General features: G+C 39.0%; 1 pseudogene; it reads right to left on the bottom strand.

The window, feature by feature from the left end:
- Positions 1–46192: 46192 nt before the first annotated feature.
- LOC101540106 (60S ribosomal protein L29-like) lies at positions 46193–58853 on the bottom strand (annotated as a pseudogene).
- Between the last annotated feature and the right edge of the window lie 3343 nt (positions 58854–62196).

Consider the following 62196-nt stretch of genomic DNA (forward strand, 5'->3'; position numbering starts at 1 on the left):
AGACTCATTGCCATTTGAAAAAAACCTAGTGATAACATGGCATTGTCAGATTTGGAAGGTGAAATTTATTTTATTATGGTTTCTTCTTAAGCTGGAATAACTATAACTGCCAAAGCAAAGTTAGTGAAAAATGTTTTTGCAAAGAAGCATCTTATTGAGGATGGGTTGACATGTGGGAAGCTGCACATGTTTACTATATACAACTTGATGAGGTGGGGATAAGGTAATATACTTCTTAAACTATCTTAAACTTCTTAAACTATCAGTACTATCAAAGCCATTTAGATTTCTCTTATATCTCAAAATTTCCTTCATCTCCTTATTTTTATGCCTTAGGATACTTAACCTAAGATCTTCTCTGTTAACCAATTTCAAGTGTACAAAATAGCATTTTAGTTGTCTGCACTTATATTGATCAGTAGATTTCCAGAACTTACATTTTAATATCTGATCACTTCCCCCCATCCCCAAAGAAAATTAATTGCTTTAAAGAAACTTTTTGTTTGCTTTGGGGCCATACCCAACGATAATCAGGGCTTAGTTCTGGCTCTGTGCTCAGGGATCACTCATGGTGGGATTTGGTGGACCATGTGGGGTGTCAGGAATTGAACTCTGGATCAGCCATGTGCAAGGCCAGTATTTTACATGCTGTATTATATCTCCAGACTCTTGAAAGAAACTTTGTAAAGAAGAATCTTATGTGTTCATCAAACTCCTTTTCTTATGGACCCACAGATGGATTTTTCACCCATCTTCCCCAAAGACAGTTATAGGCACTTCACTGAATTTTGGCAAACGGAATGGGGTCTCAAGTGACAGATCTCATGTTTAGGAACTGGCTTCAAAATCTATATGATCTATATGACTTTTTTCCCACTTTCCCATGTTGGAACAGAATGACACAGATTTCTCAAGTCCTCAGGGGACAGTGAAGTCATTCCATAGAGGCTTCAACTCATTATTATGAATAGTTTATTATAACAGTTCATTATACATATTATTTTGGATTATTTTTATTACAAGAATATGTTCTGCTCAGATGATTTTGTAATCAATTTATGGATAATGCACAGTATTTATTGTTGCTTAACATTTATTGATTTGCACTTATTTTAGATTTGCAGTCCTGAACTAAATTCCTGTTATTTATAATGTATGATTCCATCTCACATGTTAAGTTTTATTTTGTGGCATTTTGTTCAAAATGTATTCAATGTTTATCAAATCTATTGATCTGTAGTATTGTATGTTTGCAGTAGCTTTGTATTAAAAATAAAATGATCTGGGCTTTATATACTAAGAAAAAAAAAAGAATATGTTCTGACTACTTCAAAGGGATGCACTGAAATACCAGTCAGACTGTGAAGCTATATGCAAAATTTTCAGTATATTTCATATACTCTAGAGGGGTCAGGAAGATTTTATTTTATTTTTTGATGTGGATAACATCATTCTTAAAAGGACTGAATTGCCTTTTTTTCCTAAAGATTTTATTGTGGTGTGCTGCTAAGAGATTATTTAAAATAATCTTTACTAATACAATCATCAGTGCAGTTTTTCCAAGTCAGAGCTTATATTTCTTAAGGAGATGTTCAACTTGTTCTGTTCATTCTGGCAAACATCCCAGTCATGGAAAAGTTTGAGATTTTATTGGGAACAGCTAAAGGTAAATTCAAGCCAGTGTTAAATTCACTTATGATCTAGGCCATTGTAAGTAATAAAATGAAAAATAACAGATTAGAGAAAGTTAATTGGAAACAGATATCAATTTCAGCTCCTGATCAAACTCAAGTTCATTTTTGCAAGGAAGTATTGCTTCTGACAATCACAGCTGTATGAGAATATATTTTAGCTTCCCCCTGTTTTATAGAACATCAAAATCATTCTTTAGGCTGAAAGTATAACAGCATTTTATTTTTCTTTAGAAGAAATAATGAACTAGAAATATTTGGTCTGTTAACTCCTCTTCTGAAAAAAAATGTACATGCGTGCATGCGTGCGTGTGTACCTGCATGCATGTGTGTGTGTTTGTGTGTGTGAGAACACAAGTGAGCTTGCATGAATGTGCACACATTTTCTTCTAAACAGAAGGAAAAGCCCTGACTTGAATAGTTTTGAGCTAACGGCTGCTGGACTTGAACTCGCTCTCAAGAATAGATGATTATATAAATGATAAATATTGGAAGTGTTCTTTTAGCCTGCAAAATAATAACTTATTTCAACTGCCACAGGGCCTTTCCTTATCTCTTCATTAAGAATTCTCTTGTGTGCAGTACAGGCTGCAGATGATTTTCTGCTCAAATAAGGAGAAAATGCTGAGGCGTCGCCTTGGACTTGGCAGCGTGATCAATCACAGCCTCACCTTGCCAAGGGTCTTCCCCAGCTGGTGACAGCACCCATATCTTTGCATGCATATTGCTTTGCAAACCTTTACCAGCTGACCTCTGCAATAGTATAAATGCGCTAATGGCATTCCTTAACATTTCCCATTGCTTTCTTTCACTTCCTCTTCCCCAAAGGAAATGGAAAGGTCACAAGTAACAACAGCCTTAATACTCAATTTTGCAGGGGCTTGAGGGAGAGACAGGACTGATTCTGTACTCAAGTGATAACCAGAAGTTTCTTTATATCTCCCACAGGAACTTTCCATTTCAACCCTTACCTTCCTAGCCTTACCTTCTCTTCTGGTGATCCATAGTCTTGGATTACTGGAACAAAAGAAATATATTTGATTTATAGTCTCTACTCTATGCTCTGCCTAGCATCCACTCTCCACCCCTCCTTCAAATGCCTGTTATCCTCTAGATGGTAAAAAAAATCACTCTTCCTTCAAGGCAATGTTCACATGTAACTCTCCATCATGTCTGTCATTTGTACACTGTTTACTTGACTTTCCTGTTCTCTTTGTGAAGTAGTTTGCCCAGCAACTAAGCACAGGTGGTTATACTGTGGATAGTTTTACAGCATGTGGTAAAAACACTTATCTGTCATGACTTTCACACTTAGTATTAGTTCATATATTAGTTTTATTAATTAATGTATGTCTTCTCCATCAGTCCTTGAGCTTCTCAAAGGCAAAGGACATGTCCTAATCATTTCTGTACCACCTAGCGTAGTGCCTGACATTTATGTAACAGTAATCAATAAACATGTGTCAAGTGATTTGGAAGTATAGCATTTCTGCACTGTATCCATGGAACAAAATGCTTTAGAGTATGAACATAGCGACTGATTGTCCTGGATTCAAGTTATAGCCTTTCCACATATCAGCCTTTGCTAAATACTGGGCGCACTTGGACATTAGGCAAGTTAGTTTCCAGATCTACATTCTCACCTGAAACATAGAGACACCAATAGTATCTTCCTAGTGGAATTTTCTAGAGCAGTGATTCCCAAAGTGAGGAGAGCCAACAATACTGCCCTACCTCCTAGGAAGGCACTGGAATGATATGGAGGGTAGTGGAGTGCGGGTACGGGAGTAGTCTTGGGTGCAGCTGGGAGGCACTTTCTGGCTTTTGATTTGTTTGGGGGTGACACCTACTGGTGCTCAGGGACTCCTCCTGGCTTTGGACTCAGGGTTCACTCTTGGCTATATTGGACGTACCACGTGGTACTGACTGACCTCAACCATCTGGATATGAAACAAGTCCGCCCACTGAGCTTTCTCTCTAGCTTGCCAGGAACTTTCTGGTTGTTTTCTTAAAGAATATAGACTTTGTGGGGCTGGGAGGGGGAGGAGACTGAGTAGATTGTTTTTTGTTTTTTTTTTGTTTTTTTTTTCTGAAAGGGAACTGGAGGCCATTTAAGATGGAGAGTCTCTGACACAGGGGATACAATGGAAAAATGGATGTAGGGTGTGTCATTAAGTGCCTAAAACACATCTCACTGTTCAACAAATGCCTCACTTTTTTCTTGCATAGCGTCTACTCCATTTTTCTATGAAAAATCAAATCTCAGTGGTGGGAAGTATCTGACCAGGGAGATCATGTAAAGCCCATAAAATTTTGTGATCTGCCCTGGTACATGACGGGACAAACAGGTTTTGTGGAGGCTGCCCACAGTCAATCTACCTGCATTACATGTCCCATACATGATGTTATAAATGGCCAAATGAGTTGGCACAAACAAAGTTCCCCACTCCTCTGCCAGGGAAATAATATAGATTAAGAGGCACTGGAAAGAGACTTTTCCCCGAAACCAGGCCTAAGTCCCAATTTAAAATATGAGACCAATGTACACTGAGTGAATATTCACCAACACATTCCCTAGTTTTTGGTAGATGAAAGTACATAGTATTTCACTAATATTTGAGTACAAATAATATGGGAGTTTATAAATGTTCCCCTTTGTGTTAGTACACATTTCAGGGATGCACAAGTTATTTTAAAACTTGCATCAGAACTTTAACCCAGTTTCTTCATCATTTTCAAGTAAGTTGCTATATGTGGATATTTTTAATTTTCAAGAATTTGTTTACACTACTTTTCTAAATATTCTTATACTCAATTGCAGGTTATTATAACAGCTTGTACTGAATAGCATGAAAAGTCAAAATAGAGGCAGGCTGGACGTGGTGAGGCAGAACCCCTGAAATAATGTGGAGGGAAGCAGACTCTATGGTGGCAGGTCTAGTGCTGGAATACTGTATGCATGAAAGAGTACAACTGACAGTATTGTAAAACTGTAAATTATGCTTTCTAAAATATATTTTTTTTAAATCTGAGTTGAATCCTGTTGCTGCTTTCAAAAACTATGTGAGGAATCTCTTTCCTTGCTGATAAAGCTATAGTTTCACCTTAGCCTTTTCATGACATTACTCAACAAATTGTATTTTTCTTTGTAAAAATTCTTTGTCCTTGAAAAAGAGCAAAGCAAACTCCAGCTTTCCAAGGCAGATAAGCATTCTAAGATACCTTTCAGATCTTCACAGGCTGCCTTTGTTCTGTTCTTGTCCACACTTTTCAAAGAGTTAGAAATAGCTGCAATGTTTTTGATAGCACTACAGCTGCCTTTAAAAAATATCACCTTGCTGGTTGCTGTAAAACAGTATTACAGAAACGTTGGGTGAGATTATTTGCAAAATGTAGCATATACACTTAAGATACCTCAGGAGGTTTCTCAAATACAGTGATGTGTACGCACACGTACCAACTAAATCTGCCCATACACTATAGCTGGGGATGAAGTACAGGCCAAGGAAGCTTGAATAAGCTTCTCAAAGGAAAGGTTGTGGCTTTATTTTTATTCATGTATTGGCAGCTGCTGTTTTACTAAAACCTCCTTGTGAAGAAACTCTCAACTACTCAACACTCTCTCCCAAGCAAATCAAACCAAGCAAGTCATTTGGTTTCTCTAGGAAATATTTAACCTCAACAAAAAGGCAGGAAGAAGGGAATGCAATAAATTATAAGCTCTATAGGAGTTATAGGTTAGGTCCTATAGAGAGAACATTGTTTTTTTTCTTTTTTGTCATTGTTGCATCTTTTAAAACCTGGGACAGGGCCTGAGCACAGTAAGTGTTCAATAAATATGTGTTGAATGAACAAGTAACTAATCATAAAAGCCACAGAAGAACATTGTGTAAAATTTGAAAAATGTATTGAGATTGTATTAGAAAAAATACACATTCATAATTAAAACAGACCATTCATAATTAAAACAATCAGGAGGGATAACATTTCTTATACAAGATATTTCTTAAGTTTCATTAGTTTGTCTTCAAAGACACATGGAGCTGTCATGTGTTTTGTGGTCTTTTATCTCTCTTCTCTTCCTTTTTCTTGCTCCTTTCTAGAAAGTGGAGTGTTTTGGTTAGTCCACTCATCATCCAAATGAATTGCTAAATTTCCCCTTCCAACTAAGGAAAACCTCTTTTACTTCAATTTAAGTCACTTTCATCATTTGACTTCCTCTCTGTCTCAAGAATCAGAAGAAAACTTTGTTAATTGACCTGCCAAGAGATTACTTCCTCTTTAACAGCTTACACTTTTGTCTGAGTCTAATCACAAGATTGTGGGTGTCTTGTGGGATATCGGGGTTCCTAGATTTATGTCTAACACATGGGTTTTAAGGTTGTGTTTAAAGGAGGCCTGTAGCTGGTGATCAATCAATCAAAGATTTTTCTTTATTTTCTGATCCAGAATTTATTCCGTTTTTGTGCAATCTTTATTGATTAATCTGAATCAGCCCCTCAATCTTTCTTTTCTGTTTGTTTTTGAATCACCCTGAGATATAGTTATAAAGTTGCTCATGACTGAGTTTCAGTCATACAATGTTCCAACACCCATCCTTTCACCAGTGTACATTTCCCAACACCAGTGTCCCGTTTCCTCCCCCCATCAGCCTGCCTCTATGGCAGGTACTGTTCCTCTCTCCTCACCTGCACTGTGGTTTACTATCCTGTTACTGCACAGTTATCATGAATATCACTTTACTTCCTTTCGGTCCCCAGTTCTTATCCAGAGTGATCATTTCCAACTATTGTAATCATAGTGGTCCCTTCTTTGCCCTTACTCTTCTCCCCCTGTCCCACCCCCAACCCCTTATGGCAAGCTTCTTACCATGGGTCAGCCCTCCTATCTTTCTATTGTCTTTGGGTATTATTCTCTTTTTACATATATGAATATACATACATATATATATATTTATATCTTGCACATGAGTGCGATCATTGAATGTAAAATTTTTCATATCAGGGTACCATGCCTATAACCATTTCTGGGGAAGATTTTATTTCTTCATTAGATTCACATGATACTCTTCAGCAGAGTGTATTCTTAGCATGTAGTTTTGATCTTTTAGCACTGCATGTGATTCCATTCTCTCCTAGCCCCATCTGTAACATTTCTGCTGCGAAATATGTTGATAATCTTATTAAGATAGCTTTATATGATTTTTGCTTCCCTCAATTTCCCATAAGTCTATAATATTTTTTATTGTTTAGTTTTTATAGTTTTTTAGTGCTGTACCTTGGTGTAGGTTAGACATTTGCTGTTCTGGGCCAGAGCCGTGGTACAGAGGGTTAGCCTTGAAATGCCTTGCACGTAGTTGACCCAGATCCATCCATCCCTGACATCCCATATGGTCTCCTGAGGATGCCAGGAGTGATCCCTGAGTACAGAGTCAGGAGTAAGACTTGAACACTGTTGGGTGTGGCCCCCAAACAAAATAAAACTGTGGATGTTGGACCAGTTTCTAGGACATTGGTAGTTCTTCACATAGATTTGGGAAGTTCTCAGTTATGATTTCTTGGACTATCTTCATGTGACCATCTCAATATTTTCACATACTGAGCTATCCATTGAGCTTCCTCTTCAAATAAAGTTTGGTATTTCTTGTAGAGTTTACATTTATCTAATATTTACATTTCTTTCCCAATCCACTATGTCAATTATACATTTTAGTCTTTGATTTCACTGATAATTCTAGAAGACTAAGCCAACTTAGTATGTTTTACATGGTTTGCTTTAGTTATTTCATTATATCTCTCAGATTTCCATTTGTTCGGGAATTTTTTTTTCATAGCTTCAACATCTCTTCTGAACTCCTTTTGTTCCAGACAATTTGGTATATATTTTTGTTCCAAGTATAAGTGATAACATACATAAATTTTCTTTTTCTCTCTAATTTCACAAAAAATAATGCCCATGAATGTTATTTCCGGGGTTGTTTTGAAGCCTCACCTGCTTGTGTTCAGGAATTACTGCAGAGTGGTGCTCAGGGATTGTTCTCCATGATACTTAGGGTCCATGGAGTGCTGAGAATCAAACCTGGGACTGCTACATGCATAGCATGAGCTCTAGCCCATTGTGTTCTCTCTCTTCCCTCTCTCTCAAGTCATCTTGATACAGGAGGGTTTTATGCAATTTTTCTCTATGTTTATTTTGGTTTTGGTTTTTGGGACACACCCAAAACTCAAGGGTTTCCCTGTTTCTGCACTCAGAAATCACTCCTGGAGCCAGAGCAATAGTACAGTGGTTAAGGCATGCCTTGCATGCAGCCAACCGGGGTTTGATCTCTGACATCCCATATGGTCCCCTGAGCACTGCCAGGAGTAATTCCTGAGTGTAGAGTCAGGAAGCACCCCTGAGCATTGCTGGGTGTGATTCCAAAAGCAAAATAAATAAAGAAATAAAACAAATAATTCCTAATGGCCTCAGGAGTCCATATGGGATGCTGTTAATCCAACCCAGGTCAGGTGCACGCAAGGCAAGCAATCTACCCTCTGTATTATTTCTCCAGCTCCTGTTTGATGCATTTCCATGTAATAAAAATGTTATTATTTTTTCTGGACTGCTCTTCTGCATAAGGTAATGGATCAGAATCAGATGATTTAAGGATGTGTTTGTGTGGCATTGATGACTAACACGTCATCAGTGAATTTTGTGCTCTCCCTTAAGACTCCATAAACCATAGTTCTTTTCAAGACATGCCATGTCGCATCCACTGGATTATTATATATTTGGGGGGGGGGCTTTTTAAGTCACACCTGGCAATGCACAGGGGTTACTCCTGGCTCATGCATTCAGGAATTACCCCTGGCGGTGCTCAAGGGACCATATGGGATGCTGGGAATCGAACCCGGGTAGGTCACGTGCAAGGCAAATGCCCTACCCGCTGTGCTATCACTCCAGCCCCCTATATTACTATACTATATTTTTAAAGGAAGAATTAATGGGTTAGGAATATATTTCTATAGTGAAATTTCTTTGTTTTCAATTTTATATGCAAGGCTCATATTCAGTACATGGATACAGAATTAATGTAATTGTAATACAATAGTTTCAATTTTTGTCAGTAGTAAATATTCTATTTTATGACAAATTTCATTCTATTGCTTCATAAATTTGAAAAGTTGCACTTAATAATCTCTAGGAGTTTTATTCTTATATTTAATCTTAGATAAACAATCTAGGATTCTTTATTCTGGTATTCTGGTGTTCGGTGATTCTATTAAATTCATGATTTTTAATATTGATGCAGGGGTAGCGATGGTGAGTCTCTGCCTTGGTCAATGGTTCCTGGTTATTCAACATTTTCAAGAATGAAAATATTAAGTAATAAAGATGTTAAGACTCAGAGTTTGGAAGTAGAAAATTTAATGTGAAAACAGAGAGGAAATAGAACTCCCCATGTTGGGAGGAACTTAGTATAAGACTGAATTAACTATGGCTCATTTTGTGTGGTTTCTATAGGAAAACTGGGTTCTTGTGTTACTGAGAATGCAAAAAGTTAAAGGACTTGTACAGACCCTTTTAAATGAAAATTGGGCTTTGCATTTCTTTTCTATTCACAAGAATGTTAAGGAGAATGCAAGAATCAAACAGAAACTTGTCTGGCATTTTCCTTAGGCATCTTAGCCTCCCTCTGAGCCTAAACTCTGGGGCAGAATTTTGTGTTCGACAATTTTTAAATTACTGTTTATCAAAAAGAGCTCAGGAATTTATAGAAAGTCAGGAATGTAGGATGGGGCTAGTGAAAAATGGGACTCTTCACAGCAGCAGTGAGGGGAAACTGAGACATCCTCTTTCCGTATAATCATTAGAAACGCTATAGTTATCAACCCTTTCCTTTATATTTGCACACCAAGTAAAATCAAGGTGTTGCTACTCATGTAACACCCCCAATTCACCGTGTAAATTTGGAAAATAGTATTTGTATTTCAAATTGCTAAAATGTCTATATATTCAATCTCCATTTGATGTAGTTGGACTCCACAGGTGGCTCATGTGAGTTGGGAGGAGAGAAAGTCTCACCTTCTTCTCCGTCTCTGCCACCCCGGTGCCTCTGGGAAGACTGGGACTGGTGAAGTCTGAGATGGGCCCCTGCTCAGCACGGGACTGAGCCCCACCAACCCCACTTGGTGACCATCAGGCCATACCCCAAGTCTGCTTTCAGGCATGGGAGTTGATCCCCACCACCCAATTGAGAAGCCATGGACTCAGGCTGTAACAAGAATTTGCTCTTTGCAGGAAAAGGAGAAACCTGTCCCAGGCCTGACCCAGGGTTTTCTTGTCTTGTGTCGCAGAAAAGAATTTCAGGAGTAGACGAGCTGTGAAGTAAAACAAAATTCATTTGGAGGGTTTTTGAAGGGGGAGAAGAGAGAGAGAGTAATGTGTTTGAATGGACTTTTGGACTGGCTTTTATATGGCTCTTCTCAGGTTGTCTTGGTCTGGAATGTTCTGGAGTCTTCTCTGGGCTGAACTGCCAGGCCTTCGTGGGGAGAGGTCAATTTCCTCAGGGTCTGCTGAAGGTCTTACCAGGTCTTGATTTCTGTATCCATAAGGTGAGTCAACCTTAGAACTGGTGGCTTTATTACTTTCAGATATTTCATTGCCATCATGGGGGGCTCTCTAAACTACCTGCCTGCATCGCATTAATGTAGTGAAAAATATAGGTAATAGAAACTAAAATTATATTTACTAGTACAAGAACTTAGGATCAAGAGTTATTTGTAAAGGATATTTTTATTGTTTCACTCAAGCTTTTTAAAATAAATGTTTAATAGTCTAGACAGCAGTAGACCTAAATTCTCTCATATTCTGTGGTAGATGATTTTATTTTCCCCATAAAAAGATTTCGTTGAAGCAAAGACCATTAATCACTTAGTCCTTAAAAAGTTATCCATGTTTACCTATCAGTTGAGATAAACGCTCTTGTATCTTGCAGAGCCTTGTATTGTTTTTTTTTTTCAAGTTGGTTCTGAAAGTTTACAGTCTGCATTGATTTCCACTATCCAACTTTCTTAAACCCAAAGTTAGTGATCCATTATACAGACAAAACTAACTTAGGTAATATTACTTAAGCAATTTTAAGTAATATTACCTAAGATAGATTTAATTACTTAGTAATATTACTAATACTTTTATAGGTAATATTATTTATGAGTTTATTTGCATGTAATTTTCCTTAGTTCAGAATTATAAATGTTTTAATTATTAAAATATGTTTATTCATGAATGGCTGATTATAAGGAGCTCAATACTCCATTCACAGTGTTCTCAAATGGATGCTGGTTGAACATCACTTGGTACTGATGTCGATGGGCGCTGGAGGGCATATGTTAGATGGATAGGAGAGAGGCAATCACTTCTCCCAATTCACCATTGCCACCGCTGGACCAACTGGACCAGCTGGTTGATTCAATGTTGATCATTGAATTTCTCAAGAGGTCTCAGTAACGTCTCCATTCATCCTAGCCCTGAGATTTTAGAAGTCTCTCTTTACTCGTCCTTTCCAATGGTGCCGCATTGGAGGCTCTTTCAGGGTCAGGGAAAGGAGACCCATCATTGTTACTGTTTTTGGCATATGAATACACCACGAGGACTTTCGAGGCTCTCCCATGTGGGCAGGAAACTCTTGATACCTTGCCAGATTCTCTCAGAGGGAGAACTTCTCTATAAAATATCGTGCGACCTGGAGCTTGGTTTTATAGTCTCTGGATGTTGGCAGTTGGTGGGATTACACAGCGCCAGGAGCAGTTTCTGGATGTGACCACCTAGCTACTGGAAAACGGGGGATCTGGGTGGAAAAGGCCCAGTCCCGATCCAAGCAGGCTTGGAAATCAGCCCTGGGTCCCACACACCTGGGTTCCTCTGACAGTTCCTTCATGTGTGAGGCTCGTCCGAACGTGTGGAAAGGGACCTTGAGCATGGCTGTGGCTGGGCTCCAAAGGTCTTTGGCTGCCGGGGTTCTGCTTAGAGCAGGGAGGGAAACTGAAGCCTATCTCCTCTGAGGGGCCCCAGTGAGGACAGCCAGGTGCTGGGGCAAGAGACTCTGTGTCACTCTCTTCCAGGAGCTTGGGAGCTGGGAAGTCTGCTACTGATAAATTCTGTGATAAACCCCTGCATGGTACAACACCCCACTAGGTAGCCATCAAGCCACGCCTGATATCTACTTGTTTTTTGTGGTGCAGGAGTTAATCCCCACCACGGATTTCTTGGGAGCCATGGGCTCAGGCTAGGGTGAGGAATTGCATTTGCAGGAAAGGAATTCCAGTCTTAGACCTTGTCCAGGTCTTTTGGGCCCTTTGACTTTTTTCACAGAAAAGAATTTTAAAAGGAGAAGAGCAGTGAAATAAAAGCAGATTTTATTTGGAGGTGTTGAGAAAGAGGGAGGAGAGAAAGAGAGAGAGGAATGTGCTCAAGAGAGAATGTGGGTTTCTCCAAAGGCCCCAGTCCACAGCTCAAGAGAGGAGATTTTGGGGGACACGTGTTCAGGCACCACATGTGCTTGGTCATGTGGGCACAAGCAACACATGGGCTTAGGCAGCATATGCACAAGCTTCATTTGTTCAAGTTGGATTTGATAAGGTTTCTCCAAGCTGTCCTACATGGGATTTCTAGCTAGGTTCCTGTTGCTAGGGTAGTTGCCAAGCGGTAGAGTTGAAATTGGTTGATGGTCTTCTTTGAAATTCCTTTCTTTGGCCTTTGATACTGCTGGAAAAAAATTTGTGTGTCAATATCTGCTTAATAATCAGCAAATGCTATTTTTATTCATAGTGTTACATAGTGTATTTTTTAGAGAAATACTCAGGAGCTTGATCATGTCAGCAGTATTTCAGCACTTCTTTGGAGGTAAACAATATTTCAACTTAAAAAATATTAGCAACAATAAACTGAATAGCCATTCAACCAGAAAGCTTGGCTTATGCTATCTGAACTAAAGTCAATTCACCATACTTCATAGGAAAGACTGATATAAAATTGAAACCAGAAAGAATTTATAACTATTACCCAAATTTCTTTGCTTAAAAAATTAAAAGCCTGTACCTTTGTTGGATCGCTAAACTTCTGTTTATTAAATGTGATTGGAATATTTAGTAGATTTAGAAAGAAAGTGCCTCACATTTTCTTGGGTTGATTTTAGACAGTTTTGTTGAAAGTGAAATATATAAAAATTCTGAAATGTACTTCATTGTGTTAGCTAACACAACAATGATTGCAAGAAAGGTTTTTCATATTTTAAAAGCATAGATAATATCACATTTTGCCATGAAATTATGTCATAGAATAAATTCTCAGTGATATTGAGGTAGGCAGGTAGATAGGAAAGTGCCCTTTTGGCAATGAAATTCCTGGGACATAATAAAAGGGAAGTCCCTGCCATAGCAATGGGGTTCCTAGGAAGTAATAAAATCAATAGCCCCATGTTTGTGAAAGCCCACCTCTGAGCACAGGAATTAAAGCCTGCTAAGTCCTTCACCTGGCCCAGCAGACACTGAGGAAGTTGGATCCCCTACATAAAGGACAAACTTCAGTTGAGACAAAGACTGAGATAAGGACCTGAAGGAGATTTACCCAAAACTTCAAATTTCTTACTCTATGACAGTATCTGGGCTGGAGCGATACCACAGAGCATAGGAAGGTAGGGCATTTGCTTTGCATACAGCCGACCTGGGTTTGATTCCTCCATCCCTCTCGGAGAGCCGGGCAAGCTACCGAGAGTATCCTGCCCTCACAGCAGAGCCTGGCAAGCTCCCCGTGGCATATTCAATATGCCAAAAACAGTAACAGCAAGTCTCACAATGGAGACATTACTGGTGGCTGCTCGAGCAAATCGATGAACAGCAGGACGACAGTGCTACAGTGCTATGGCAGTACCTGCTCAGCTTTCACCTGCACAGAACTCTCCAGACCAAGGCACCTGAAGAAATCCTATAAAAGCCAACTTGAACAAAGGAAGTGAGTGCATGTGCTGCACGAGCCCATGTGCTGCCCGTGCCCATGTGTTGTGGCCAAGCAAACATGGTGCCCAATCACTTGTGTCAGTCACATCTCCCCTCTTGAGGTGTGTATGTTCAGGCTTTCATATTTAATGCACAGTTGGGTACTGGAGCTCTCTCTGCCTTTGGAGAAGCCCATGTTCTCTCTTCAGCATGTTATTCTCTCTCTCTCTGTTTCCCTCCCTTCCCTTCCTCAAAACTCTCCAAGGCTCTTTTTATTTCACTGTTCATCTCCATCGGAAATTCTTTTCTGTGAGAAAGGCGAAGGACCCCAAAGACCCAGGCAAGGCCTAGGACTGGCTTTCCTTTCCTACAAAGATCAATTACTCGCTCCAGCTTCAGTCCATGGCTCCTTGAAAAATCAGGTGATGGGAATTCAGTTCTGTGCAGTGCAGGCGCAGAATTAAGTGGACGGACGTCAGGTGTAGTTTGATGGCTACCTAATGGGGCTGGCAGGTCTCAAGGTCTGTGCCATGCAGGTGCTTATCGCAGACTATGAGTCCTAGCCTTTCCAACTGGTCCTGGGGTAGCAGAGGTAGATCAGGAAAAAGTGGCAAATCTCTTCAAGGTCGTAGTCTCTGTCCTCCTCATTTCTCATGAGTCATCCAGGGGCCCACTGGCATCAATACACTTAAGGATATTGAGGCGGACTTCGGACCATCACTGTAGGTATATGAACCATTATAATGGCACTTTACAGTGAGGTAGAAAGATTGGACTTAACTCCAAATACAGCATGGACAAGTAGGATATTGCAGCCAAAAAACAGATTGGAACATCAGTAAATAGAGAAGACTTTAAAGTGAAAGATGAAAATAATGTGCACTTACATTTTTAAAAAATAATAAAAGGGAAATTACTAAGAGGAAAGCAGGTGTTAGATAGATTTGGGTAAACCAGGAGACTTTGCTGAGTAAATGTCATGGTGATGAGACATCAGATGTCAAGGATGATCAGATATCTTGGGCAGGGATTCTAGTTAAATTAACTTAGCAGGGTTCTACGTAAAATGGGATTTTATTTTTTTTTATTTTTTATTTTTATTTTATCACCATGTGGAAAGTTACAAAGTTTTCAGGTTTATGTTTCAGTTATACAATATTCAAACACCATTCCTTCACCGGTGCCCATATTCCACCACAAAAATCCCCAGTATACCCCCCCTCCTACCTCCCTCCCCCAACTGTATAACTGATGAATTTCACTTCATTTTCTCTTTACCTTGATTACGTTCCATATTGCAAAACAAAACTCACTATTGTTGTTGGAGTTTCCGCCCAAGAAATACAGCCCTACTAAGGAAGCATTTGATAATTGGTTTTCCATTAAAAGATTGTATGTTTTCAGTTTTTAGAAAAGATCGGTTGGGTTCCAGTCCCGCAACCCGGAGCCGTGTTGGTTGTTGCTCAGTGTTGCCAGGGCTCCATCTGGAGAAGGTGTGCAGGCTGTATCTCCTCCATCGGGATCCCTGGTGTTGTTGGCCCGGTTTCGGGTCCAGAGCATTTCTCTGGCCGCGTTGCTCACCAGAATGACTGGCCTCTTCTTTGTTGAATGTGGCAAGATGGTGCTGAGGGTGGGACGAGGGTGTGACTTCCGGCGGCCGGGACCACTTGGAGGTTGGGCTGGCGCCGCCCCATCCAGTGCCCCCCCCTGAGGCTCGGATGTGTCCCAGTCCCACAAGCCGGAGCTGTGTTAGTTGCTGCTCAGTGTCGCCAGGGCTCCATCTGGAGAAGGTGTGCTGGCTGTACCTCCTCCGTCTGGATCCCCGGTGTTGTTGGCCCGGTTTCGGGTCCGGAGCAGTAAAATGGGATTTTATAAGGAAATGCCCAGATGGACCTAGGAAAAGGCCCAACTAAGATTAGGTTATGGTTTTGTTTGGTGTGGTATTGTACTAATGAATCAGTTCACTTGGTTATCATTTTCCATTGTCATGCTGTTTAATTATAAATATTCTGGGGCTCTTTCAAGAGTGTTCAGGGAGAAAGGAGCTAATCCAGATGTTACTTGGCCAACTAGGCCAAACTGTTCAATGCTAAAGCCTTGTGATGTGATGCTGCTTGGAACCAGTGATGCTGGGATCCACTGGGACCACCTTCGTGGAGATGGTGATGGAGGCATGACATATAAGATCAAACTCAGTCATTGTGATCGCAAGGTGCATGCCTCTGACCCCTGAACTAGCTCCTGAATATGTTTATATATTTTTGATAACTTGTTTCAAATCTGTATGGTATGTTTGAAATAAATGTATAAATATTTCCTTGCTTATTTAATGAAATTTTTATATTGAGAGAAAAATCCTTAAAACAATTTTGAAATTAACCTTTACTTTTGCTGAGAGTTTATGCTGAACAAAAATGTTTAACCTTAAAAAACTATATATTATAAAATAACTCTCTGACTAAGGTATAAATTTGCTAAGCTCTACTTTTCTTTCAATCCTTTTCAGATTTATCTGCATCCTAAAATTCAGTAGCTCTCTGTCATTGACTCTTTTTGAAAACAATTAAATCTTCAAAAATTCAACTTAATTCCTTCTCACCCTCAATGCAGCTTTCACTATTATCTTCCAAATGCTTGAACAATGGAAACAATGCTTTCTTTTTCCTTTTCATTTTATCTATTTAATGGGTCTCAGATTTCAGTACAGAATTTGTTAAATAATTCTTGATTCCTGATGCACTATTATTTGTTCAAGAATGGGTCTATTGTCTTCCTCATTTCACTGTTTATTTGCATATTTATAGATTCTTTTCTTGAGTGCTCCTATGTGTCAGTCTGCTAAGGTCATTATTATCAAGAACAAATATTCCAGTACCTTACTTTAACTAATTCACGAAGATGAAGAGAGTCATTCTGAAAAGTTTGTGGGCACCTCCAACTGGAAGCAAATTGTTTGGAGAGGGCAAGTATGCTAGGTGACAGAAGAAGAAACAGAACAGGAAGTTTTGTGTGCATATGAGTGGTTTGTTTTGATGCGAATGTACAGCAGGCTGAGAGAAGTAGAAAAGAAACCATATTGCTAACTGCCTTGATTTCTAGTCTTAAGCGTTTGTATTTTATTAAATGCAGATCTGTTGCATAGTTAAGTGGCATCATTTCTTTTCAACTTTAAGACAATCCATCTGTCAGGCCACAGTATGGTAGCTGAATATGGGTATGGTTTCAAGGAATAGGGAAAAAGAGGCTGGAAATAGCGAGAGCTTAGCTACTCAGAATTTTTAACACACCTACTTATATTAGATCCTAGTAAAGTTTATCACATGGTCTATGGATTTATTTATTACAGCTACTTCCGACATTTTCTCTTCTGATTTCTTTAACTTCACAGGTACTTAGCGAGGTGAGAATGAACTAGAATCTCAGTGTTTGCTAATTATAACCAGGTGTCATCAAGGGCCAGGCAAATTGCATTTATGAATATCTGATGCAATATTAGCAAACCATTGGCATTCAAAACGCTTGGTTTGCTACAACACTTTAAGTTTAAAAACACTTGTCTGTTGTTGCATTTAAATGGTTTAATTGTCCCAAAATGCTTAATTGTCTAAATACTGAAGTGCTTGGAGAGAGTTAGCAAAAAATGGTAAATAAAACATATGCCCTTGCCGTGATTTATAGTAATAAGGTCAGTCTGTTTGATTTATGTATAATCAGATAAAAAAGGGATGTTATCCAACAAAGACTTTACCAAATCATATTGAAGACTGTTGTTTGGTGAATCCATCAGGGATAGTCATCAAGTTTTTCTTTAAATAAAAATTATTCTGTAGGGGCTGGAGCAATAGCACAGCAGGTAGGGCGTTTGCCTTGCACGCGGCCGACCCGGGTTCGATTCCCAGCATCCCCTGAGCACCGCCAGGAGTAATTCCTGAGTGCAGAGCCAGGAGTAACCCCTGTGCATCGCCAGGTGTGACCCAAAAAGCAAAAAAAAAAAACATTCTGTAAAACAGAAATGACTCTTCCAACTTGACAATCAGTGCTGAGAGAAGGTACAGGTGGGGCTTACAGGTCTCCATATTACTCAACTTTGGGCCAGGATAACTGTTTTACTGGGAATGCTCCCCACTAATTGTGCACTGTAGGATAGTTAGCAACACTTAGGAACTCGCTCAATGGATACTAATAGTAAACTTCACATACCCAGTTGTAAAAAGTATAAATCCACGCATCCAGAAGGGGTGATGTGTGTGTGTTTTTAGGCTCTCGGGGCATCTCTCTCTCTCTCTCTCTCTCTCTCTCTCTCTCTCTCTCTCTCTCTCTCTCTCTCTCTCTCCCTCCCTCCCTCCCTCTCGCCATTTGAGTTCAGTACTCTCAAGCCGCTGTGTATGGACCGGATTGGGATGGCTCCTCCTTGTGCTCTGTTTCTGTGTGTGCCGCTGTGCTCTCTTGTGTTTGTTTCTCTGTCTCTGATTCTGTCTCTGTAGTCTTTTCTCTGGTCTCTTCTGACCTCTCTCTATCTCTGTCATCTCTCCACTGGTCTCTTCCAATATCTCTTCTTCTGATCTCTCTCTCCATAGTCCTTCTTCTTCAGTCTCTGGAACCCCACTCGCTCTCACTTCTGACTCTGACTCTGACTCTGATTCTCACTCGCTTTGTGCTCTTTCTTTCCTCTGCTTATGGCTCTGATGACTCCCTGATTTTCTTTTGCTTTGTGCTCTGCTTCTGTGTCTTCTCTCTCTACTTCTCTTACAGTCTTAATTTATATAGCAATCACATAGGGTGGTGACACAAAGGTGGGTTGAACATTAACAAATCAACAAAGAGGGGTAAGACCACTTCTCCAGAAGATTGACAAAATCTCATCTAAGGAGATTACTACAGATTACTAGGATATCAATCAATCAACTCCCAAGTTACAAAGCATAATATTAAATGTCTTCTTGTGTCCATACAGAAAGGACATTGCTTTGGGGCTGGAGTGATAGCACAGCAGGTAGGGCATTTACCTTGCATGCGGCCAACCCAGGTTTGATTCCCAGCATCCCATATGGTCCCTGAGCACTGCCAGGAGTAATTTCTGAGTGCATGAGCCATGAGTAACCCCTGTGCATTGCTGGGTGTGACCCAAAAAGAAAAAAAAAGAGAGGACGTTGCTTTAAGGTAAGCTAAATTCCCTAAGGCAAGGCTGAAAGGACAAACCCAATGTTAACCTACACCCAGTTATTTTTTTAGATTTTTAATGAAACACTATGAGATACAATTACAGACTTACACACTTTTGTGATTACATTTCAGTCATACAATGGTCGAGTACCTATCCCTCCACCAGTGTCCATTCTCCACTACTAATGTTCCTAATATCCCTCCTGTCAGCCCCACCCCATGCCCCCTACCTCTGTGGTAGGCACATTCCCTTTTACTGTCTCTCTCCTTTTGGGTGTTATGGTTTGCAATACAAGTAGCAATCGGTTTTTATGTTCCATCTATAGTCTACTTTCAGCATGCATCTCCCATCCCGAGATAGCCCTCCAAGCATCCTTCGCTTCACACCCAGTTTTTGAGACATAAATTCATCCGTCTGAGTGAGAACTACTAGTAGAGAGAGTATGAAAGAAAGCACTGTTCTTGTTCTCAAGAAGCTTAACACCAACTTTATGATCTACATTTTGAACTTTTGGGAATCCATGTCTCCAGCTGAAACTTCTCTCTGCCATTTCTTAGTCCTATGGCCCTGGTCAAGTTACTTAACCTCTCTGAGATATACATCTTAGAACTTTGAAGGGGACAATATTTATCAGGTGAATTACCGTGAAGAAGATAATAAAGTAGAGAATGTGAAGCATGATATTCATTAATATGGTTTCTAACCTAAACTTTGCACCGACAACTGTCTTCTTTGTCTCTTGCAGTTCCTGCTTTCTTCATGGCTTCAGTGGGATCCCTTCTCCAACTGAAAGCTCACCTGTGTGCTTGTGCTAGCCTTTCTGCTTTCTGCTTTTCTCAGTCAACTGATTTATTTTGTGGTTTATCTCTCATAGTCCCTTCTCCCTTACAAATGCATGCAGTCAGGATTTGCCTCTGAGTGCAGATGCAGGCCTTGGGCACTCCCAGGTGCTGTCCATATGACCCAGTGACTTCGTTTTTGGTTATCTATCTCCAGGACTTAAGATACTCATACAAAAGAACGTATGTGTACCATTACTCATTGCAGTACTCAATACAAAGAGCTAGGATTTGGAATTAACCTAGATGTCCAACAACAGATAAGTTGATCATGAACATGTGGTATATATTCACAATGGTATACTGCACAGTTATAAGGAATGATGTAGCCATGCAATTCATTGCAACGTGCATGAGACTGGACGATGCCATATTAATTTAAGTAATCCAGAAAGAGTATAAGCACAGGGTTATACATTTATATGTGGTATCACTTGTCATCAAGTTGCTCATCGATTTGCTGCGCAGGAGGAAGAGAACGGTGTGGAACACCACCAAGAGCGTCAAAGAAGTTGTTAAGAGGATGAAGAACCTCTGGATCTGGGCATATATTTTCGACTCCACCATTATTCCTGCACTAACATAAGCCTCAGAGACCTGGGCCCTACAAAAACAGGATAAAAATGCTATTCGGGTCTCCGAAAGAGGAATGAAAAGACCCATGCTTGGAATATCACACTTGTATGTGGTATTTCGAATAATTGGATGAGGGAATGCAATGGTAAAGGGGGATGCCCAGATCAACCTTAATTACAGAGTATAGCGAGGAGCACTGTAGCACTGTAGCATTGTCGTACCCTTGTTCATCGATTTGCTCGAGTGGGCACCAGTAACATCTCCATTATGAGACTTGTTGGTACTATATTTGGCATATTGAATACACCATGGGGAGCTTGCCAGGCTCTGCTGTGCTGGAGAGATATTCTCGTTAGCTTTCCATGCTCTCCGAGAGGGATGGAATAATCAAACCCAGATTGGATATGCCAGAAACAGTAACAATAAGTCTCTCAATGAGAGATGTTACTGGTGCCCACTCGAACAAATCGATGAGCAACAGGTTGGCTGCATGCAAAGCAAATGCCCTACCCACTGTGCTATCCCTTCTAGCCATAAGGAAGAGAAGAAAAGAAATAAGTAGAGGTGGGAGGAGGAGAAGAGATAGATGAGAAGCAATGGAGGGCAGGGTTCAGGGGAGTCCAGGTACATCAGTGGTTTTAAGGAATGATAGAGCTAAATTTCCAAACTGCAGAGTCGGCAACACTGAAATCATGAGAGCCAAACTTTAACAAGCAAATTTTAAAAGGTGCCTGTCAAGATGGCAGGCATGGGGAACATTGGTGGAGGGAAGTTGACACTGGTAGTGCGATAGGCACTGGAGAATTGAATGTCTAAAACTCAACTATGCGTAACTTTGTACATCATGGTGCTTAAATTAAGTAATAAAAATTAAATATATTATTTAAATGAACAAAAAATAAACATGTTGTCTAAATCAATATGGCTATGTTTTTTTTTCAGTGATAGATAGTCGTTTGAAGATCTCTATGACAAAGATTCTCATTTCTCCTGTTGTTTATCCATCTTGGCTTTGCTGGGTATTTAACTCTACTTCATCCTAACTCTGTAATCTAGGTTGATTCCAGAGCTCTTCACTCTGGAACATTACCTCTCATTCTGGTCAGTAGGAAGGGAATGCGGTAACTTGTGCAAGACATCTATAAGCAGGGTTTATCACCAATGTTTTTTGGGCAAATGCAGCCCGCCATCTGTTTCACTGGACCACTGTTACCCTCATTCATCTATGTAGTGTCTGTGGCGGCCTTTGCACTACGAGGGCAGGGTTGAATAGCTGTAACAGATTGCATGAACCCAGAAAGTCCAAAATCCCAATGATCTCAATTACCTAGTCCTTGAAAGAAAAACAGTTTATCAACCTTGTTTTGAAGAACTTTGCCCAGATGTAAACACACTGTATTTATTCACATTCCAGGGACTAAAAGAAGGCAGGAAGTCATACTTATTGACATTTTGTAAAAAAAGATAACCCTAACCAGCATCACTTACGAAACACACCTGAACTTTAGTTTAGCCCAAGGACATAGTTACCTCTCTCTTGCTCTCTTAAAAATTTAGACAGAGATAAGCCTACCAGACATACCTCTAGGATTAGTTATATTCACAAGAAAGTCTCTTCTATCCTTCAGTGGGTGCCACTGATAAAAGAAATCAGGCCTGTGGGAAACTATGTGTGTTTAAGCCATTTCAAGTTGGGTATTATTTTATTTGTAGTTCCCAACATAAATCCTAAGCTGTGCATTTGTATATACAAGTATTTGACCATTTTCTTCTGTCTCAGAGCCTTTATAGGTAAAACTGAAGTATTTACATATAGACTTTGTGGAATTCATTCCAGAGATGTTGCATGTCTCTACAAAGGCCACGTTAGGCAAACATTAATCAGTTTGGATTACATAGTGGTGCAACACCTTGGTGACCCTCCGTATAACACAAGATAGAAGTCTTGTATATACAGTCACAAGTCCAGTTCTCCTCCCTCTCCCTGGCTGTTGACACCTCACCCTATGTCATGGAAGGCTATCATAAGGCAGTTTCCCCCCCTCCCCTCTTTCCATTCCAACATAGCACACGATTTCTTACTTTGCCTTCTCTTTAGGGTCCAGCTTTAAGCATTGTATCAATCTGTAGAACTGTTTGCCTTCTCTACAGCAGACTAATCCACCACCTGTGGTTTTGGCCAACTTCCCCCTCTGATTCAGTGTTCAGATCAAGGTTAGGTGAAATGTTATCAGGCTGGCTTTGCCTGTGCTATCTGGATGAATAATAATATGAGTACTTGGTCTTGTGGTCTCCTACAGAAATCTAGGGAAGCTTAGCGATTCAACCTAGCAGCTGCTACTAGGCTGCTGTTTCTGGATTCTTGCCCAGGTCAGAGTAAGGATTTATTTAATGAAAGTTCATGAGCTACAATAGAAACACTCATAGTAGAATTATAATTCTGTTTCTGAAACTCAGTCTTATACGAAAAATGTTTATTACATGGGTGAGAACATTTTACAACACTTGAGTGCTAATCATCTATGATAGTAAGGTCTGTTTTAAGCCTATGTCCAAAGATAAAATTTAAAACAATTTTCATTGTAAATGGCTAATGGGGACAAAGCATCATGAAGCATCTTTTAGATGTAATTTCAACATACTGTGAAGAACAGCTTTAGGTTTAAAGAGAATACTTTCCAATAGAAACGATTCCAAAGTATTTAGATTTTTTCTCATTTGATAAGAAATCAATAATTCTAATTCAAAATCTGGTTCAAAAATCCATTTTATAGCAAATAGAATTGGATAGGCTCTACTTAAAGGTTTTGCACATGATTAATGCAATCTCATAAATGGCTCAAAAGCAAACTTTTGAGCAAAAATGGATTGAGCAGTAGGTTAACCTAGAATAATGGTTAACTGTTTCTTTGTATACTATTCTATTTTCTAGAACTATGAGTTATTTTCTAAGAGTGTGTTTTCTTTTATATATATATTTTTATTAAAGCACCATGATTTACTAAGTTGGTTTTTTTGGGCATCTTTAAATATGCAATACTTTATTTTATTTTGTAATGAATCACTGTGAGATACAGTTACAAACTTAGAAAGTTTCGTGATTACGTTTCAGTCATACAATTATTGAGTACCCATCCCTCCACCAGTGCCTATTCTCCATCACCAATGTTCGCAGTATTCCTCCTGCCACCCCCGTAGTTGGGTTTCAGACGCACTATGTTCCAGTACCAATCCCACCACCAGTGATTTCTTCCCTCTATCAGGGTTCCCAGGTTCCCTCCCACCTCCCACACCTGCCACCTCAACAGGCGTATATTTTAGAGTATATTTTCTTTATCAAGTATATATTTCTTATGTATGTGTTTATATTTTTAAAATGTTTCTTTTTTCTATACAGCCCCTTTCACATTAAGATTTTTTAAAATATCTTTTATATCACTAGGAATTTTTTTATTCTCCAAATTATATTATCTTGTCAGCCAAAGAATGTGGTTGTATCTGATTATCTTTTGTAAATCACAAGCCAAACATACTTCAAGGTGAGGCCAAGGTCAGAAGTTTTTGTAAATTTTTCATCTATTAATTTGTCAACCATTTTTATACCATTAAATCATTACTCTCAGTGACTAACTCAAATTTAATATTGATGATGAAACCAGAGTATAGATGCAGATAGTAAAGTACCTGCTGAGAAGAATCCTAAATTTTCTAAGTTGGTTTAACATTTGTTTATTCTCTGCCATTTTTTCTCCAAAGAAAACTGAAGAAATTCATTTAAAAATATTTTAGGTTTATTTGGGTTTTCTTATAGTGTTGTCAGTGTGGTAAGATATTTTTCAAGGAATCTGCTAATTTGCATCTGTTTTCACAGTTATTCAACTTGGTGTTATCATCTGACCATAAGTTTTTTTCTAATATGCATGTTTGTGTTATTCAAGCTTTCAATATTTCATGATTATTCATGAAAATGAATTATTGTGTTAGTCTTTCCAAAGAAGTTTCCGTTGACTTTTTGATTTATAAATTATCATATTTTTCTATTTAATTATTTCCATCTTTGGGGTGATTTTTTTCCTTTGGGTTGATTTGATTGATATTTTATAACAAGATAATTGGCTCAGAGTTTTCAATGTTCTTCTCTTGCTTAATTCTTTCAGGCCATGTTTTCTCTTTGTGCGTTGACTTTTGTTTCCTTTGCCTTCAACAAGTTTTGCAATGTAACATTTTCATTTGATGTGAAGGATTTTTTTTTATTTAGATCTAAATGCTTTCATACCTCGGATATGATTCATTCCTGACCCCTGAGGTATTCAGAGGTACATTTAGAAGTTCTCTAATTTAGTGACCTATTTTTAGAAGTCTTTTAAACTGATCCTTAGCACAGTTGCATTGTGATCAAAGAAAAAGATCTGCTTAATAATGTTTTTGAAATTTGTTTGCGTATACTTATGGTCATTGCTCAGTCATCTATTATAAAATTATCGATATTTCTTCTCTTCCTTTCAAAATAACTATTAGGCTTGTCAGAAGTAAAGGATAGAACCAAGTGAATATGATCAGCCGAGAAAGCACAGGAATAACTGCATAGAAACCAGTGTCTTTGTTAGTTAGGAACTTTCGTAAGCTGGGACGCATGCCTAATGAAACAGCACAGGCAATAGAGCAGAGAAATGTGTTTGTGGGAAACGGAGGGGGGGAGGGTCTGGTTTCATGCCTGATAGAGTTAAGGCAACATAACAGCATGTACATATTTAGTAGGTTTTTCATGACACTAATGAGTAGCTATGAAAGAAAACTGATGGGCATGTCTAGGTGGAGATCATATAATAGGAACACATCCCGTGTATAGAAAATGGTACAGAAACATTAGGTGTATGACTTATTTTGTATGGTAGTGAGGAGAGAGGTTACTAGTGGTCATAGAGACATCCACTGCGCAATCCGTCCAGCCAGGCATGTGAAGGCCTTATCAATATAAGGGTATTTGTAAGGCTTTGTCTTGACCCAATAAAAGCTAAAAGAATGTGACTAGGTGGCTTCTTCCACAGCTGGATTGTCAAATCTTCCACACGTCAAGCTGAAGGACAGTCTATTTTTAATTGCCTTAGTTCTAGAGAGTCCTTCAAGTTTTGGCGAGAAAGCCAAGTAGCACAAAGTTGCAAATAGTTTTGAGTGCTTAGTTACAATATCCATGGGAAGAATATTTCTAGCAGAGATCATACCTAAAATGACTGAAACAGGATGAGGGTATAGGGAGCGAAGAAATCAGCCGAGCTGGAGCAGAGCAAGCAAGTGGGGACTGATGGGGTTCGAGAAATGAGGTGGACAGGACAATTCAAAGGTAAGTGGAACTGCTGGTCATGGTAGAAAATGAAACTTTTAACTGTGAATAAAATTAGATTAAAGTAGAGGATTGATAGGATCTTGCTAGGTAAAGTCTACAGGGAACTATAGGCAGAGTGGAAAATCAGTTGGAATTGTTTATGCCAGTGAGGTTCTATCATTTTAATATCAAAGATGTTCTAGCAACTTTTTCTGCTGATGCAAATGGACAGCATTATTTTCAGTTTCTTGTCTATCTCTATCCATTTCCTGTTTTAGTTAACCTGAAGTAATGAAGATTTGAACTTTAAGTTTCAGTGGTAAACTAAAAGAACTTTTAGTTCTTTCTCTTCCGTGTTGGATTTTTCTATATTTCTCTAAGCAATTTAAACATTAATTTGACTTTGTTTTCTGATACCTGCTAGTGGTGACTTTAGTCTACCTGGAGTTTTTCAGTGTGACTTGTGAGTTTATGTTTAACAGTGTGTGTAGAAATCCCAAGAGCACTGGCTTGAGGTGGTTTCTTTCCCACCAAATTTGTATCTGCTTCTACAAGTGACCCTGGAGGGTGGGAAAAACATGGGGAGGTTTGTTTCCTTTGTGTTAAATTGTTAATTTGGGGTTTCCCAAACCTGGATATCCCAGTATATTAACTTCAGAGTCTGAATTTGGAAGTATCCTTTATTTCAATCTCTTGGGAAAGTTTGCATATAGTTGGTGTTTTTCCATGTTTAACTATTCAGTAGATTTCTCCAATGAATCACCCTAAACTTGCAATTTTCTGTTTATGCACATTGCTGACAATTTTATACATGAAATTTCTTAAATACATCGTCCACTCTCGTGTGATTAGGGTTGGTCCACCATTTTAAGTGCAATAATTCCTCATTTTATACCTTTATGCAGGAAGCTTAGGTATATATACTTATGTTTGAACAGTAACTCAACGATGCCTTGGATTTTATAGTCTTATAATTTAATACATCTGGAACCTTTACTATATGTAGCTAAACTCAGATCGGTGTTCTTTTTTCTGGCTAGTTAAGGGATTTTGTTAAGTGCAATTTCATTATGTTTTTTTATTTCAGTGATGACATATATTTCTCTAATCTATCCAATTTTATGTTAAAATTTTGAGAAGAATTATGGCATTTACTTAATAATTATATAAGTTCCAAATTTTGTTAAATTACCTGGACAAGTAGATGGAGCAAGAAATTGAAATGTTCTTGCAATATTCCTCAGCAAGCTTTTGTGAATTCGTGATTATTTTCTTGTGATGGTATGCCACTTAAAAATACTGTATTAAAAATAAGTAATAATAATCACACCACTGTTTTCCCATAGGGAAGAAATGTTTTTATTTATCATGCCAGTCAATATGTAAAGAATATCACCATGCTTTGTCTTTTAAGAATCTGAATTTATATAGGGGCAAAACTTTGGAACTTGGAAATAATAAAAATGGCATAAATAACTACAAATGGAATATTAATTTCTTGCATTGATGAACAAATATGCTGGTATTATTATGAATGAAACAAGCTCAAATGTACATTCTTCCTTCTCTCTCCAAAAACCTTTCAACTATCTTAATAGTAACTTCCTCAGAATACAAATTTCCACTGAAACTGAGAGTAAACAAAGGAATCTATTTTTCCAATCCAATAAGTGCATATTTATTGTTTTATTTAAAATAAACAGGAGCTGTGTGTTACATATGTAAGTATCTATACATGATATACTCAATATTCTATGAAAGATTATTGGACTTTTTGTTCTGCAGGTTATTTTTGTTATTTTGTTACAATGAAAAGGTATATAAAATGATATAACTTTTAATTTTTTAAGTTGAATCAATTTGAAATAGAGCATTACAATATTTGGTGGAAAAATACTATAATTTTTAAAAAGAAAATTTCTTTCAGGAACTTGGCAACTTAGACTATAGTCTTATCTTACTGGTATATGCTGGAGGTAAGCAATTTTTTTCTCTTTATTATGTATATCATTAACAACATAAATTGGAAATGCAATATAATTAATAATGTATGATAAAACCTATTACCACCCACCACCAAAAATAGTGGCCATTATCAGTTAGATTTATTGTATATCAATGTGTTATAAAAGCAAATCTGCTCATTTAACCCTGTATTCTCAAGATTAGAATAAGTGTAGGATATATGCGATTTTACTTTGAAAGTATTTTAATTTATTTATTTATTTGCTTTTTGGGTCACACCTGGCAATGCACAGGGGTTACTCCTGGCTGAGCACTCAGGAACCACCCCTGGCGGTGCTCAGGGGACCATATGGGATGCTGGGATTCAAACCTGGGTCGGCCGCATGCAAGGCAAGCATTCTACCCGCTATGCTATCACTCCAGCCCCTGAAAGTATTTTTATTTTTAATGAAAACTTGTATAGACAATGTTATCATATGTCTATGTTTCAATATCTTTAGTATAAAGACAATTTAGTGTTAAAATGGATTTTCAATATATGAATAAACACATTACTATTATTATTTTATTATTATTATTTGGTTTGGGGGTCACACCCAGCGATGCTCAGGCATTAATCCTGGTTCTGTACTCAGGAATAAATCCTGGTAGTGCTCTGGGGACCATATAGGATACCAGGGATAGAACAGTGGTTGGCTGCATGCAAGGCAAATAAATAGCCTACCCCTCTATTCACTGTCCTGGGCTGGAGCAATAGCACAGCAGATAGGGTGTTTGCCTTGCACGCGGCCGACCCAGGTTCAATTCTTCCGTCCCTCTCGGAGAGCCCGGAAAGCTACCAAGAGTATCCCGCCCGCATGGCAGAGCCTGGCAAGCTACCCGTGGCGTATTCGATATGCCAAATACAGTAACAACAAGTCTCACAATGGAGATGTTACTGGTGCCGGCTCGAGCAAATCGATGAACATGGGATGACAGTGCAGTGCAGTGTTACCCACTGTCCCATCACTCTGGCCACACATTTTAGTATTTTCAATGAATTATAAAACTGGAGAGATACATTACAAAAATTGTTATAAAATAACTTCTTTGATTAGAAGGTCAATGAAGTTTTTTTTTTTTTCTAAAGAAGAAACATAGCTTCCCTAAGGAAGTTCAAAGGACATGTAAAAAAAGACAAGAACAACGGCTAAGAGAATAGAGGACTGGAGCATTTGCCTTGCATGCTTGGGGCCCTAACCTTTGTCAGTGGCACTGCATGGTGCCTTGAGCACTGCCTTCTGTGGCCTTGCTAGCCCCTCACATTGACAGACCTGACCACTGAACTATCAGTTCTCAGTACTAGCACTCAGTACCTCCGGCTGGGAGTGGCCCTGGGCCCCCTGATTGGGAAATCCTCCGTCCAACACTAAGATATGAATGCAAACATTCTAGGAGAATTCAAATTTTAAAATTCAAAGTGAGTCTGAGTTGACATCTAGACTTGATGTCTCACCTAAGCAATAAAAATAATTGAAGCAGGGGGCTTGGAGGGTGTGTGCACCCGGCTGTGCTCAGGGCTTACTCCTGGCTCTGTGCTCAGGCATCGCTCTGGGCAGGCTTGCGGGGAGGGCAGGGGCATGTGGGATGCTGGGTAAGGAACAAAGTCCAGCTGCCTGCAAGTTAAGCAGCTTTACCTGCTGTCAGGTTTGTTCGCGACCAAATTGCTGGCTGATGAGATAAAGACATGTTCCTGGAACTAAAATCACACCCCACTCCCCCCACCGCCGCGTCCCTGCTATCCTCTGCTATCCGACACGTGGGGGACAGAGCAACATTCCACCAGGTTTGCATTCTATCTGCACCCTGTGGTTAACTGGTTAACGGAATGCCAGACCAACCACAACATCCTCTAACTCCCTCCAGCTGAAAGGAGCACGTCTTTCTTTCCGCCCCTTCCTGCCCCAGAAACCACGCTGCCCTTTGTCCCCTGAGCCTCTCCGGGGCGCTGCTCTGACCCCTACCTCATTAGAGGTCATCAGATGCACATCTCAATAAACTCCTATTTCTTCACTTTATTCGCCTCTGTGCCTCTGTCCGTACAAGGATGGTCCCAGATTTTATACCTGCTATATTATCTTTCTAGGCCCCAGAAATAATTATTTTAGAAGATTATCACTGTATTTGTTTTTAATTTTTTTATTAGTGAATCACCATGAGGTACAGTTACAGATTTTCACTTTTGAATGCAACTTTAACTACAGTTTGCCATTCTTTAGTTTTCTCTTTCTGATTGTTCGGAACGCTATGTGACATCACATGACATTAGAAATTGCAAGGAGTATGTATCCAGGCAACAGAAAGGAAAATCAATGAAGGACAGTATCTATTTAACTGTCTTTTTGCTGCTTGCAATCCATAATTTACTTTAACATGGCTATTCATCATGAAGATTTCTGGGCAATGGACGGAACAGGCAAGGATAACTGATAATGACCTGGTGGAAGCATTTGTTGCTTATACATTCAGCTGGGAAGTGTACTAGTTCAGCATGCTGATTCGGTGTGCATGTGTATGCACACTTCTGTACAAATTAGTATGTGTATACTTCTAATAGCAATGATGTTGTATTAATAGCATAGTGAGTGTTTTTAATCATATTTTTATTCAATGCTTCCAATGAAACTAGTTAGGGATTCGAATACTATGCAGGTGGATGTGATGTGCATGAAATTAGCATTTCATGTTCCAGGTATGTAACCACCTATTTAGACTCTGTTAAGTAATCTGTTCAGTGAGCTCTTATTTTGCTGATGAGAGAAAAAAAGTGTTTCAGAGAGGTTAAGATTCTTTGGTATCTCCTAGGTTTTTATTGTATCTCTTAGTTGATAAAGCTGAATTAAAATGCAGGTGCTCTTGCTTCCAAAGTCTCTACCTGCCATGAAAACTTCTGAGAAAACTTCTGTGACTGCATATCTTAGAACATCCGGGGATTTTGACCACACATGTTGATAGCAAATTCTATTTGTGAGTGTGATGCCTACGGCAAGATGCAATTGTGGGTCTCTTACCGTTTTGCAATAAAATACTAGATTTTAAACTGTCTAGTATAAATTATTTTGAAGGTAACTGCTGACATGTTACATCTGTATTTCAAAGAAACTCAATATTATTGTATGCACTCCCAAGTTTCCATCAATGTATTTGGTGTTAATCAAATGTTGCAGGCTTTTGGTTTGGAATGGTTTAAGTGGAAGTCAAATAATCTTTCTCTTGTAGGAAGTGAATATGACACATCCTAACTCCTTATAGTAGAGAGTCTCTGCTCATTAAATAATCTTTTAGTTCTATTAATCTATTAATTTACGATATGATATTGGATATAAGCCACCAATTTGAATAAATATAAATTTATTAATGAAACCACGTTCTATAGCTGTTCTTGGATGGATTGCAGGAGACATTTATCACTGAAGTAGACTACATATTCCCTTATAGGCACTGATTTATGCTGACAGGATTTTATTTTTCTCTAAATACTAATCTTATCATGGGCATGGGGGTAAAACCACACTTGGCTGTGCTCAGGGATTACTCCTGCCTCCGTGCTCAGTAGTAACTCCTGGTGGTTCTCAGGGAACCATATATGGTACCAGGGATAGAACTGTGGGCTGTAGCTTGCAAGTCAAAGCACTGTACCCCTGTATTGTTCCTCAGGCCCCTAAACACAAGTCTAGATTCTCATTGCATTTTTCAACACAAAATCTTCTATTTGATGCAGAAAAAAATCATTCTTAATGTAGTTGTTAATTTTCAGGGAAGAACTTTAATATGCTCTGATATTTTGAAGCATGAGGAGGCCACTTAAGTAATATTTGGCAAATGCAAACAATGAAAATTCAGCAACCATTGTGAAGAATTCTATTATAAAAATAATATAAATTTATTCCATAAATTACATCAAGGTCTTTAATGCAGAAACATGAATTATCCATTTGTTGATTATTCTTTCTCTGTCTTCGCCCACTGGTAACCTTCCCTCTTGTTATACTCTTTTGTCTGGAATATTACTCTGCATTTCTTGCTTCTCAAGATCATTATCCCAGACAGACTGGAATTTTCTGTGAGAACTTCAGTTAGATTACATATTAGAAAATTTTAATTATTTCATGGCATTTACTGCTTACCCATGCTCATTGTTCATCTCCTCAAATATCCCGTGCATCTTAATTTCTTCTCTCATCTCAACTCCTATTTCTTGCTTTTGAAAGCATATTGAAACGTTCGTAGAGAAGTGACTGAGGCTGAGAGGAAGAAAACCAAGGCAGGTTGATTGGTTGGGGGCCCTCCTGGGTGAGATGCACGGACCTCTCAATCTGCCAGTGAAATCGCATGCAGTATGGGGCTGCATGGGCATCTTAGATGCAGTTTGCTGGAGGAGGATGGGTGCAGAATGGGATGAGGAAGTAGGAGCTTCTGTGTCAAGTGGTGCCTCCAAGGCCCCTGGACGGACCCAACACATAGACTCTATTCTATTTAACTCAGAACCAAGGGCATCATTCTATTTATTATTTTCCTTTAGCAATCCATCTTTTCATGGTTGATGCTGTTCATATTTTAACTCAAAATAATAAGCTGAATAAATATATACTTGATTTTTCTCTCCTTGATCCTGATCAAACTAAGAATATAAAATTGAGGGGGAGGGGAGAAATCAGTTGTATAAATTCAAGGAGGAGATAATCCACAAGGGCATAACATTGATGATTTCTTCAGAATTGAGTGCAAATCATGAAAGACTAAGAGAAGTGCAAAGCAGCCACATGTCTCTGAATGTTGATTATGCTTACAGAAGCGGTGCTTACAGTACGAGGCAGAACCCTGAATCAGCCTCAAGCTCAGAACAGGGGGCTCAGAGGGGAGGACAAACTAGTGGGTTAATTTGTGGGATCCAAATTCAATTCGTCAGCCCACAAGCTAGGGCCCAGGAAGTGAGTGTCCAACAGTACTTGACCTGGCAAGCATTTGAGCAGCCCTTTCGGGTTGCCAGCATGAGTAGTCATTTTAGTAAAAGAATGGGAGTACTGTTACATCAGACTAGAACTTTCTGAAGAAATAGAGAAAATGCATGTCCAATTCCCTTTGCTGCATAGAAAGACCCTTTCTTGGAGTAAACTTCTCTGGTGCCTTGACTGCCTGCCAAGGCACAGGGAGGCGTGTAGAGGCAAACCCCAGGGACCTTCAGAGGCACGGAAAGGAAACTATATGATTCGACCATCACTCCAGCATCATCGGTCAATGTGTTTCTGGTCACCCATTGCGTTGATCTTTTCTGACACATTCCAACTCCTTGCTTGAGAATACCGAACTACCAAGTCAGAGGCTTTCCAATGTTTTTCATTTGACTACAATGGTCTCTATTTTCATTTTATTTTTTAATTAAAAATTGTATTTTTTATTTTATAAAGTAGTTCACAATATTTCATTACATTTAATATTCAAACACCAATCCCACCACCATATTTCCGGCGTTTCCATCCTGAACCCCAATCCCTTCCCCAAAGAGGAACCAAAATAATATACTTTGTATTGTTCATTACTAAAAACCACTGAAAATGCTACAGGAAAGTATCCTTAGAGGAAACTAAGCAATCAAGTAAAAACAGAGATAAACAAATGGGACTATATTAAACTAAGAAGTTTCTGCACCGCAAAAGACATAGGGACCAGAATAGAAAGGCAATCTACAGAGTGGGAAAGGATATTCACCCAGTACCCATCCGATAAAGGATTGATATCAAGGGTATACAAAGCACTAGTTGAACTCTACAAGAAGAAAACATCCAACCCCACCAGAAAATGGGCCTAAGAAATGAACAGAAACTTTTCCAAGAAAGAGATATGAATGGCTAAAAGGTACATGAAAAATGCTCTGCATCACTAATAATCAGGGAGATGCAGATCAAAACAACTATGAGATACCACCTCACACCACAGAGAATGGCTCACATCCAAAAGAACAAAAACAACCGCTGTTGGAGAGGATATGGCGAGAAAGGGACCTTTCTACACTGCTGGTGGGAATGCCGACTGGTCCAGCCCCTTTGGAAAACAATATGGACACTTCTCAAAAAATTAGAAATTGAGCTTCCATTTGATCCAGCAATACCACTTCTGGGAATATATCCTGTAGAGGCAAAAAAGTACAGTCAAAATGACATCTGACTTATATGTTCATCGCGGCACTGTTTACAATAGCCAGAATCTGGAAAAAACCGGAGTGCCCAATAACAGATGACTGGTTAAAGAAACTTTGGTACATATATACAATGTAATACTATGCAACTGTTAGAAAAAATGAAGTCATGAACTTTGCATATAAGTGAATCAACATGGAAAGTATCATGCTAAGTGAAATGAGCCAGAAAGAGAGGGACAGACATAGAAAGATTGAACTCATCTGTGGAATATAAAATGGCAGAGTAGGAGACTAATACCCAAGAATAGTAGTTTATAATACCAGGATGTTGTATCCATGGCTTGGAAGCTGGCCTCACACGCTGGGGAAAAGTCATCCCAAATAGAGAAGGGAACACCAAGCAAAATGTGATTGGAAATCCCGAGCGGGGAGGGAGATGCTCGCTGAAAGTAGACTAGAGACTGAACATGAAGGCCACTCAATACCCCTATTTCAAACCATGGCACCCAAAAGGAGAGAGAAAGAGAGAGAACAAATTGGAATGCTCTGCCACAGAGGCGGAGTGGGGTGGGGGGATGGGATAGGGGGGTGGGAGGGAAACTGGGTTCATAAGTGGTGGAGAATGGACACTGGTGGAGGGATGGGCTCTCAAACATTGCATGAGGGTAAAACAAGCACGAATATGTGTGAATCTGTAACTGTACCCCCACTGTGACTCACTAATTAAAAAATCAATAAATTATAAAAAATAAATTTAAAAAAGTATCCTTAGAGGAAAGATAGTGAGGATTGTTATATTTTCCCCAGGGGCCATTAAGCCCTTCTATAAAAGATTACTAACATGTTGTTAGAAGTTGAGCCTTGTGTGCTTTTATACAGATATATATGTGCATATATATATGTATAAAAATATTTCCCCCTAAGATTGGTTGCCTCCAACTTTGAACCCCATCAAATGTGGTGGGTTCTGAAGGTTTTCAGCTGCCGGAGCTGGGTACCATGGCACTGGGAAGGCTCTCACTCACCACCCTCTGGGGCGCTCCCATGAAACAGCTTGGTACAGGGTCCGGCGGCATGGTTCTGACGAGTGTCATGTTATGCTCCCTTCCAGGAGAGAAGCTACAGCACTCTTATTTTCGTTCATTTCCTAAATGTTTAATTCTCCTAAAATCTCAAATTCTGTATTATCCACTCAACCAGAAATAGCCTCATCTAAACCAATTGGATTGGATTGGTACCTTTGACCTTTGCAGCAGAACATTTTTGTGTGTGTTTGTGTGTGTGTGTGAAAGAGAGAGAGAGATTGTTTAAGTTGAGGCGCTCTTAAAGGAAAAAAAGTTGTGACATTTTCCTATTCTAGTCTTGCCTATGTTGCTCTCTCTGCATTTAAAAGACAAAGTGTTTTAGTCTATTGTTTTCTGGGTGCATCTTTGCTTGCCTGATTATATCCTAAAAGATCTAAATGATTTTTACACAAGAACTATTCCAACCTAGGGGTTTTCTTAGGAAAATGATTTCCCAATTAGCCCAGCTGCCCATTCTCACGTGTTCTTCCAAATTCATGATTCTCTGTTAGGATGAGAAATTATTCATTCAAAACATTTCTAGAAATTGGAATTATTTGTATAACTATTTGCTAATATATTTTGCTAGATTCCAAGTTTCATGATGACTATGGACAGATATAACTTCTCAATTTGTCCTATATATATCAACTCTATGTAAGTATATTGGAATAAAAAATGTTATTTCATTATTTTTAATTTTGTTTACAAATAAATTTCATTGGTGTATATTTTGTTCCATCCTTTGTTTCTCTCCTACTTCAATTGAAAGGAGACCCTAATATTTGGTATTACCACTGTATCACTGTCAACCCGTTGTTCATCAATTTGCTCTAGCAGGCTCCAGTAACATGTCAATTCATCCCTGTCGAGTGCTAGTGTAGCCCAATGGCATATTGGGGGCTTTTTCAGGATCAGGGGAATGATGACTGCCATTGTTACTGTTTTTGGCATATCGAATATGCCACGGGTAGCTTGCCAGGCTTTGCTCTGTGGGTGGGATACTCTCAGTAGCTTGCCAGGCTCTCTGATAGGGACTGAGGCCTTTGGGGCGGCCTCTAATCACCTTTACAGGCATTCCCAGTCTATCAAATGTAAGATTTTGGTGGACTGGCATGTTGTAAGTATCTGCACACTGATAAACACACACCTGCCTGCATCTCTGGGCAGCATCTGGGACATCTGAGTCCTTAGGTTGATCTCCTTGAGGTTAATGGAGTATGCCTGCAGATTGTTGAGCCACTGGCAGAGCAGGACCATATTGTGGAGGGTCTGTGCCAGGTTGAACACTACGGCGAGTCCCAGGTCACCTGGTGGTTGGCTGACAGCATCCCAGAGTGGATGAGCCACTGCATCCACTGCTGCCACAACTCTATGTCTGACAGTGCTGCTACTCATCCCGGCTGGCGCAGGTGGCAACACTGTGACCGCCAATGCAGTTTCTCCATGCCCTGCTGACGCCATTCTGTCTGAATCTTGCAAAACATTCGGTGATGTCCATCAAGAACCATGCGTAGATTTCCAGCAGGGATCACACGTAGTGTTCCATGCCTGCCTTGCTGAGCTGCACGTTGTCTAAGGAGAGATGGTGAGCCAGGTTTGGGAGAGTGTGAGGGGTTTGGGTGGCATCAGCGTAATGTTGCCTCCAATCAAATACGGTGTGGTAACTATGGAAAATGAGTAGGGAGTGTCTTAAGATGTTTACATTTAGGAATATGTTCACTCATATGTGAAGCTTGGTCCGAGTGTATGGAAAGCGGCCTGGAGCGTGGCGGCAGTTGGGTTGTGGAGGTCGGCTGCCAGGGCTGGGTCTGTTGGGGTGGGGAGGGCTCTCACCCACCCTACTGTGGGGTGCCCCAAGTGAAAACAGCTTGGCATCGAGTCTGGTGGTATGGTTATTGAGGCCTCATTTTATGTTCCCTTCCGGGAGAAGCCATGAGTTCTGGACAGTGGCTGATGAAGAGATTATCTGGAGTTGACAGGAGGTGGCTTATGGGCGTGACCCCTGGGCCTCTGGAGACTGGGGGATGCAGGCTGAGGATCTCTGCTCCCGAGTCCCATGGAGCCCAGAGTCCAAGGTCACAAAGTTCCGTGTTACCTGGGTTCCGTGGGACACCTCATTTGGTATTAAACAAATTGAATTTGAAAAAAAAACTTAATAAAATAATGAAATATGCAATTAAAATGTTATTTTTGTTCTCAAGTACACTCAAGATATTGGAAAATGTTTCCATAGAATATGAGACTATGTTTCATTTGAATTACTTCCCTTATCTTGAATGAATTCCCCAGGTAACTTTATTTCATGGTTAATTATTTTAAACATTTAAAACTTTATCAATACTAGTAATATCTAAATTGTTTCAAAACAGAAATTGTGAGCTGCTAATATTCTTAGGAATTGATGAAGCTCTGGGACCCTAAAGTAGCACATAAGTACATCCAAGATGACATTAAAATACAAATCCTAAGTAAAAGATTAGTAATCAAATCCAGTGGTGCATTAAAAGATTAATTTGTCACAGGTAAATAAGAGTCAGAAAGTAGGAATTATTTGATGTAGTGAAAGTATTTTGAGTTTTTTTATTGCTGACAAAATAGATGGATGTTTGCTTAAGATGCTTAATGGTGAATGAAGTTTAGAAAACATTCTTATCAAAAATAGAAATGAAACAGTGATATCATCATGTTTTCATGAGCTTTCTAAAAGTACTCATTAACTCAAATAGTAAATGGATATAAAAATAAAATAAGAGCTAAAAACATTAAAAAAGAGTGCTGGAAATAAGCATCACATACAGATGATAAGAATATATACTATACTAGGAATGGCTGGAGCGATAGCACAGCGGTTGGGCTTTCGCCTTTGACGAGGCCGACCAGACTTCGATTTCTCCGCCCCATCTCGGAGAGCCAGGCAAGCTACCTAGAGGCAGAGCCTGGGAAGCTACCCGTGCATATTGGATAGCCAAAAACAGTAACAATAAGTCTCTCAATGAGAGACGTTACTGGTGCCCACTCGAACAAATCGATGAGCAACGGGGTGACAGTGACAGTGACAATTCAAAACATAAATCAATGGGAAAACCCTGGCTAAAGATAAAGAGTAAATTTCACCAATGAAGAGAGAGGTTCTCGTTCCCACAGCATCAGAATGATAAAAATAGAAAGGAGTCATATTAACACATTTCTTTTTCCCAGAATCCAGGAGATAGATGTAAATGTGGGTTTTCTAATTATAAAATCAACAGAACAAAAACATTTGAAGTTTCTGAAACTCTATGTAACCCTTAGAATAAAGCAGTGATGCCAACTTGAATCTTGATTTTATAGGAAATCATAGGGGTTCATCACACAGTCATGTAAACTATCGACAATGTGACCAGTTCTATAGCCAAAAGAAAAAATCAATAGGTTGAACAATTTTTGTTTTAATACAAGAAGGATTGGAAATAATTATTTAATTTTAAAAATCTAGGGAAAACGGCCAGAGAATTAGTACATTGGGTAGGACTGCTTTGCAGAGGTCGACCTGGGTTCAATCCGCAGATGGTTCCACAAGCACCACCAGGAATGACCCCTACAAAGAGCTAGGAGCAAGTGCTGAACACCACTGGGTGTGTGGCCCCCCCAAATTATCAACTTTTTAATTTGGCACTTTGGGTCACATCTGGCTATGCTAGCGGGTTACTCCTGGCTCTGAACTCAAGAATTACTCCTGGTGGTGCTCAGAGGACCATATGGGATGCCAGCCAAGAATTGAACCTGGGTCAGCAGCATGCAAGGCAAACGCCCTTCTTGCTGTACTATTACTCTGACCCACAAAAATATAAACTTAAGGCAAGCAAAAACATTTGAAAAAATATGGCAGAGCAATTCACTATATTGATTTAACATTAGAATAAAATTTTGGATAACTAAATATAAAGATTTGGATTTTGAAAGAGCAATGGAATAATAATCAGCTTTAAATAAAAATAGCAATTTAAAAAGTAATAGAGATTTGTATGATTTATTGCTTTGGATTTTTGCCTTTTAGCAACAAATAAGTATAATTATATAATATATGATTTTAGGCTAATTGATTTGAAAGCTCTCATTAAAACAGTTATTTTCTCAATAAATATATATTAAAATAAGCAGTAAGGAAACACTTAGCAAAGCATATCCTATAAGTTTGTACTTTTATTCTTTCATCTGCTTCAAATGTATATTGCTATAGAAATATTTTATGGAATCACAAACAAAAAATTCATAACTTTTAAAAATGACATCATGTAAATTAGGCATATAAATAGTTTAGTAGCATAAATCTGCTCTTCTCATACATAAAATTTTTTGATTTAAGATAAAAACCAGAGAACTCTTAATGACATTAAAACTCTAAATAAATACATAGGGACAGATAATTTTGTTAAGCATAGCATTTTAACTCCAAAATAAAATTCAGTAGTAACGTACTCCATAATATGTACTTTTAAAAGTCATCGACCATGCAAATTTTATTTTCCCGGTATCTATCTATAAAATTCCCTTTTTATCTGAATTGTGCAGTATGCATTTTCTTGTGACTTTTCTCTCCCATAATAGAGATTAGGCAAATTTATTTAGTCTGTTATATCATTTACAGGATATACACTTTTATGTTTCTTTGCTTTTTCCTCATTACATGAGTCCTGCTGTGACTATGCAGGCAATCTTTGAAGTTTGTAGTCTGATCAGATGGATTAATCATATTAACTTGGGCTCCAAGAGAGCCTTTTTATTGTTGCTAATAAATATTCAGGGTTCTAGATCATAGGTAGGCCTAAGGAATTTCTCTCCAAAGATGCATTTTTGGTTTTCTACATTTTATTTTAGCCTCTCTTCAACCATGTTTTGTTCACACATGTACACACAGATACACATGTGTACACGCACAGTAAATCTTAAAAGTTCTTCTTTGATGGCATATGTCAAAAAGACTGGAAGCAGCCAGTGCAGATAAGTATGTGGTGCAAAGGAATGCTCGTTCCCTATGACGAGAATGTCATCTAGTTCAGTCATATGAATGGTGGTGTGGAGACCGCAAAAAAAGGGAAGAATAAACTCCCATATGATATAGAAATTCCCCTTCATGATTTTTACCCCACAAAAACACTACTTTTATTTTATTTATTTATTTGTTTATTTATTTATTTTTTAGTTTGAAGCATATTTAATAAATGAAAATAAGTATATAAACTTGAGCAAAGTACATACTTGTATGATTTTATTTATATTAAAATCTGGAAAATACAAATTAATATGTTGTGATGGAAGGTAAAGTGACAGTTGTCTTGAGAGAGGGGAGGTAGGGTGGAATTAGAGTGGGCACTGAGAAACTTTTGCAGTAATAGAGATACTCATTCTGTTGATTGTGCCAGTGATCATATGAATATATGCTTCTCATTGAGTCAGACCTTCTCATTGAGCACTTTATGTGCATTTTACTGATTGACATTGGGTCTATAAAATTAGATTTCTGTATTTTAGTATTTTAGTGACTAAGTCCAGAGGGCTTTCTGCCAGAGGTTGCATCATTGCTAGCTTGTACCTCTCTGCTACTTTATATTCCACATATGAGAGCAATCTTTCTGTGTCTGTCTCTTTCTTTCTGACTCATTACACGCAACATGATACTTTCCATGTTGATCCACTTATATGCAAATTTCATGACTTCATGCTTTCTAACAGCTGCATAGTATTCCATTGTGTAGATGTACCAAAGTTTTTTTCACTAATAATCAGGGAGATGCAGATCAAAACAACTATAAGATATCACCTCACACCACAGAGAATGACTCATATTCAAAAGAACACAAAAAAACGCTGTTGGCATGGTTGTGGGGAGAAAGGAACCCTCCTACACTGCTGGTGGGAATGCCGACTGGTTCAGCCCTTCTGGAAAACAATATGGAAGCTTCTCAAAAAATTAGAAATCGAGCTCCCATTTGACCCAGCAATACCACTCCTGGGAATATACCTCGGAGAAGCAAAAAAGTATAGTCAAAATGACATCTGCACCTGTATGTTCATCGCAGCAGTTTACAATAGCCAGAATATGGAAAAAAACTGAATGCCTGAGAACAGATGACTGGCTAAAAACATTACTTTTTAAAGCTATATACATTCCTATATTCATTTCACATTAAGTACAATAGACATGGGAATGTCTAATTTGGAATTAGCCATGACATGGAAATAACCCAAATGTTCAACAACAAAAGATGAATAAGGTTTTTTTAATTGTCTATTTGGGGCTGGAGAGAAGTGCAGCATGAATATTTCTGGCCTTTCATGTGGCTGAACCAGGTTTGATCCTGGGTATCCCAAATGGTCCCCTGAGCTCCACCAGGAGTAATTCTTTTTTTTTTTTTTTGCTTTTTTTGGGTCACACCTGGCGATGCACAGGGGTTACTCCTGGCTCTGCACTCAGGAGTTACCCCTGGCGGTGCTCAGGGGACCATATGGGATGCTGGGATTTGAACCCGGGTCGGCCGCGTGCAAGGCAAACGCCCTACCCGCTGTGCTATCTCTCCAGCCCCAGGAGTAATTCTTGAGTGCAGAACTAGGAGTAACCCCTGAGTGTCACCAGGTGTGGCCATAAAATTTTAAAATACTTAAAAAATTAAGTGTGTAATATTTAAAGTGTGTATATATTGTGCATATATTTAAGTGTGCATATACATAAAATTTTTAAGTGTATACATATACACAGTGGAGTAGTATGCAGCTAAAAGAAATGGAGAAATCAAGCAGTTCATGCCAGCATGGATGGAACCTGAAAATATCCTGTTCCATAGGTGAAACAAGTCAGAGGGAGAAGCACAAGCAGAAGATGGTCTCAGTTATCTGTGGAATACAGAGAAATAAAACAAGGGAACAGACAGTATTGAACAATGTCAAATCCTTGGTTTGGGGTTATAAAACTGAGAATATCAAGCCGTGTGCAGAGTGATAATGGGGAGAAGATCACACTGGAGGTGACATGGGACGCTAGTGGAGGGTCATGGACACATTGCCAGTGGTGGGGTACAATAATTGTGTACATTGATATCAAAAACTTTAACCTATTATAACATCCTAAAATGTAATAATATAAAACTAAAATTTAAAAAATGTTTTCTTAAAATGGATGGAGAAGTCCTCTGTTTTTTCTATCATATAAGAAATCTTAACTATGAACATACTTTTGTTTTGCTAATTTATAAACCAAATATTAATCACAAATAGTACGAGGAGTTATCAAAAACATTGGCTCAGTCTGTAACGTTTTCTCTTCCTAACTCTTTCTCTCTTCCTCTCTTTCTCTTTCTCACCTCTTTACAATGAATAGGTACAATTAAAATAATGGACTGTAGATGGAGAGGCAGTATAGGAGTTAGGCCATTTGCCCTGCAGGTGACCAACCCAGGTTTTATCTCTAGCACCCCACCTGATTCCTCAGCCACACCAAGAGTAAGCCCTGGCACCACTGGGTGTGGCCCAAGAACCAAAATAATAAGCAGATCAATAGAATTAAGTAATGGACTCTAGAGCAATTATCTGCAAGTACAAGCTACTCATTTGAACCCTGACTTTTTAATTTTTTTTTAAATTTTATTGAATCCCCATGAGATAGTGACAAGATTTCATGTTTGGGTTACAATCTCACAATGATCAAACACCCATCCCTCCACCAGTGCACATTCCCCACCACCAATATCCCGGGTATACCTCCCCTTTCCCACCCTCCCCCTGACTCCATGGCAGACAATATTCCCTATACTCTCTACTTTTGGGCAATATGGCTTGCAACACAGACACTGAGAGGTCATCATGTTTGGTCCATTATCTACTTTCAGCATGCATCTCCCATCCAAACTTGTTCCCCCAGCGATCATTTTCTTAGTGATCCCTTCTCTATTCCATCTGCCTTCTCCCCTCCGCTCATGAAGCAGGCTTCCAGCTATGGGGCAATCCCCTTGGCCCTCATATCTACCGTCCTTGGGTTTAAGCCTCATGTGATGCTACCCTACACTCCACAAATGAGCACAGTCAGAACCCTTACATTTTTATTGATATCACATTTTATCATGATCTTAGATTTGTGTATGAGTAATTGAAAATCAATATATTACATTAAGTTCACTACAGAAAATCCAATTCTATCAGTGATCCTACATTTGTTCCCTTTGGCCTTTAATTCCCTTTTGTTTCTGGTAACCACTAACTGGTCTTTTAATCTACAAATTTATTTTTGTTTTGTTTAGTTTCTCTGTTTTCTCCAAATACAACTTGAGTAGTTTGTCTTCTTGTGTCAGACTTGTTTCCCTTAGCATAACATACTCTATACTGTTACAAATGGGAAGATTTCATATTTTTGTAGCTTTATTGTAATCCTTTTTGTAGCTTTATGTACCATGTTCATCAGAAAGTGGACTCTTAGGTTGTTCCCATTTATTTGCTATTGTAAATTAACTAATTAAATGAGGGATGCATATATGTCTTTGCAAGAAAGTTTTTATGTTTTTCAGGTAAACAAAAATTTCAATACATGAATTTTATGGAATCTTTACATTTACATTTTTTTCTTTTTGGGTCCACCTGGCAATGCTCAGGGATTCCTCCTGGCTCTGCACTCAGGAATTACCTCTGGCGTCCTCAGGGACCCATATGGAATGCTGGGAATTGAACCTGGGTAGGCTGTATGCAAGGCAAACACCCTACCCACTGGACTATCACTCTAGTCCCTACATTTACATTTTAAATAAATGTTCATGTTGACTGCACCAATTTTCCAAACCACTAACTTCGTATAAGGATTCTCTTCTTTCTACATTCTCTCCAACACTTTTCTTGTCTTTCAAATAATATTCATCTTATTATGTATAAACTGATATTTCATTAATGTTTGATTTTGCATTTCTCTATTAATATATGAGATTCTTATAAGTAGAGAATTCTACTTCAGGAGAAGGAGGAGATGAGGCAGGAAGGAAAATCAGAGAGATTCTAAGTATGAAAACTTAAGGAACTTTGAAGCGTTAGAAAAGGGCCAGTAGTCAAAGGACACAGCAAGTCTTATTGAATTGGGGACCTCACTTAACACAAAAATTACAAGGAAGTGAATTCTGCCACAACCTCCATTTCAATTTTCTGAAGCAGAATTTTCCCTTCAGTAGATTAACTGAGACTTTTAACTCAGTGAGCCACAGGTTCATCTGCTAAACTATAGAATGGTGATATTACTGAATGTTGTTTGAAGTCACAGTAGCACCAAAAATGATTTTCTATTGCCTGTTGCTTGGGATAGAGATAAGTGTTATGGATTTCTGGGCAGCCCTGAGCTAAGACAATGAGACTGGAGGTTCTCTCTTGCTCACAATGAGAAGACACACTGATACAGTAGGACTGCATGACAGACTCATCTCATTGTCTTCACCCGCCCCAAAGTGGCCAGGCAACTTTTCCATGTGCCATGATGTGCCACAAGTTCCATGTCCTGAGATGTCATCCTGGAAGAAGAAAAGAAAGGTTAAAGGAAATGACAATTATTGGTTTTGTTAACACTAAAGATACTGAGAAAGACACAGAGTCATTGAATTTATCATTTGCTACCTAGAGATGTTTGCTCTCAGGGATGTCCTTGAGACAAAATCAATACAGATAGATAGAATGAGCCATATTTGATTGCATCAGTAAGTACTTGTTAAAATTGATGAATGTCAAAGTGAACATATCAATGGATGAATCGGGATCCATACTTATTCCAATATTACATATATAAAATATATATTAAAATAGTTATGGGGACAGTGCCGGGCCTGTGATAATATAACTATGTAGTATTCACTGTGTAAGTAGCCAGCAGCTGTGGGAATTTTTATAAGCAAATATAAGTGAGGTTGATGTCCAACTTATAGAGCCTGCAGAAGAGGAATTAACTCAAATGAAGCAAGGAACATCTCATACCTAGCTTAATGACTTTTTAATGATTTATTCATTACTTACGTCTTTACTCTTCAAAACAATATGAGTCATTTCACATCAAAAAAGAGCTTCAAAATATCTAATTCTAATTTAATAAATATAAAACTCAAGAAATTATGTAAAAGCAAAGAGAGAACTTTTGTATATTTTCCTTTCCCCATCATACATCCGTACTTTCATGCACACATTTTGATAGCACTTATGAATTCATGACAAATAAAAGGAAAATGTTTTTCATACATTTGTCTTATGAATTTACCCCATAACAATGAAAATCAGTTTTTAGTTCATTTTAAAAAAGCTCTGCTATTCATTTTATTTCATACTAAAAGTAATGCACGTAGGAGAGTGGATTGCCAATTTTTTCTGTTATTTTTTTCCTGTATTATGGTTTATAGCAGTGAAAAATGTTTCTGTGTTTTTGGCTAAAGTGGTGTCACACCACATCACGACCAAAGTACTGATATTCCTCTCACCAAAGTAACAATATTCCTCTGATATAGTCTATTAAACCCTTTCAGCCATCCCTCCCCTTACCTGTATGAGTCAAAGGTTTTGAATTCAATGAATACTGTCTGTTTTCTTGCTTTTTTATGTGTATGCCATCTATGGGATCATCTAGTGAAATGATTTTTTTCCTTTCTGATTTACTTTGCTTAGTATGAATTCCATATGAGTTCCATATCCATATTGAAGCAAGTCAGTTCATCTTTTATTTCAGATGAATAATATTCCAATGGGCTGGAGCTATAGCACAGCAGGTAGGGCGTTTGTCTTGCACGTGGCAGACCCGGGTTAGATTCCTCCACCCCTCTCAGAGAGCCTGGTGAGCTACTGAGAGTATCTCGCCTGCACAGCAGAGCCTGGAAAGCTACCTGTGGCATATTTGATGTGCTAAAAACAGTAACAAGAAGTCTCACAATGGAGACGTTACTGGTGCCCACTTCAGCAAATCAATGAGCAATGGGATGACAGTGACAGTGACAATATTCCAATAGCACAGCAAGTTGGGCATTTGCCTTGCATGCGGCCGTCCTAGGTTCGATTCCTTCATCCCTCTCAGAGAGCCCATCAAGCTACTGAGAGTATCCCGCCTGCATGGCAGAGCCTGGCAAGCTACCCTTGGCATTTTTGATATGCCAAAAACAGTAACAACAAGTCTCACAATGGAGACGTTATTGGTACCCTTTCGAGCAAATCGATGAACAACAGGACGACAGTGCTACAGTGCAGTTGTTTTTGAGTTTTGAGTTAAAAAAATTATCTTTGTGTTTTAGTAGCTCAATTTTCATGTGTATACTTTGAATTTTTTTTCCTGCTCTCAGGTTTATTTGTACAAACAGCACAGGAGGACCCAGGCTGGAGACAGCCCAGAGATCGCACCAGTCCTTCCACGCTCACACTGACAGCATGACAGCAGCCTCTTAGGGAGCCTTGGCAGGGGGCTGGGCACCTTTGGCAGCTTGAGCTGGTTCTGGAGCTGCAGCCGTCTGGGTCTTACTCTGGGGCTTGGCTTTAGCCTTAATCTGAGCCTTGGCTTTAGCCTTCATTTGAACGTTGGTTTTAGCCTTGGTTGGATCCTTGGTTTCAACCTTGGTTTTTGGCCGGCAAAGCCTCAGACCCTTGGCAATGCGGGCACGAGCATTTTTCCCAAGCCTAGGGTGAGCAATATACGCAAGTCGACTGAGCTTGCGACTGTTCTTTGCGATCACGGGCCTGGCCTGCTTGGGCTTCACCAGGGCTTGAAGGCCTCGGCACGGGCGCTCATGGCCTTAGCTTTATTGGCCAGCATCTTCTTCAGGCCCTTCTTGTTGTGCTTTTTGGCAAAACGCATGTTCCTCAGGAATTTGGGGCCCACCCCTTTAGGAGACTCATATCGCTGTGACCGAGGTTTCTTAATGCCATTTCTGTGCCACTTTCGAGACTGGCTGTGCGTGGTGTGGTTCTTGGACTTGGCCGTGTCTTCACCACGACGGCGGCTCCCGGGGCGCTGGAACCGGAAGAGCTACTTTGGATTTATTGTGTTTGAAGCTGGCTGGTCTTACATTTGTAATTTTTCCACTAAATTTGGAGAAATTTCAGCTATTATTTCTATATAAACATTTAAAGCCAAATTTTCTTTTTCTGAGAGTCCTAGGTTGAATTTTATTAGGACTGCCTTATTAAAATTAAATTTGATTAATCTCTGAGGCTCTTATTTTGAATTAGTTTCTCTTTGTTACTTATATTACTGTTTCTCTTTTTTTTTTCAATTTTTTAAAAAAATCTTAGGCACCATGATAGACCAATATCTCCAAAATAGAGTTTGGGACATATAATGCTCCAACAGTAATCCCACCATGAGTGTAAAATTTCCTTCATTAAAGTTCCCAGCTTCTCTCCCACCCCCAGCCTCCCTCCTGAAGAGGAACATTTTTAAGTTTAATTATTGTGGTGTGGGTATTATGCTTAGAGTGTTGTTGAATCTGCAACTGAGATCCATGTGTATTACACCTCTGTAGCACTGACATATTTGAGTTCCCTGAGCTTTGTCCAAGGCCCCAGTTATCTCCGTCCTGCTCTTGTTTCTCACGCTTCAGTATCTCCTTCCTGCACTTTCCATTTCTATAATCTAGGGTCAAAGATTTACTCACCCTTGGTACTTTGTGTTCCCTGTACTACTGTTCTATATGCCAGAGTATTTGACCTTCTTCTTTAGACTTTCTTCACTTAACATAACCTCCAGCTCTATCCAAGTTGCAGCAGATTGCATGATTTCATCATTTATTTAGCTATATTGTATTCCATTGAGAGTGCATCCTTTTAAGATATCTTTCTTCAAAGGCCCCGATGCTTTCCTCCCCAATCTACTTTGTGTTATTAAACTAATTCAGTGAAATATTTGGTTCAGATATTACATCCGTTCACATCGAACTTTTATACTTCCTCTTTCACTGCTACTATTTTCTAGTTGTGTTGTGTATACTTTATTTCACTTAATAATTTTACTGTAGCACTGCACTATCGTAGCACTGTCGTCCCACTGTTCATTGGTTTGCTCAAGCAGGCACCAGTAATGTCTCCATTGTGAGAATTGGTGTTACTGTTTTTGGCATATCGAATACGCCACAGGTACCTTGCCAGGCTCTGCTGTGCAGGCGGGATACTCTTGGTAGCTTGCCAGGCTCTCTGAGAGGGACAGGGGAATCGAACCCCATCAGCCACGTGATATTTGAGTATTCTGTATCTCTGGCATTTGGGGGTTCATCTCTGTTATGTTTTTCCTTGTGAGAAGACCATATTTGTATGACATTGATGATGACGACAATGACAGTGATGTATTGTTTTGAGTTTCATTCTGAATAATGTCAATATTTTAAGATTTCTGATTGATTAATGCGTTGGGTTTTGATGTCATTTAATCCAGCTAGATCCAAGCTACCCTTTGCTTTATCTTCTGTGGGTCGTGGCTCAAATATCAGTTTGTTATTTATGCCTTCCTTGTGCTCCTTTGAATCAACAGTCTTTCACATGCAGTGTGTGAAGATTAGCCTTGAGGCCTGAGCATAGGGTGAGGGGTTCCTTTCACTTTCCAGAGGTTGCGGATGGTTACCCGGGCTCCTCATTTTAGTTCCTGCAGCCAGATAAAAACCAAGGGACAATAAATTTGTGAAGAATGGACACACAGAACAAAGACACTTTTGGACTGGATGCTGATTTAGTGAGGAACTCAGCAGAATGTCTTTCCATAGCCTAAACGTTTTTGCCTTGTCTGCCTTGGGAGGGATGTCTTTGCATCTCTTTTGTGCATGTGTCAGAGAAAGGTCAATTTTCACATGGGGAATTTATTTCCTGCTTTCAGGGAGTCTGAGAGGCTCATTGTCACTGTTGCATTGGTTGTTTCTCTAGCAACTTAAATGCAATGTGACCAAGATGCCACTTTTGTGGCTTTGTGTTTTGAGGCAGGGTGGTTCATCTTTTTTATCCATTTTTATTGAAGTAACATGATTTACAATACCATTAATTATGCTTTTCACGCATACATCATTCCGACACCATCCCCATCCCCAGAATGCCTGCTTCCCTCTGTCCGTGTTCCAAGGGCCCCTCCCAGACAGTTTCTCCCAGGTAAGTTCAATTCTATAAACAAAAAATCTCCAGTTCCAATTCCTTTGACCACTTTTTGCCCCCCTACTATGTTTTCTTAGATCCCACATATGAGAAAGATCTTTTATTTTTGTGTGTGTGGAGGTAGTGGCACATATACACATGTATATGAAAAAAGCTAAACTCCTGAAATTTTACAAAATTGTAAATCAATGCTAAGTTAATAAAATTATTTTCAAAAGCTCTCTATATTTCTTTTTTACAGGTATGTAAACAATTCTATGCTAATACATTTTAATATTTACCTAAAATATATAAATCATATAGATATACAGTTCATTAAGAATGAGGGAATAATTAAAATATTTTTGAATGAAAATCTAAATAAGCCTATAAAGTATGAAAGTATGTTTATTGTAAAAAAGGATATTGGCTTTATGTTAGAAAATACTATATTATGAAAAAATAAAAGAAAATACTATATTATGGTATGCTTAAATGTCTGCATTAATAAGTAAAATATTATGATATAAATACCTTAGATATGAAAAGTCACCTGAGTAGATAAAGAACATTCACTATAAATGATATAGTAATCCATTACTTAAAAAGTGTAGAAATCTTTTAGCAAACTAAGAATATACAGACCTCTCAATCTGGTATAGGGCAACAATAAACATGAATGAGTTCCATACTCAATGGCAAAGTGCTGAGATGCTTGCTTTTTGTTTTCAAGAAGCTCCTTCAAAGAAAAACTGGTTTCAAGAGTGTGAATTCCCCTTTCGGTTGTCTGTTTGTGAAGTTTTGTATCATCACTTCAGATCTCTATGACCAATTTGCTTTTTTTATACATTTTGGGGTTAGCCTGCCCTGAGTCCTAATGGTATATATTGATTTCAAATTGACTCTTCACTTGGAGAAATTTGTTTTCTTTAACACTTGATTCCCAGTACTAAAGCAAATAGTAATTTTTATCTTGAGGTACTTACGAATTTATCCCAGGAAATTCTGTTGAGCACAGATGTAGGAGTCACAGAGCCACGAAGAATAAAACAGATACAGATATTAACTGACTTAGTACTTATCTTCTGCATCAGATCTTGATTTCCACAAGGTTCCACCAACACTTAAGTCATTGCATCATACACTGAGAATCTTCAAAGCATAATTGTAGAAATTTACGACAGTAGTAAGAATAGAAAATAAATGAGTATTAATAGCACTGATCACATCTTGGTTAATGAGGCATGCATACTGACAGGAAAATTCAGGAAGGATAAAAATTATTTCAGAGTAATGAAGATATTTTGTGAGGAATAGCATGTGAATTGGAAATTAAAGGAAAGTAGGTCTTCATACCCATTGATTCATTCTTTCTTAATGAAGGTAAGGTGACTTATTCCTTAGTTCTGTGGATATGGAATGGGACATGAAAATTTTTCATTTTTTCCCCTCTTTTTAACAGCATAAGGAAGAAAAATTCATTTCCTTCTACCTTTCAAGAATCTTGGTTGAGATCCTCTTATAATAAAAGATGAACCACATCAAAAGAAAAACAAACTTAATGGTGTGTGTACTTCATATATCTATAGCAGATACCTATAAAAACTGAGTAACTCACAGAAATGAACCAAGCAATTAACTTACCTTGTATCACAAGAGACAGAGAGTCTCTTGCCCACATGCCTGGCTGTTTTCCCCCGGGCCCCTCGGATGGGATGGGCTCCAGCTTCCCTCCCCACCCCGAGCAGAGCTCCTGGCAGCTGAAGACTACCAGAACCTAGCTACAGCCATGGTTGAGGCCCCTCTCCACATGTTCGGACAGGCCTCACGCATGAAGGTACCAACAGAGGAACCCAGGTGTGTGTAATTCCATCAATGGCTAACATCCAGAGACTTAAAAGCGAGCTCCCAGAAGCGATATCTTGTAGCCTGCTTCTCCCTCTGGGAGAAACTGGCAAGCTTCTAAGAGTTTCCTGCCCATGTGGGACAGCCTTGCAAGCTTCCCATGGTGTATTCATAAGCTAAGTCCAGTAACAAGCTGGATCCCATTCCCCTGACCCTGAAGGGGCCTCCAGTGTGACATCATTGGGAGGGCCGAGTGGAGAGAGACTTCTTAAGTCTCAGGGAAAGGACGAATGGAGAGGTTACTGAGCCCACTTGAGAAATCGATGATTAACGGGATTTCGTAATCGTGATCGTATCACTTGTATTACTTGTCATCCCGCCGCTGATCTTTGTTTTGCTCGAGCAGGCACCAGTAATGTCTCCATTCCCCTGACCCTGAAAGAAGCCTCCAATCGTTGGGAAAGACGAGTAAGGAGAGGCTGCTAAAATCTCAGGGCTAGGATGAATGGAGACATTACTGGTGCCCACTCGAGTAAATCGATGAACAAAGAGATGACAGTGATACAGTGAATGTTCTAGCACCAATGCTATGATCCCTCCTCCTCATCTCTCCCCACAGCCTGCAACCTTGACAGGCACATTTTAAAATTTTCTGCCTGTAATTTTATCTCATGTTTTCAGTGCTGTTGAGTTGGTGGCTTGGATACATAGCTACACCACTCACCAACATTGCCAGTGTACCTGAGGCCCTGACCCCTGTTCCCACATTACTTCCCTTTCTCATCTTCTTCCTTCCCTCTTGATTTCTTCTCTGTCCTTTTTCTCCTTATAACCTGGAGTCCAGGGTTATCTGGGCATTCACCCTTTACTCCGTTGCATTCCTTGTCCAGTTATTTCATAGACCATAAATAAGTGGTCTATGGAATTCCATAAATAATTGAGATCAACCTGTTTTGTCCTTCTTCTGGCTTACTTCACTTAACACATCTCCCAGTTCCATCCAGGTTACAATCACTTGCATGATTATATCATATTTTGCAGCCGCATAGTATACCAGCACGAACTAGTACTGTCTGGAATAAGTCTGTATAGTCTAGTCTAGAGTAGAGTCTTGGAAAATCAATTTTTTATCACACTTCCAAGATATATTATTTGATACTGAATAATATTTTCACTAATAAGGGACAAGTTTGTTATTCATCTATTGATTCCCAGGATTCTCTAAATTATTTGATGAATTATCACACATGGAAAGGAGAAATTCTCTCTATTCTGAAATGGTAAAACGCCAACCAGTAATGTAACTGCACATCATGGTGATCCATTAAAAATTTAAAAAATAATAATACTGACTGCTCCAGGGGCTGGAGCGATAGCACAGTGGTTGGGCGTTCGCCTTTCACTAGGCCGACTCGTGTTCGAGTCCTCCGCCCCTCTCAGAGAGCCCAGCAAGCTACCAAGAGTATTGCACCCACCCGCATGGCAGAGCCTGGCAAGATACCCGTGGCGTATTGGATATGCCAAAAACAGTAACAATGAGGGACGTTACTGCTACCCGCTCGAACAAATTGATGAGCAATGGGATAACAGTGACAGTGACAGTGACAGTGACTGTTCCAGGTGTAAGAGGGAACAACAGCTCTTTATTTCAGGAGGAGCCAGGACCAGGCTATTTCAAGAAAGGTGGAGGCCCAGGCCTCTTCCATACAGAGTTTAGACATAATGTACAATTAAGGCACAATATGGCAGCAATTAAGGAATTCTGTGGTGGTGGGTGCATTTGGTTTCTGTTCTTAACAGATAGTTTCCTCAGGTTACTCCTTCTGACAGCCATCTGGTCCCTGGGAGTAGTCTACTGCCCATTGGGACATGTTCCTCTCCTGGAGTGGTTTACTGCTTGGAATTTACTACTAATCCCCCTTTCATCATAAGCATGTTCACATCTGGAGAAACTGAGTTGATTGGAGTTAGGCCACTTATTCTAAAATTACACATGCGTTTAAGTGATCAATGGGGGGGGGGGTGCAGATAGACAACAAGAACTCTTTGTCGGACATTCACCCTTATACATGACAGGAGTTTAGGTGATAAACACAGACACAAAAATACAAAAATGAATCGGTGATACAATAGGGAGGACATATGTTTACTTTGTTAGAAAATGGGGTCTGAAATGTTGACTTCATAGACATGGTTGAGTTCTCAGTATAATATTAGTATAGTTGAATATAAAAAGTTCAAAGTACAAAAGAAAAGAAATGAAAATTTATGTTGGGATTTTGCAAAGAAAGTTGTGAGAATGATTGCTTTTTTGGTAAGCAAACTGGATGGATTACTTATACCATGACACAGGAGCATCATAGTGTAAATTATTTCAGAATAAGGGCTCACTCTTTCATTTAATCTTCATATTGAAAGATGTTATCTACCCTGATAAAGGAAAGAAATGTCCATGAAACTTCTCCCACTGTAGAAACAGAAAGTCATTTATACTAAAGCATATCTGTACAGTTAAAGGAAGCTTCATGAAATATTTTGCAGAATTGTAACTAATTCCGTTACATGTTACAATAGTAGAAAGGAATTTTTTAGAACTTTATATTTACCTAGGAGTGAAACTAGGCTTAATGTGATAGGAAGGGGAAAATGCCTTTTTGGATGAATTAGTGACAACATATTAAAAAGAATGATGATAAATATGATAAAATGCAGTCATTAATCCAAGATGAAGGAAATAATTTTATTTCATTTTAGTTTTAGAGTTTGCTAATGCTTACGAGTAGAGAACTTGGTATTGATGATCAGAAATCATACCTTATTTTGATCCTGATCACTACTGTTCTCTTGATTAGTAGATTCAGATTTCTTTTAGCTAATCTTTGTTATTAACTTTATGCTATCCCCGATGGAAAATAAAAGAACAATAATAGTAAACGTTGAATACTAATCTAGGAGAGAAGCCTGTAATGGGTGGATATGGTAAAAACTATCTTCCTACAGAACATGCACAGACTAAATAATCACTCCATAACAGGACTTCAGAGCAACTTACTGCAAAATGTCTTGTAGGGTCTTTAGCTTTGCATAAGATCATTATCATTGTAACTATACTTTACAGAATAAAATGGTAGTATTTAGAAAACATTATCACATGCATTATCTTCATTTATAAATAAAATGTCTTATTCTTAAGGATTTTAATTTGGTGAGGAACTTGAACAATACTGTAATTTGTACAAAAGAGTTTCAATATGAATATCCTGATTTTAATAATGCTTCAGATTGCATACACTCCAAAAGTAGGCCAGAAAGAGACATTGTGTGCCCTTTTCAGAGGAATAAAACATATCTAGTCCTTCAATCACTGAAAGAAAAAAAAAGCCACATTCAAATTCCACAGGAGGTGAGAATCCAGAATGTTGCTAAAGTATAAGATGTAGTGTAGCAACACTTTTAACTTTCAGTTTTCAAAACAGAATCCCTATCACCCTAAAAACTTATTTAACAACAGAAATTGATAAAATGTACATAAGGACACAGTATCTTCATCAATTTATTTCTAAGATACTCTATTTGAAGTCCAACACTGAAAAAAAGTCCTAGCAATTTCATTTGTAAGAAAAGTGGTATTTATTAAAATAATAACTGGAAATGTTTGAGTCAACATCTGGAAATACGGCTGAGGGTTCGGAGATACTACCGTATTTCACGAGTTTCCATTGACTGAAACACACAAAAGCCATCATCTAATTTAGCAAAGAGCCATTTAAGTCAAGTGGGAGCCAGAATGTCTAGTCTGAGGGATGCAAAGGGAAGAAAGGGCGAGAATTCATTGCAAACAGAACTTGAAAAGTTGTCCTTAAAAGAGAAGGAAGAGATACCCAGGCTGGCTAAGGGTGTTAAGTAGATAAGACCTTTCCTTTTTTTTTTCTAGGTCACAACCGGCAATGCTCAGGGGCTACACCTGGTTTTGCACTCAGGAAATACTCCTGGTGGTAGAGAATTTTTCTTGTTGGATTTTCATTTTCTGAATGTCTGTCATCATATGTATATGAGATGTAGTTCTTTTACAGCTTGTTTATGTGTCCCAGTGTCTAAAGAAAGAATGCTTAAAACAACAAAAATATTTGTAAGACTTTTTTTCTCTATACTCCTTCCTGATGTTTATTAATCATTTTCATATATGTATAATATAGATGTATAGATACACTTGAGTTTGACAGCAAAACAACTAAAGATGCCATAGCTTGCTTTTGTTTGTTTTTTATATCACCCCCAGAAGTGCTCAGGGGTTACTCCTGGCTCTGCACTCAGGAAATACTCCTAGTGGTACTTAGGTGTAGGATAGCACTGGGTTTGTCCTTTCAGGCTTGCCGCAGGAATTTAGTTTACCTTAAAGCAATGTCCTTTCTGTATGGACACTGGAAGATAGTTAATGTGCTTTGTAACTTAGGAGCTGATTGACTCCAATAATATTTACTCCCGGGCATCTGCTTTCTCAACTCAGTTGTCCTTAGTTCCTAGCACCCCAAAAGCAGGGTCCCTATGAGGGACAGAATGGACCCAGGGAAGCTGTGAGCTACCCTGGCATCGAAATGGGCCAGGCCAAAGCTCCACAATACTCAACTGATCTGAGAACATGGTCATAGACTAATGCTATCATGATCCAAAATGAACGACGAGACTAGGACCCTGCTGGGGTTAGGAAGACTAACCTGGCCTGAAAACTGTGGTCTGGAGTATATAGTGAATGTCCTCAGGAAGAATCAAACTTTAAATTTGATATATCTCTTACTGTGCTCATACAGAATGACATTGCTAGAAATATTAGAAGTAAATATAAGAAGTAAATCTACTCTATTACTAGCTGAGGAAGGAAGAAAGTGACATACCCTGGTTTGGACCCCACCCTTGAGTGGATCTCCTAGTAATCTGGAGTAATCTCCTTTGATGAGATTTTGTTAATCTCCTGGAGAAATGGTCTTACCCTTCTTTGTTGATTTGTTAATGTTCAACCCAACTTTGTGTCACCACCCTATTTGACTGCTATATAAACTAAGACTGTAAGAGAAATATACTCAGAGGCAAGACAGAAGGGCAGAGACAAGACAGAAGCAGAGAGAAGACACAGAAGAAGGAGGGAAGACACAGAAGACACAGGACAAGACACAGAAGCAAGAGGGAAGACACAGAAGGAAGAGAGAAGACACAGAAGCAGAGACAGGTCGGAAGAGACCAGAGGAAAGACTACAGAAACAGAAACAGAGATAGAGAGACAGAAAGAAGAGAACACAGTGCCACACACAGAAGCAGAGCACAAGAAGGAGACATTCTGATCCGGTCTATACACAGCAGCTCGAGAGCACCGAACTCGAGCAGCAAGAGAGAGCACTCAAACAGCACAACACAACACACATCTCATCGCACCTTCTCACGTGTGCATCTTTGTATTTTACACACTTATGGGTCCATATGGGATGTCGGGGAATCTAACCAGTGTTGGCCACGTGCAAGGCAAATGCCCTACCCTCTGTACTATTGCTCCAGCCCCCATAGTTTGCTCTTCATATTAATATTCCACTTGAATTTGGGGGGAACATGCTCCTCAGATTATTGCAAGCTTTGTGTTCCTTTTTGGAGGGGAAATTGCCCTAGTTTGTCTTTCTTCCTGCTTGCCCAGGGTTCTTATTGCTTTGGGGGGAGAGATCTGACAGCCTTCCCATTATTTTTTTCAGGGCTATCTAGATTGCCGTGGAGCGTTTATTAGTTTCCAGAGTCTCAAAATTGTTATTTTGGGCATTTTTTAAAAACAGGCTTCTCATTGATATTATGGATAGTAGAAGTCTTGAAAGCCCCCATTTTGAAATTTTCCTAACAACATAACCTTTACTTCTTTAAACTTATTTACTTCTTCATGCCTGTCTCCATCTACAATTGCACACCTGTGAGACTACGACGTATTTTGCTGTACATATTGGAGACACTGGTGATATTTTTACATTAATTTGTTTTTTTTCTGTGATTTAGAATCAAGTTTTTATGCCTAAGTTTAGTGGGTTATTTTCTGTACTCTGTTATTAACTGCATTCAGTGAAATTTTCATTTCAAATATTATATTTTGAGACTCTACAAAAATTCACTGTTTTGGGGTTTCATTTAAGTGACATTTCATTTAAGTGACAGATTTTGCCCATGCTTCTCTAAGCCCAGGGGTTCTCTGGGCTTACTCCTGACTCTCTACTCAAGCATCACTTCTGGTGGAGTTCCAGATATTAGATGGGTGCTGAAATCAAACTTAATCCAGGAGGATAGGTCTCACATGCTGGAGGAAAAGGCAGCTGGGATAGAGAAGGGACCACTAAGTAAATGGTGCTTGGAGAGCTCGCTTGGCATGGGAGATGCGTGCTGAAAGTAGACTATGGACCAAACATGATGTCCGTTTAGTACCTGTATTGCAAACCGTAACACTCAAAGAGAGAGAGAAAGAGGGAATGTGCCTGCCACAGAGGCAGGGGGTGGGAAGGGGTGGAGGTGGCAGGAGGGATACTGGGAACATTGGGGGTGGAGAACAGGCACTGGTGTAGGGATGGGTACTCAAACATTGTATGACTGAAATGTAATCATGAAAGTTTTTTAAGTCTGTAACTGTCTTTCGTGGTGATTCACTTAAAAATGAAAATAAAATAGACTACAATAAAATATTTTAAAAAAAAAAACCCTGGTCAGTCTCAAGCAAAGCAAGTAACCTACCTGCCGTGCTATCTCTCTGGCCTCAATTCACTTTGTTTCAATATGTTCTATTTCTCTAATACATTTGCCTTTAAATACTCCTACATCTTGGTGTATTTTAATGGGATTCCTGCTATTCTCATCATGCTTCTCATATCTTATTTGCTTCTATTGACTTTTCCCCTACCAATTATGAGTAGATATATTTTCACATCTTCTCGTATTTACAGTGTGCACCTTTTATGTAAGACATTGCCAGTTTATATTGTTGGATTTTGTTGTCTTCCTAAAGGTGTTAGTCATTATTCATTTATTTTGGCCATATTTTAGGTAACACATAGACATGCTTAATGGTTAAGTCTGGTGTTCGGGACTTCTCATACTATTTAGGGTAAACTTTATTGTAGGGATATTCTTTAGTAATTTGAATGTATAATCCTTCTGAGATCTCTAGTGCTCTGTGTTATAAAAAAGAAACAGCACCTTACTTGTGTTCTGTTTTCAGGATAGTCTAGGTACTCTGAATAAACTTAAAATTCTTTCAATATAAACTCAAGGAATTACTAAATTTTACAATTTCCAGATTAAACATTTTCCCTCTTGGAGTTTTGTGTAGCATAGTATCCAGCTGAAAATTGAAAGGGATCTCTGTTCAAAAATCTGTAGTCCCATTCTATTGCCCTGCTTCTCTAGTTATCTCATATCACTTCTAGATGTTTTATCCTACCCAAACTTTTGCCAGCTAAATTTAGCTAAATTCATTCACTGTATCACTGTCATCCTGTTGTTCATCAATTACTTGAATGGGCGCCAGTAGCCTCTCCATTCGTCCCTGTCACGTGCTAGTGTAGCCCGATGGCATATTGGGAGCTCTTTCAGGATCAAGGTAATGAAGACTGGCATTATTACTGTCTTTGGCATATCAAGTATGCCACGGGTAGTTTGTCAGGCTCTGCTGTGCGGGCGGGATACTTTCGGTAGCTTGCCGGGCTCTTCGAGAGGGATGGAGGCTTTTGGGTCGGCCTCTAATCACCTTTACAGGTGTTCCCAGTCTACCAAATGTAAGTTTCTTGTAGACTGGCATGTTGTAAGGATCTGCACACAGACAAACATGCACCTGCCTGCATCTCTGGGCAGCACCTGGGACATCTGCGTTCTCAGGTTGATCTCCTTGAGGTTGATGGAATGTGTCTGAAGGTTGTTGAGCAGTTGGCAGCGCAGGACCCTATTGTGGAGGGTCTGTGCCAGGTTGAACATCTGTGCCAAGTCCCAGGTCACCTGGTGGTTGGCTGACAGCACCCCACAGTGGATGAGCCACTGGGCGCACTGACACCATGGCTCTATGTCCGGCAGGGCTATGGCACGGGCAGGCAGTGATGCTGTGGCCACCGCTGCAGTTGCTCTCTGCCCTGCCGACGCCATTCTGTCCAAGTCTTGCAAAACAGTGGGCTAAAATTATTATCCTAGCTTATTTTCTCTAACTCTGGTCTGTGGTCCCCCAACACCTCCATTGCCTATCACTGTGCTGGTCTTACTTATTAGTTCATTTGTTTTCCTGATTTAAAGTTTCTCAGTCTTAAACCCAGTGTTGTCCATTGTCTAGCAACAATTATATCATGTGTTGATTTGCCTTTCTACTTTCTTAGCAAGGAAGGCGAGGGAGTTACCATAATATGAATCCCCTAAGGCAGGTGGAGAACACAAACTTCTTTGTTATTGACTTATTTCTTCCTCAGTGCCCATATGCACCTTTATCCTTGAAATTCCCTTTTTTTTTGAGAGAGAGAGATTTTATGCAGAACATTCAGTCCCATTTTGTTCTGAACTAAAGTATCTTTTTTATCTACATGCTGAGGTCATTTTGAGTCTTCATTTCGCTTGCTTCATTCTTCAAGAACAACAGTTCCAAGTAGGTTGGATTTCTCTCCTCGAACTTTTCAGGTACTTTTTTTTTAAAGTTTTCAAATATATTTTGCACTTTAGTTTTTATTTGTATAGTTTATTCTTTCTTTTTTCATTAGGGTCACTGTATTTGCAGTAATGTTTATATATATATATACTGAATGCTGTGCTAATGTGATCTGATATTTATGTTGCTTATATTAGTTTCTTCCATTTGCATTCTGAGTGCTGCTAGCTTTTCATCGCCATGTCAGATTATCTAAATTGTGAGCCAATGTATTATTATTTATTTTGATAATTCAATGCATGCTATTTGTGATACTTTTTGAGACAGTGATATATCTGTCCTCTGATTTCTATAATGTATGTTTCTCACTGACTTTTCCCTCTTTTGTTTAATTTAAAGCTAAAGGGATCTTTTTGAAAAGTCTTCTTGGATGATTTACTGTTTACATTTTAGAGATTATGAATAATCTCTGTGGGCACAGACATGTTTTGGATGTTGGGACAGAAAATAGCCATAGGTGGATGCCAGTACATTTGGTGGATTTATGTCCTTTGTTCCCAAGTGCTGTGTCTTGGTCTAGGTCCTGGAGTTCCAATCATGGTGGTACAATGCAGTTTTCTGGAGCCATGGGCTGTTATGTGCTGTAGTGATATCGTTTCTCTTCACTCCATCTCCCCCGAAGCAGTCTAAGCAAGATAAAAGGTTCAATCATAGATCATATGTGACAGCAGGGAAGCAACTTTTCAACGTCTATACACCACTGTTGTGCAGTGCCAGTTTGCAGTTACTGAACGCTGTTTCTCTATTCCTCTAGTCCTCTGCCCACTCCTCCAAATCCACTGAAAGCACTGTTGAACAGAATGCAAAGGAGGGGAACAACTCTTCTTAAGGACTGTGTGGTTCTCCTCAAGGTGTAAAGTGTTATATATTTTTTGTCTGGGTCTCTCCCTCGTTTTGGTTTCAGAGTTTAGAGCGCTGTATTGCAGGGGAGAAGCACTTGGTGCTCAGGAGGCCTGGAGGTGTCTCCCACAGACTCACAATTAATCTGGAGGTTGAGTGCAAGGGCCCAAGAATGAGGTTCTGCTGGGAATGCTGGCCATTCCCCAGGCCACCTGAGTTACGTTCAGAGGTTCTTGGGAACCTCCATGTCTACCCCCAGTGGTGCTTAGGTAACCATATGGTGACAAGAATCAAATTCGGATTGGCTAGATGCAAGACATATACATTGACCCCGTGTACTATCTTCGACCCCCATATATTACAATTTTTCTGATGTTTCAAAATCTTCGGTGTGAGCATGTGATGAATTCCTTATAACTTTGTAAACAGGGGCAGTCTCTACAAACATCTCTATTATATGTGATTTCTTTTATCCTTTCTTTCTTTCTTTCTTTCTTTCTTTCTTTCTTTCTTTCTTTCTTTCTTTCTTTCTTTCTTTCTTTCTTTCTTTCTTTCTTTCTTTCTTTCTTTCTTTCTTCGTTTCTCTCTTTCTCTCTTCCTCTCTTCGTCTCTTCCTCTCTTTCTCTCTTTTTCCCTTTTTTCTTTCTTTGTCTGTCTCTTTCTTTCTTTCTTTGTTCTTTCTTTCTTTTCTTTCTTTCTTTCTTTCTTTCTTTCTTTCTTTCTTTCTTTCTTTCTTTCTTTCTTTCTTTCTTTCTTTCTTTCTTTCTTTCTTTCTTTCTTTCTCCCTTTCTCTCTTTCTCTCTTCCTCTCTTTCTCTTTTTCCCTTTCTCCCTTTTCTTTCTCCCTTTCTCCCTTTCCTTGCTGAAGCACATGGTTTGCTTGCTTTCTTTCTTTCTTTCTTTCTTTCTTTCTTTCTTTCTTTCTTTCTTTCTTTCTTTCTTTCTTCTTTCTTCTTCTTCTTTCTTTCTTTCTCTCTTTCTCTCTTCCTCACTTTCTTTCTTTGTTCGTTTCTCTCTTTCTCTCTTCCTCTCTTCCTCTCTTTCTCTCTTTTTCCCTTTCTCCCTTTCTCCCTTTTTCCCTTACTTTCTCCCTTTCTTTCTCCCTTTTTTTCTCTTTCTCCCTTTCTCCCTTTTCTTTCTCCCTTTCTCCCTTTCCTTGCTGAAGCACATGGTTTGCTTTCTTTCTTTCTTTCTTTCTTTCTTTCTTTCTTTCTTTCTTTCTTTCTTTCTTTCTTTCTTTCTTTCTCTCTTTCTTTCTTTCTTTGTTTGTTTCTCTCTTTCGCTCTTCCTCTCTTCGTCTCTTCCTCTCTTTCTCTCTTTTTCCCTTTCTCCCTTTCTCCCTTTCTTTCTCCCTTTCTCCCTTTTTCTCTCTTTCTTTCTCTCTCTTTCTTTCTTTCTTTCTTTCTTTCTTTCTCCCTTTCTCTCGTTCTCTCTTCCTCTCTTTCTCTTTTTCCCTTTCTACCTTTCTCCCTTTTCTTTCTCCCTTTCCCCCTTTCCTTGCTGAAGCACATGGTTTTCTTTCTTTCTTTCTTTCTTTCTTTCTTTCTTTCTTTCTTTCTTTCTTTCTTTCTTTCTTTCTTTCTTTCTTTCTTTCTTTCTTTCTTTCTTTCTTTCTTTCTTCCTTTCTTTCTTTCTTTCTTTGTTTCTCTCTTTCTCTCTTCCTCTCTTCGTCTCTTCCTCTCTTTCTCTCTTTTTCCCTTTCTCCCTTTCTTTCTCCCTTTCTCCCTTTTTTCTCTCTTTCTTTCTCTTTCTTTCTTTCTTTCTTTCTCCCTTTCTCTCGTTCTCTCTTCCTCTCTTTCTCTTTTTCCCTTTCTCCCTTTTCTTTCTCCCTTTCTCCCTTTCCTTGCTGAAACAGATGGTTTGCTCTTTCTTTCTTTCTTTCTTTCTTTCTTTCTTTCTTTCTTTCTTTCTTTTTTCTTTCTTCTTCTTCTTTCTTTCTTTCTCTCTTTCTCTCTTC

This window comes from Sorex araneus, chromosome X (assembly GCF_027595985.1).
Source record: "Sorex araneus isolate mSorAra2 chromosome X, mSorAra2.pri, whole genome shotgun sequence".
NCBI lineage: Eukaryota > Metazoa > Chordata > Mammalia > Eulipotyphla > Soricidae > Sorex > Sorex araneus.